This window comes from Pyrus communis, chromosome 8 (assembly GCF_041283825.1).
Source record: "Pyrus communis isolate YQ-2024b chromosome 8, ASM4128382v1, whole genome shotgun sequence".
In the NCBI taxonomy this organism is placed as follows: Eukaryota; Viridiplantae; Streptophyta; class Magnoliopsida; order Rosales; family Rosaceae; genus Pyrus; species Pyrus communis.
In genome coordinates, this window is record NC_142572.1 from 18,045,484 (window position 1) to 18,097,740 (window position 52,257).

Sequence of the window (52,257 nt, forward strand, 5' to 3'; positions counted from 1 at the left end):
ACATTCTCCACGCCCTCGGCGTCAACCGCTGCGCCTATGTTGGCCACTCCGTCTCTGCCATGATCGGCATCCTCGCTTCCATCCGCCGCCCCGAACTCTTCTCCAAGCTCGTACTCATCGGCGCTTCCCCGAGGTAAAATTAAAAGCCACACATTTTCTCAAAAGCTAGAAATTTCTTCAAATTAATAATTACCCAATTCGATTTTTATCCGAATTAAAGAACCCAATTGTTTAATTTTGTATTTAGGTTTCTGAACGATCGAGATTACCATGGAGGATTCGAGCAGGAGGAGATTGAGAAGGTGTTTTCGGCAATGGAGGCTAATTACGAGGCATGGGTCCAAGGCTTCGCGCCGCTGGCCGTTGGGGCCGACGTCCCGACAGCGGTCCGAGAATTCAGCCGCACCCTGTTCAACATGCGACCCGACATCTCGCTTTTCGTGTCTCGGGCCGTGTTCAACAGCGATTTGAGGGGGGTTTTGGGGCTGGTCCGAGTGCCGTGCTGGATAATCCAGACGGCGAAGGACGTGTCCGTGCCGGCGTCGGTGGCGAACTACCTGAGGGATCACCTGGGCGGTCGGAACACGGTGGTGATTCTGGAGACGGAAGGGCACTTGCCCCATCTGAGCGCCCCGGGTTTGCTGGCTCGGAAGCTTCGCCACGCCCTTGCGTCGTAGGTGGGGCCCGCCGGAGGGGAGGACTAGCTGAGAGCCTGCGAGGCGGGGTCAAGCGAGGGAGGTATTCTAGCAATAAGCATGGAGATGGCGACACGTGGTCCAATACCTGTGGACATTAGTCCTTTTGGTGCGAAAGCTGCGAAACTAGTTTCGGAAGGATAAGAATCTCCACGTGAATGTCACGTGATGACGTAGCCTTCTTTTGTCAGTTGGCAATGGCCCAATAATCCTCTTTTACTTCTTCCATTGTTCTTGTGCTTCACGATTTTCCTTCTTTGCGTTGGAATCTTTGCTTTAATTCTGCAATTGTACTCGACTTCTTATATCCACTTTTTTCCTTTTCACTTTTTAAAATATATTCTCTTTGCTCCAAAATATGATTGTGTTTCGTTTTGAGGAATATGATTGGTTAACGGAAAGATATCAACATGATTGAGAGGAACAATTTGCGAAAGAAATTTGTAGCCGAAGTGGTTATGCACTTGAAATTCCAAAGATTTCTCATTTCCCTAGTTTCATTTGTATTAGAAGAAACAAGGACAAGTGAAATATTGATACAATAAGTAATTAGATCAATCTATCTAAATTATACATGATGACGAGAGATTATGAGTAAGGTTATCCGCCCCCATTATTTTTTTCCTCGTAAACACGAATCAACTGACCGACAACTCCATTATATGTGAAGCAAGTCCTTACAAGATTGAATGGAGCTATAAAGAAGATGATATGATCAGTACTGAATTGCGCTTATTTGTTTTTTATATACAAAATTCATTCCAATAAAGCTAATAATGGGAAGAAAGAACACAATTTCATTGCGGGAGCTTAGCGTCTTAAGATCATTCATTCTTACACTCGATGTTCCGAATTCATCTCTCCCAATATTTCTTGTATCAAAATAGTTGTTCGTACCCTGTTAATATTCTTAGGCTAGTTTTTCCTTTTGGGCTTTTATTTGTAATTCTTCATGTGTAGCCCAGTCTTGGAGCTTCCACAGACAAATTAACCCAGTCCATGGGCTGTGGTTGTGAAAGCCTTCTAATTGTTGCGTTAGCCTGTTGAGTTTACCGTTTACCGAAGTCTCCACCCAACTAATTATTTTTTCTTTTCTTTTTTCATTAGAAAATGATAGATACACATTCTTTTTAGCATCTCACATACTGTCAACGATTGCTTTGTTTGATTTATTCTCTCAATGATTTTAAATAAGAGGGGTGTGTGATAAGCTCAAAAGGATGTGTGAAAATTAGTTCCCATTTCATTTTGGGATCATTTGGGATTCGACAATGATGTCCTTCAATTCAACCAATTAGACGATCGAAAATTGAGAAGGGTGTCTGAGAAGTAAAAATGAGTATGTGACAGCACGGCCCAAAAAAATGGCCAATACAAGGAATTAATCTAACCAATATATTTCAGTAATGAAAATTGTTGGTTTGCATATAAAAAAACTGATTTTCAATTACTTAAGATGTAACACCATTTTGTTCATGTCACTTAGTACTACAATCTAGTAGTATTCCTCTATACTTGTAAGTGAGATGTCTTAGGTTTGATTCTCTTCAAAGACGAATTTGAACCACATTATTGCTAACTCATTGTGAGACTAAAATCACACTATTTCCGTTAGTGTAGATAATATCGTTTGTTAACAAAAAAAAAAAAAAAAAAAAAAAAAAAGAACACCATTTTTTTTATTTGTCAATAAAAATAAGATGACTTTGTATCTGAAACTATTACAACATAAAATATTATCGGAAAATTAGATGGTCGCCTGCCCAAAATTTAAAAATATTTCATGGCTTTAACCAAGCTTTTTTTTTTTTTACCCCCGCACATCAAATTTGATTAAGCATTTGACAATTGAAGGCTGTAACTTGTGTGTGCAAAGTTGATGGGAAGCTTAGAGGAGGAACCAAAGTCAACTAATTAACCTACTAATCATGATTAACATCTACTAATACAGAACAACTTGTCGAAAACTGAATAAAACACAAGTTAATTATGATCTTATAAGCTGGAGCTTTTGTGTGGTCAAAATTGGGTGCCAAAAGTGGAGAGAATTTGTAATGGTGTTTGAGACGTGGCGCGTAACGTGATGTGTTATTATACAAGTAGAATAAATTTTTTTTTTTTTTCAAGTGTTCATATACTCATATAATGATATATTATGTATGTACCTATATTCCTAGTACACTGAAAATTTTCTCATAGTGCCATTTGACCCCAATGTTTAAAGAGTGGTTGGGTAAAAATAGCAAAGTAGAGGGTCTATATCGTTACACCCCCGGATGACTCGAGCAAGACCTGGTCAGTTTCGAGCCACACATGAACCCATTGGTGCAAACAGATAAACCACCGAAAAAAAAAAAAAAAAAAGGGAACGTCACACCCAATTTTCTCAAAATGTTGGTCCAACTTAATTATTTTTTGGTATGAAAACGAAATTGGAATTTATGATTAGTTAGGCTGCATAGAGATGGACGACTCAGTGAAGTGATGTGAAAGCTTCGTTGTCACAAGGAAACGAATGGGCAAACAAATGGTGATGTAATGGGACAAGTTGGCTTCTCTTTGAGCTCATGTTTTAGATCAAATTTTTAGTGTGCTCGGTACATCAAATGTCATAATACAATTAGTAGAATTTTTTTTTTCTTTCAAATATTTAATCATTGGCGTTGTAAACTTATAGTGAATCGAGTCATGTTCCCGACAAAATTAATAATTTCTTCTATGTTTCAAACCTTCACCAAAAGTAGGTACATATAATCAAGTGGGTTGACTAAAATTTGGATACATCAAGAAAGGTTAGGACATAAGTTAGAATTGGCCTTTTGTCCGAATTTAAGAAAGTTGCCGACGATAAATGAATACCTCAACATAAAAAATCTAAACATTACGTCTCCAAGTTGTTAAGATTTCACAGTGAATCTAACGACTCGCTACTAATCAACATTAATATTTATTTTAATCTTAATCACATGTGTAGTTCGATAGGTATAGAGAGCCTTATACGAAAAATCAATAATTCAAATTCGCCAGATTTTTGGATGTGGAACTTTACACTCTTCACTTCAACACGAGTGTTTCTATTGAAGCATGGACATAATTTACTATTTGTGCAATCTTTTACTAGTTTCGGCTAGTCTATCGTATTGTTTGTTCATCTTCATTTTAGACACGAAAATATTTTCAATAAATTGAAGATCAATAACTTGCATGCATTGTTTGTTCATCTTCTTTTAGATACCAAAATATTTTCGATAAATTGAAGATCAATAACTTGCATGCATGCATCACCAACAACGCCTCTCCTACACCAACGACATCCCCTTTCTCGACTGCCTGGTCTTCTTATTCCGTGTTGATCTTCTTTTGTTCTCTTTCCTCTCTATCTTGGTATTTTTCGTGTCTACAAGTCAAATTAAATAGACATGACTTGAGAGAAATGACCTAAAAGGGATAGAGAAAGAAACATACACACAGAGTTGATGTCAACACCAACAGGTGAGAAGAGGTTTTTGATTTGTGAAATGATTTTTGCACTTCCCCTTTGTCCCTTCGCGATCATTCTTTATAAGAAAAACTAATGAAAATAGATTAAAAACTTTGAGTTTTAACTATAAGGACAAAATAAAGAGTAAAGTGAATAGTACCATGATTGGCTTTTTAGTGTAAAAATGTAATTTTTCGTTAAAGTGAATAGTACTAAAAGTTTTTCGTTAAAATTCTCTTCTTTATAATCTGCGGAGTCAACTAATTAAAAAAGAGAATCAGTTGATATACATAAATAAAAGAAGTGCATCAGAAGAAAAATGAGAAGTAAGAAATTTACTACCCCTATTATTATTGGTGCATTTTTCAATTATTTTTTTAACAGAAGTAGGAATTTAATTTGTTCAGAATGACTCTCATCTTGTCTCAAAAGTCGATTGATGGGTTCTAATACGTTAGATATAACGTATTCCTTCTGAAATCCTTGTAATTAATTTGACTAGCTGGTAGTTGGTACTTCAAATTTTCATACACAAATATTGATTCACATTTAACAGTTAGGATTAAGGGACAAAGATTTTGACAAATATTTTTACACTTCTTTGTAATATTTAGATCTTATAACATCTAACGGTCTTGATTAAGAGGAATTTGGAGACTTTTAAACATTAAATGACTTGGATCATGATGTGGATTGTAACTAATAAGGAAAACACTACTTTAAGTTAAAAAGATATATCAAATAACAATCAAACTTTGAAATATCCAGGTTAAAAAATAGAAAAACAAAAACATGAAACATCCATCTCCCTCTTTGCCGATGAGATCTGCAACTTCTAGATGAAAACTCTTCTTTCCTTTTATCGAACAATGAACCCTAATTATAACAAAAATAAAAAATAAAAATCAGGCAAAAGAGAACATGAGAAGGGAGAGAAAATTCCGCAAATATCACCACATGCTTCTTTGATTCGATTGAAACAAAACTATTATAAGCTACCATTTGATCTTTTTATTAAAATCAAACCTTAAACCCTAATCAACATTAGAATTGATCAAGAAACCAAAACATAAGAAAAAGGACTAAAAATGGTTAGCACTAGCATAGGCAAGCATTTGGCAGCATCATTGGTTTCAACCCCGCATGATTTATATTTGATCGAATTTTCATCTGGGTCTAGAGTTAGAGTTTGATGCAAAAACATAATGTCATTTTCCCCTTATTTGCAATCTCAAAACATTCTTCTTGAACCTGAAATTGCTACCCGTTGCTTTAACATCGCTGAGTTTGACGGTGTGAGTGATAGGAAGTCGAAGTGTTGAGGTTGGATGAAGCAATTGGGATGGTCGTGCTTCTACACTTGCATCCAAACATGCCATTTTCATTCCTTCTTCGGGGTTTTTTTTTTAATTAATTAATTTACTTTTTTAATTAAAAAAAAAATCCTCTTAGTGAATTTTTTTTTAATTGTTAGTTCTATTCCACGTCATCATCCAAGTCATTTAATGGATAAAAGTTTTCACATCTCTCTTAATCAAGACCTTTGAATGTTATAAAATCTAAAGCTACAAAGAAGTGTTAAAATATTTGTCAAAATGTTTGTCCCTTGATCCTATATATACACACAAATTTATGGTGCCGATTTATGATATCATTTTTTTTTTGGCATAATTTTTACACACGTTTTTATAGTGCCCATCCCGTAATGTATTTTAACGATGCAAATTGTCTATCTTTTGGGTCAATCCTCAAAGATCATGTACCAAAAATCACTCAAATCTAAAACCATATAATCCTTTAATTAAGAGTTTAGGGTTTCTTTGTAGAACTATATTCATCTATTTTCTTTATTACAAATAAATGTCTTAATGGTTTTGGATTTATCTATTTTTTTATAAGAATGATTTATGAATGATATTCTACAAGATAGACGGTTTGGATCCTTAAAATATATTACATAGTGAGCCTTACAAAATACATGTGTCAAAAGTTGAGTAGAAAAAAAATGACGCCACAGGTCCGCCTCATATTTAAAAGACCAAACAACATATAATAATTGTTGTATATTCGTGTAGTTAACTTTTCTTCAAATTGATGATATATCGCTATCGTTTCTTGACAAATCATCTAGTAATTGTTAAAATAACAATCTATTATTTTGAAAAAGAAAAGAAAAGAAAAAACTATCTATAAACTTGTAACATGGATCGTGACATGCATGCGAATGCGATGGGGACTGCATGCTGCATATGAATCTCACAAACCCTAACCCTAGAAGCCCGGCTCAATTATCTCTCAAATTTCAATCTATTTGTCAAGCACCTAAAGTAGAAATTAAGAAATGGAAAATCACGAAACCTTTAATTAATATCCATATTCCAAGCAACGTGTCAATAATTCAAAAGTTAACCCTAATTTTCTCAAAGCTGTTAGCACTTAACCGTCGTGAATGGGACCCATAACTGAGACCCATGTGATGGGACCAAACGACCAACCGCTATATTAACAGAAACTCGCACACGTGGCGAGCACTTGGATTGCATTTTAATAAGCTCCGAAATTGAAGGCTAATTGTAGGTCAAATTACACTTTGCATCCCTCAACTTTAGGATAAATGAAGAGGTTTCTTGCAAACTTGCCCCTCAACTCTTTGATTCCCATTTTGGTTCTTAAATATATGACAAAAGCGGTCACGTGTCAAGCACGTTGAAGACATCACGTTTAAGAAAAAAATAATACTTGGTTACTCAAATAATGAGTAGAATTCCTATTCCAAACTGTTGGTTGACAAATCATATATAGAACTTTGTTTTTATGATCAGACTATTCATATTATAAATTATTCTATAAATATTGTATCTGCAAAAAATCAACTAAAATAAGATCGTTTAGTCATCGAACTGTATATAAACAGATGAATGGAATTAGTAAAAACATTATGAATCGTCTATGTATTTGCTACAATATATTGACTAAACGGCCTTTAGTTTTAATTTGTTTTTTGCATGGATAATCTTTATAGATTGATTCATAATATGAACGGTTCTGACCATAAACACAAAACTTTGTAATTTGAACACGAAGAGTTTTGAGTACGAGTTCTTACTCATCCTTAAGTAACTAAGCATTATTCTTAACAAAAATGTGTTGCACCCTTTGCAAGCCCTTTCGCTTTGAGATTGGATCTTACCCGAGACTTGATTTTTCTTTTTGCAAAAATAAAAAAACAATCGAAACCCAAATCATTTGTAAAGAAGATTGTTCCAAAGTGACATTAGCGTAACAAAAATATAAGTGGAATGTGGCGAATGCAAATAATGTCTTTAAATTGAGTTTGCAAAACATGAATGACATCCAATCGCTAGAAGTGGTGGCAACAAGTCCGTTGCAAATGTTAATGAGCAACTTTGTTCGAGTGGTCAGAATCCCCGCCACATATCCGCATCTTTCAACATTTCAACATAAGTAACTACTTGTACAAACATGTAAAAGTTGAAGGCCTAACTTGGAAGAAAATATTCAACCAAAATAAAAACCTTGGAAGAAAATAAAGTCTCGAGGACCAAGGTGGACAAAACCCAAACATTTCGGCAGTGTCAGTGTGGTTTCCTAACGACAGTTGGGACATAACTTTCATTTCCTCATCGTCGTTCTCATGCACGCGAAGCTCGTGGTTTATAAAAAATCAAACACTAAAAAACACTTGATTAGTTGATTTCTTAAAGCAATATCCCACTCCCACCAGCGACCCTTCGAGAGTTCATACTGCTTTTATCCTCTCCACTCGATTAATCATCGCTTTTTTATTCCTTTTTTTCTTTTTAATACAATAAAAGGAAATATGAAACTACTCTGTACAATGTTTGAGTTAAGTCACAACGTTTGGCGTTCTACTATAGGTTTTGTTGTTATGCTGGGGTCTAGTCTGACTTCTTGGGCATCAAAAAAACAACATACTGTTTCTAGATAATTTCCTGAAGCGGAATATCGAGTTATGGCTACTGCAATTGCATAATTGGTTTGGATTACTCAACTACTTGTGGATTTACGATTTTCATTCTTCTGTCACTAGTTTTACACTGTGATAATATATCTGCTACGGTTTAACTACCAATCATGTGTTGTACTCAAAAGCTAAACACATTGAAGTAGATTGTCATTTTGTTAGAGAAAGGTGCAACTAGGATTTCTACAACTTTAGCTTCTTCGTATGAGCAATATGCCGATATTCTAACCAAAGACTTGTGTTCACCTCAATTTGACTGTCATTGCTCCAATCTCATGCTTGGTAAAGCCCTGTATGAGCTTTTGGGGGATGATAATTGTATAACAAATTATAAGTTAGTTTCTATAGGAATGTGATAGATGCCATTGATCCGATAGTTTAGGTTAGTCACTTTAGAGTCGAATAGAAAGAAAAGAATATCATTCTCACTTTCTCTCTCTCTAAAGTTCTTGATCTATATCTCTTTCTTTAAGATTTCTTTCTGTTATCAATTACGAGTCCTCCATAATAATTTAATAACAAATTACCATTCATGATAATCGAACTTAAAACGTATCATTGACAACTGAACAAATTATCATTCATGATAATCGAACCTAAAACGTTTCACTGACAATGGAAGGAAAAAGACAACTGCCAAAGAGCGTTCGTTTTGCTTTGTTTAGTGGGAAGTAGAACATACTTTTCATTCCTATATTGTTTTCTCTCTCCTCAACTCCCACATTTGCCATATTAACCGATAAAATAACACACTAAATGCACTGTTGAGAATCACTCTGGTAACTAGTGGTAGGCCAAGAGACACATTTCTTTCAATTTTTTTGATACAAAGAAAGATAAGCTCCAAAAAGGCAAACCAAACTCAGCTCAATTCAATACTTTTATCACAAGCCTTACAAATCCTCTCGTAACACGGATATTTACAAGTTTTCGATTTTTTTCTTCCTTTTTTTTTTTTTTTTTTTCTGGTATTGTTTTTTCTTCTCTCTTTTTTACTCTTTGATTACATCTTACATGGCAACCGGCAATTGTTACACCGGGGAGATCCGCGAGGTGGTGGGCCCACGGTGTTGACATGGAGGCGAATTATAATGACACGTCGGACGCTCGTGCAGCGAAGTTGCCGGATCTCGGTTGCCGGAGAAGCTCTGTCAATGTCTCCGCCTGTCCCCATAAAGACACACAAAACGACAATAAAAAAACCACTCAACCATCACCCAATTATTTAAAACATAATAAAAACGACAAAATAATTTAGTGGCTGAGAAATAATCAACCACGAAATGACGATCCTACCCATGGTCTAATGGCATAAATTATCAACATCATTGTGGGGGAAGGGGAAGTTGGATTTTGCATTTTATTTTTGAGCGAAGAAGTATAAATCGTAAAAAGAATATGCCACGTGGCCCACGCCGCAAGACAGAAAAACCCATTAAATTGGGGAATATTTTCAAAAAGCCCATGCCACGTCAGCGAGGGACTCGGGGGTTGTTGCCCACGGACCGATTGGACCCGAGAAAAAAAAAAAGAAGGAAAATGTTGATTGTTTTTTTGGTGCCGGAAAATGCTCACCTTTTGCTTGGCGCGATTGGTGCCGGACTGAGACAAAGCGACGAGGGGAGGAATCGCTCCTTCGCGGACCACCATATTACGGTGGACTTCACTGTGCTCGCAAATCTGCAACAAAATCGCAACCGATATCTCCTTCTGCCGCTGCGACCCCACCTCTATGATCTCCACCAGCACCGGAATCCCGCCTTCCTCCACCAACGCAGCGCGGGCCTCCGATACCGTTACGAGGACGCTCAGCACGTACGCCGACTTGTCCACCATGTTCGAACCGAAGTCCGCCATCAATTCCACCAGCGGCTTCATGATTCCCGACTTGACGGCTCTAATCTTGTTCTCTTTGACTGAGCAGAGCGAGTACAGAGCCGTCGACGCGTCCTTCTTCCCACGAAAACCACCGCACTCCAGAAGGTTCACCAGCAGCGGAATCGCACCCGACCGTCCAATTGCGACTTTGTTCTCTTCGATTTGCGAGAGGCGGAGCAGAGCGCAGGCGGCGTTCTCTTTCGCCGTAGCGGTCCCCGTCTTGAGCGACCGGACAAGCGGCTTGATCGCTCCCGACGAAGCGATGAGGTCCTTGTTCTCGTCGCACAGCGAAAGGTTGAGTATCGCGGTGACACCGTACTCCTGGAGCTGGAGATCGGTCGACGATAGGAGCGAAATCAACGGCTTAATCGCGCCGTTTCGGGCGATTTTGAGCCGATTTTCGGACTTGTTCTTGGCGAGGAGCCTGATCTCCATCGCCGCCTGCTTCTGCTCCTCAATCGAACCGTCTTCGAGGACGGCCACGAGCTGTTGAATCAGATCGTCGGAGTTGTCGGAAGCGCAGGCAATCAGAAGCCGCCGGCTCTGAGACGACGTCGTCGGAAACTCTTCGGATCGGTCGCTGTTACACTCGCTAAAAGCAGAAGAGTTGTCGCCGTTACTCATATCACTGAAGTTCCTCCCCATGTATTTGAAATTCGGGGGATTTTCCATCGCCATATCTGAAATTCCGAAATTCTCAGGCCTCAACACATCAAATCGTCACCGAAAAACTTGTCTGAATCGGCGAAATTTGTTATTTGGCGAAGTTTCGGGTTTGATTCGGATTTCGTGGGTTGGGGGCTCTGGTTTTTGAGAAGTAAGGAGGAGATGGAGGCGAAGATATAAAACAAGGATGTGAAGGGTAAGACGTGGAGGAACCGAGGAAGGCCTTTGGGGTCTCGCTGACACGTGCGCCTTTATTGAGAACTAGCAGTCGGAGTTGGGGGCGAGGTGAACACGTTCGAAGGGTCGCTTTTAACGCGTGCATGGAAGGTTCGCTCTTCGATGAAAGTTTTCCAAGCTTGGTCTTAACAAATGAAATAGGAAGAGATCCTCCTAAGTACGTGGATTAAGTGATATAGATCTTTAAAATTTAATTTAATGGTTAAAAATATTGAGATTCTTTTAAAAGTTATAATAATTTTAACCGTTATATCAAATTTCAAAGATTTTGATCACTTGATTTGAGGGTTTAGGTGGAAGAGATTCAGAGAGAATCTCTTTCTAATGAAATAAAATAGGAAATGGCATAGTATGTCACACCATAACATTATTTAAGATTACATTTTGTAAATCATATAACGTAGTTACATCACCATAGTCTAATGATATTTCTTTTTACTTGTAACTAAAGATATTTTAGGTTCGATTCTTATCGAATGCGAATTTGAACCACATTATTGTTAGCCCATTGTGAGGCTAAATCTACTTCCTCTTCTTTAATGTAGATAATATCATTCGTTCAAAAAAAAAAAAAAAGTTGCATCATCAATTTATAAATGTGATCTGAAAAATTATTTTAGCTAATATTATTCTTAATTTTTCCATATGGTACTAATGTGTTCCGTTATTCCGTCGAACATAATTGTAAATAGAGGGTGATGCAAGAGAGACAATTTAATATGTCATGCACTTTCATATCATTAGCTATAAGCAATTAACCTAATAAATATTTTAAAAAAAATCTAGGAAAATTAGGTTTTAGACTATATTTTATAATTCACATGATGTAACAGTTGATGATGAGAAATAATCTCACAATCAACTGTAAATCACATGGTTCACAAAATATAGAGTAAAAAATAATCTCCCTCGCATTTTTCTTACCGATATTTATTAGGTTTATTGTTTTTAGATAATGGTACGAAAGTTTGTGACATCCTAAAATGTCTTTGGTATGCGTATCTTTGACTTGATTAATGCTCTAATACGTAAATCGTTAATAGTAAATAATTACCTATTGATACATTTTAAAATTGACTCCAACCTATTGCATTTCTGGTTCAAACTCTCAATATATCCCAAGTTGAACCTAAACAAGCAATTCATTGTCCTGATAATTAGAGCATCAACCCAATATATACCAATTTCAATCTCCCACTCTTGTTAGTAGAGATTAGTATAGTGTATCGCTTGTAATAAATAAAAAAAGATTTTTTTTTTAGACAAAATGGTCTTTGAGATTAACATAACTCATTACTTTGGACATTGAGATTTGAAATTGATAGAAGTGGTCATGGAGTTTGTTCACCATCAATCAATTTGGTCATTCCATGAAAAGATCCCTATTAAATAAAAATAAAATGACAAAAATATTCTCAACTTAATAAATCATGGGCCAAAATAATTTGACAAAAAGTGAGGGTACTTTAATCAATTTTTTTCTTCTTCTTATTTAGCAGTGATTTTTCATGAAAAAACTAAGGTGATTGACAGTGAATAAACTCAGAGACCAATTATATCGATTTTGAATTTTACAGATGAAAGTTAAGAATTATGTCAATTTAAATGACTATTTTAACTGAAAAGTCTAAAAAAATTAACTCAAAGCCTCTCTTTCATTTTTCCCTGATTGGGACTCCAAACCTTATAATGGTATGGAATATTTTCAGCCCAGCAAAAAATAGCAAAAGAGAAACTGGAATTTTTCATTCCCCCCGTACAATAAGGTATGTTTTGCGTTTTCATACGTTTGCATGCTGGTTGTGTGCCACGTAGCACGTGAACAGAATAATTTGATGGGCTGCACATGGTTTGGTCCAGTATTTGCGTCTGTACAGGTGATGGGGTTAGGCCTGCCCTTAGCCGGTGGGGGCAAATTTATTTATATTTTATTTATTGGCGAAAAATAAATATCAAAGACCAAGATAACAATTTAGCATTTTGCAAAATTTGTAAATCAACTCGTCACGTGAATCAATAATAATACAACGCATGTATCTTTTATTTTATTTTATAATGACTTGACAAAAACCTAATTAAGGAGATACTTGGCTAATCTTTTGCTCCACATCCAATTCCTCATGGTTTAGTTCATTTCATGCTCTAGAATATAATAAAGGCTTATTCAGCCAAAATAATCACTGAGATTGTTATAATTTTGTATTTTGATTCCTGAATTTTAAAATCAATAGGTTTGATCTATGAGTTTGTCCATCGTAAATTATTTTGCTCATTATGTGAAAAATTTCTATTAAATGAGGATTAAATGACAAATATACTCTTAATTTTTATCAAATCATTTAATCCATTGATTATTAAATTGGGGGTCTTTTAGTCACTTTGGTCTATATTTGACAGAGTTTTTTTACCTAATGACCAACATGATTGTTTGTGGACTAACTCATGAACCATTTTTATCGATTTTAAATCTCACTCTCATAGACCAAAGTAAATAGTTATGTTAATGTTAGAGACCATTTTGGCTAAAATTTTTATTATAAAAAAGAAGAAGAAGGAAAACTAACGAAAATGATAATATAAAAGTGGAAGTGAATAGTACCAGAAGTGACTTTTCAAGGTAAAAATATCATTTTCGTTAAAAGTTAACAGTACCAGAAGTGTTTAATTAAGATTCCCTATAAAATATGCATCAAATTAATAATACAATATTTGTTGGGAATTTTTATAAGCACTCCAAAAATCTCATTCTGCACTCCAAACTTTCTATATTAGGAAAGAAAAATACACTTATGAGGAATGTAGAATAAAAATTTTAAAATACCAATAACACTTGTCTATTTGTTTTAAAGAAATCAATAGTACATATGTCACTACTTACTACTGGAGACGCGACGATATTGAATAAGAAATACTATTCCTACTAGTGAAGACTCAAATATTATCCATTAAATATATAACGTAACGAATACGTCACGAAGTGGAATCAATCAAAATTTTAGAATCAATCACCATTGACAATATAAACAAACCAAAAATAATACCGAAGAAAAGTCTGGTAAGATACTTCACTGGATAATGCTAGAGTTGGACGTGGTCTGCGATTTGCCCAAATATTTATTTATGTTTGAAGATTTGAGATTGGCGATTGGACTAAACTAAATAAACCCCAAAAGTTGTATATGATTACTTTTTTAATTTTAGTGTCACATTCATGTGCGTAGGTTGGCAATTTGGAGAGCTTAATTAATTAGATTTCAATAGAGAAATGTTAAGGGTTTCTCTCAAAAGTGAGAGCTTTCATGAAATTTTTATCATTTTACAGTTTAACGTTAATTTACGTATCAACATTTAATATATAAAATATTGTACCAAAAACTTGAGGTGGTAGAGTATACATGGAAAACTTCACTTTTGAACGAGTCTCTTAAAATTCTTATTTTTTTTAACAAACTATATTATTTACATTAAGGGAGTTGGATAGTAAGATAAGCTTTAGTAATAATATAGTTCTAATTCACCTTTAATGAAAATTAAATCTAAAATCTCTAACTTACAAATGAAAAAAAAAATCACGAATCTTAGTATTAAGTTGCAGCATTTCTCATTTCATGTGACAGTTGGACTCTAATTAATTGGGAGATACCGGATACGTAATCAGATCACGTCAAAGAAGTGATGTTGTACATGTGAAAAGAAAAATAAAATAAAATAATATTGGAAATTTAAGTGGGTTAATAGGGAAAAATTAATTTCAACTCATGGGCTTCAAGTCCCATCATCATGGGCTCTTCTTCTATGCAGAGGAAAAATGGTCCCCAAACTCTTGAAGCCCTTGTTATGTTTGTTTGTCTTTTCTTCTGGTTCACATATAAAATCACACGTGAAAAGTTAAATGGTGAATCATTGGAAAATTAAAGAGAGTTTTAACGAAAAGCTTACAGTACTATTTATTTTAACGAAAAATCATATTTTTACATTAAAAAGTCAATCTTGGTACTATTTACTTTATCATTTATCTTGTCATTATCATTAAAACTCAAAGTTTTCAAGTCATTTTCATTAGTTTTCCTAAAATTAAATACAATGAGGATCCTCTCCTGAGCTCAGGATGGGGATTCTTCTGACCCGCCCATCTGGATCGTTCAAATTTAATCCAACAGCTCCAAACAGGATGACTCTTTAAAAGTTATAATAATTGCAATCATTAGATTAAGTTTGAACAGCCCAAATGGGCTAGTAAGAAAAATCTTCATCCTGAGCTCAAGAGAGGATCCTCTTCTAATTAAATACATGCTCCCTGCTTATGACCCAAATATAAAAAAATAAAAAAATAAAAAAACATGCAACCAAGCGACGGCGGATTTAGAAAATTTTCCTATTCGAGTTAATAAAACTCTGTACTCTAGTTTGACTCGCTGATTCTTATCCTACATTGGTTTTTTTCAGGTATTTTATTAGGTATTTTGCTCCTGTGACAATATAGTATAGAAATCTCTCATTTAAATATGGTCAATATTTGATAGGCTTAACAGTTTCTCACACAATTGCTAGTTTGATGTGAAACGATAAAAAATAACAAGCTTCGGATCAACTTGTTAACATGTTGGGTCTTATCAAATAACTAGTTAAGAACTTGTTAACAAGTTAGGTCATTATCCGAGTACCCGTTAAGATAATAAGTATGACACGAAAATGATGCGAAATAATAGGTTTCAGGTCAACCCGTTAAAGAGTTCAGTCGTTAGGATCTTCTGTTAAGAATCCATTAAGATAATGAGTTTGACATGACACGATCAATTAAGATAACATGTATGATACGAAAACTACATTAACACGACATACACAACCTATTTGCCAAGGAAAATTTGTTGATTTTGTAAGAATATGAGTATGAGATACAGAAGTTTTAGGATCGCCTATAGGTGTTCAGTTTGATAGAAAAGTCATATTGATAAAAGGAATGCTAATCCTTGACAAAGAAGGATTTTGTATAGCATTGAGATCAGAACAAGGAAACAAAGTATTTGATTCCTATATGGATTTTAATAGGGGATCCTAATATGTTATGGTAAAGATTATATGTATATATATAGTGACCTCTCTTCTCTCAGAATACACGCTCATATTGGACTTTAACCTCTTTGTAAGTCGAGTTCTTGATAATCTGCAAGAGAAGAGAAGGTTCGCTGAAAGCTTGCTGCCATGGCTTCGAGTTCTTGAACTGCTGCAGGTATGCTTTTCTTCCTAGTTTTCTTATACACAAACTGGTTAAGTCTCTCTAGGTAGTGGTTCATGTTTTGGTCTTGGTATTTGTATATTCTAGTCTAACAGATTTTACATAAATATTAGCTACTAATATACAATATATAACATTGTTAATGTTACGTTAATATTCAATTACAATATCATCGTTCGAATCACTCCGTGTTAAGGCTGTTAGCAAGTTAATTTGAATTCGCTCAAAAAACGCGAGAGAAAAAACACAAAGTGTGGGCCTCTTTGATGGGCCGGACCAAAACAAATGGCTCCGTCCAACCGAACACAAACCCAACTCCCCTCTCGTATCTCGCGTCTCCGAGCTCGTAGTCGCCCGCGCACACAGAGCCACCAAAAGCCTAAAGGCGGAGGAAACCCAAACCTGAGCAACAACTATACCATGGCGGCCCCAGCTATCGAATGGGTCCTTTGGCGGAAAAAGACTGCGGTGGCTGTGAGCTACTGCAAGCGCGGACGCGGTCTGATCAAGATCAACGGCTGCCCAATCAAGCTGGTCAAGCCGGAGATCCTCCGTCGGAAAAGCTAATCGTAAAGATGATTGTTCGTACTAGTGCCTATATCATTTAATCGCCTCCTTGAACTAAGTTCCGTTGTCTGATGTTTCCATTTTCATGTGCATTTTGCCATGAATCTGCCTGCCTTCTCGTTTCTTTTCCACCTTTATCTCTCAACCGATTGGTCTCAAAAGCCAAAGTTGTAGCTATCTATGTTGAGTACAGACTTGCCCCAGAGAACCCACTTCCTTGTGCTTATGAGGACGCATGGCTGGGCGGCTCTTCAATGGGTTGCTTCTCACACAAGCAACAAAGAATCAGATGGCAAAAGAGAGCCGTGGTTAGCCAACTATGGAGGTGAGATTGTACATAGGTGCTGATAGTGCAGGTGGAAATATTGCACAGAGCCTACGAGTTGAGAGCTTGTTTGGCATTTCTGTCCCACCCTTATTTTTGGGGTTCCAAACCAATTAGGCGAGTTAGAACCTAGAGGTGAAGACTTTGATAAGACTCTGGTTTATAAAGGTTGGGACTTTGTTTACCCGGCCATCAACTCCCGGAGGCATTGACAATCCAATGGTGAACTTGGGTGCTCTAAGCTGCTGCCTGTGTGTGTTTCTGGAAAATATGAGCTGAGGGATCGATCGGGTGGTTTTGTATTATGAATTTTTCAAGGAAAGTTCGTGGAATGGACAAGTAGAAGGAGATCAGGATCATTTCTTGATTGAGACTGAGGGGAGATCACCAAGGGGGGACTGCATCCTAGCATTCTAACATATTGCTGGGAATGCTCCTAATCCACAAGGCATCCCGCAAAATTGATAAACTCGCGCGCATAACATGAACCAATAATATTGTAACACATGTATTGGAAGAATAAGCCGTCCTACAGCCGTCCTACCTTGTCCTACCTACACACTAGCCGTCCTACAGCCGTCAAGCCGTCCTACAGTCGTCCTACCTTGTCCTACCTACACACTAGCCGTCCTACAGCCGTCAAGCCGTCTTACAGCCGTCCTACCTTGTCCTACCTACACACTAGGACGACTACCTTGTCCTACCTACACACTTGTATCATGTATATATATCCTTGTAATCTTGTAGAGAAATATATTGCGAAAAAGCATTCTCTTTCATATTTTCCACATGGTATCAGAGCCGGAACCTTAACCGGCTTGACTCCATTGTTGTCCCTTCTCTTCTTCTGCACATTCGTTTCGATAATGGCAGAAGATAATCTTTTTGACTCAGAAGCTGAAAGCTTCACAGCTCCTCGCCCTAGTTTTCCAGAAGCTGAAGTCAACCCAAACCAACGTTTGTGTTCTGTGTTGTTAAATGAGTTTAACTATCTTCCATGGTCCAGATCAATATCTTTTGCCCTTGGAGGAAGATCCAAACTTGGATTCGTCAATGGAAGTATTGAAGCACCTGACGTCGCATCGCCGGAGTATGAAGCATGGCTGTGCAAAGACCAGCTGGTCATGTCGTGGCTCCTCAACTCCATGGATCCTAAGCTGTCTGAAATTTTCAGTTTTTCAGAATCCTCTAGTGCTCTTTGGAAGGCAGTCAAGGACATGTATGGAAATCAAAACAATGCTGCTTGAGTGTTCCAGCTTAAGAGGAATCTTGCAAGTCTTCAACAAGGTGATAAATCCTTTGTTCATCATCTCGGTTGCATGAAAAACATGTGGAACGAACTAGAAATGTATCGACCACACACTATCGATGCTGCCGTACTGTTAAAAAGGTCCGAGGAAGACAAAATCTTTCATTTGCTTGCAAGTTTGGGTTCTGAATATGAAGATCTTAGAAGCCATATTCTAATGAATCCCGAACTTCCATCATTTGCAAGTGTTTGCACTACTATCCAGCGAGAAGAAGTACGCAGAAAAGTCATGAATGTTGACGTAAAACCTAGTGTGTCTAAGGCTAGAGCTTTTGTGACAAATCACAAGTCATTTGGAGATAAAGTATACAAGGGAAAAAGGCCAGATCTGAAGTGTCTACATTGTAATAATGTTGGACATCTAATAGATCGATGCTGGATATTGCACCCTGAGTTGAAGCCAAGGTTTGAGAACAAGCCTTTAAGAGATCATAAGGGCTCACACGCCAGACCACATACAAACAAGTACCATGCTGCTGTTGCTACATCCATCGGTGGATCAATGAACTTTACAGCCAATCCGGCTGACTTGTTGAATGAGTTCTCAACCTACCTTCAAACCAAAAAAGGAAGCACAGGTGAAACGTCGACTGGGGAAAGTCAAACTGCTCTTCTTGGACAGTTTGCAGGGTTCTTAGCTGAATCTGGTCATGTACCTCAAGGAGACATTCCAGGTATCATGTGTGCTCTTTCAACTGCTCTAAATGTTAGTCACTCTCATGATTTTTGGATTATAGACTCAGGTGCCACAGATCACATGACAAATCAATATTCTAAGCTATACGATTTTGAAAGCCACACTAAACCATCACTAGTTTCTGTAGCAAATGGTAGAGGTGTGCCAGTTCTAGGTAGAGGGAAAGTTAAACTGATCTCAGAAACTGTTGAGTCCACAGCGTTATATGTTCCATCTTTTCCTTTTCAATTATTGTCCGTAGGAAGGATTACAAACTCTCTAAACTGTCGTGCAATTTTTTCCCCCCACAATGTTGTTTTTCAGGATCTAGCCACCAAGAAGCTGATTGGTGAAGGTCATTACCTAAATGGGCTGTACTATTTTTCAGAGGACCTCAATGTTCCAAAGGGGTTCCAAGTCAGCTTAAACCTAGAACATCGGTTGTGGCATCAACGCCTAGCACATCCCTCAGAATCTGTGTTGTCTACGTTGTTCCCTAGTTTATGCAAATCCTCCCTTGTATGTGAAATTTGTCATTTGTCAAAATCTACTAGACTCCCATTCAATTCTTCCATGTCTAGGACTAGCAAGTTGTTTGAGATGGTGCACTCCGATGTTTGGGGACCTGCACCTCTAGAGTCTTTTGATGGTTATAGGTACTACGTTATCTTTGTTGATGATTTCTCAAGAGCCACTTGGTTGTACCTCCTAAAATTCAAAAGTGAAGTTATGGATGCTTTCAAGGACTTTCATAATCTTGTCATGAACCATTTTTCGTCCCAAATCCACATACTAAGGTCTGATAATGGCACTGAATATACATCCAAAAATATGACTAACTATTTGAGCACCCATGGAATTATACATCAAACAAGTTGTGTAGGTACTCCTCAGCAAAATGGAATTGCCGAAAGGAAGAATCGGGACCTACTTGAAAAAACTAGGGCGCTAATGTTGCAAATGAATGTGCCTAAGAGGTTTTGGTCTCAAGGAGTTCTTGCAGCCACCTATCTTATCAACAGACTGCCTAGTCGTGTTCTGGATACAAAATCACCATCTGAGGTTATGCAAAACAAAAAAAGTAATCTTTCCCATCTGAGAATCTTTGGATGTACCTGTTATGTTCATATTCAATCCCATCACCGAGACAAGCTTGATCCCAAAGCTGTCAAGTGTGTTTTCATGGGATACTCCTCCACCCAAAAAGGGTACAAATGCTACAATCCGTGCTCCAGGAAGATGTTTGTCTCAAGAGATGTACGGTTTGATGAAAACCAACCATATTTCAACAAATCATCAGATCAAAATCGTCAGGGGAGCATTTCCTAAATCTCTTCCCATTGCCAAATCCAGTCGAACCAAGTGACTGTGTCCATTCACTACCTCACAACCGAGACTCTCATGCAACTCTTAATGACAACCTGCTTATTGGAGACGACACTGAAGCCTCAGAAACACAAGTAGTTCCCCATGACCATAACACAACATCTATACAAGAGAGTGGAGCTGAACCTATTGTGATCCCAGCTCAACCCCGCAGGAATCCGACTCGAGATCGACATCCACCATCAAGGCTGCAAGACTATGAAACTTACCATGCCAGGTACCCTATTCACAAGTTTGTAAATTACTCCAAAGTCTCTCACTCTCATGCAGTCTTCCTCAGTAAACTGTCCTATGAAAGTGAACCAAGGAACTTTCAAGAAGCCAATCGTCAAGTTGTGTGGAGGCTAGCCATGGAAGAAGAACTCAAAGCCTTGAATGAAAATAAAACCTGGAGTGTAGTTCAACTTCCCAAAGACAAGAAGGTGGTAGGCAGTCGATGGGTCTATAAAATCAAGTTTAATTCTGATGGCTCAATTGAACGACACAAGGCAAGATTGGTGGCTCGCGGTTTTACTCAAACTTTTGGAGTGGACTATAAGGAGACATTTGCTCCCGTGGCTAAGATGAGCACAATAAGGGTTTTGTTATCTGTTGCAGTGAACCATGAATGACCATTGTACCAAATGGATGTAAAAAATGCTTTTTTACATGGAGACCTCGAAGAGGAAGTCTACATGCAACTACCCCCGGGTCATCCACAAGCACAGAATTCAGGTATGGCTTGCAAGCTTCATAAGTCAATCTATGGCTTGAAACAATCTCCTCGTGCTTGGTATGCCAAACTGAGCTCGGTACTTGAAAATTTTGGGTTCAAGAGAAGTCATGCTGATTCCTCCCTGTTTGTTCGAATAGGATCAGTTGGCAAATTAGTTGTACTAATCTATGTTGATGATATCATCATCACAGGTGATAACATTGATGAGATTCACACTCTTAAACATTTTCTTCATCAACAATTTTCCATTAAAGACTTAGGAGTTTTAAAATACTTCCTTGGGATTGAACTGGCCACTTCCCCCAAGGGACTTTTTTTAAGTCAAAGGAAATATGTGATTGACTTACTTCAAGAAGTGAAGATGATGGATTGCAAACCAACTCGTACCCCTCTTGATAGCAAATTGAAGTTGGACTTGACAGGAGAACCTCTCAGTGATATCAGTTACTACCAACGATTGGTGGGTAAGCTTATATATATCACCATCACCAGACCGGATATAACTTACGCCGTCAGTCTTGTAAGCCAATTCATGCATGCACCCACTGAAGCTCATTTAAATGTTGTTAAAAGAATTCTCAGATACCTCAAAGGCTCCATTGGTCGGGGAATCGTCATGAAAAATAATGGTCATACTCAAATCATTGCCTACACCGATGCTGACTGGGCAGGGAATGCTATTGATAGAAAATCCACTACTGGCTACTGCACGTTGGTTGGAGGAAACCTCGTGACATGGAAGAGCAAAAAACAAAATGCAATTGCTCGCTCAAGTGCCGAAGCTGAGTATAGAGCCATGGCTTCCACTGCATGTGAACTCATTTGGCTCAAGGGCCTTCTCTCGGACTTGGGGTTCTCAATCAACACACCTATGTCTCTTTTCTGTGACAATCAAGCAGCTATGCATATTGCCTCCAATCCGGTGTTCCATGAACGCACCAAACACATTGAAGTTGACTGTCACTACGTTCGGGAACAAGTCCAGTCCAAGGTAATTCAAACCACATTCACTCGAAGCCAAGATCAACTTGCTGATATTTTCACGAAGTCTCTTGCTTCTCCTCAGTTTCAAAGTCTGCTCTCCAAGCTTGGATCAATTAACCTCTTTGATCCAGCTTGAGGGGGAGTATTGGAAGAATAAGCCGTCCTACAGCCGTCCTACCTTGTCCTACCTACACACTAGCCGTCCTACAGTCGTCCTACCTTGTCCTACCTACACACTAGCCATCCTACAGCCGTCAAGCCGTCCTGCAGCCGTCCTACCTTGTCCTACCTACACACTAGGACGGCTACCTTGTCCTACCTACACACTTGTATCATGTATATATATATCCTTGTAATCTTGTAGAGAAATATAATGAGAAAAAGCATTCTCTTTCATATTTTCCACAACATGTTTTCTTATTTTAAAGATTATTTCATAAATACTTCATGCTCAATGCAATGGTAGATTCATAAATTTTTCCAATCCGAGTTAATGAAACTTTGTACACTAGTTTGGCTTGTTGTTCATGACTTCTTACTCTACTCCGACTTTTGCGAGGCATTTTTCAAGCATTTTGCTCTCGTGACAATTGTGTTCAAGAAGAACATAAAATAAACCATGAATGAGAAACAATTATAAGAAACTGGGGCGTTTGAATACATAGGTCCATATGTGGATCCACTATCGCAATCAACTGATAACGAGTGCTACATGTTCGATATAGTTTGCTAAGCCATCAAAAGATATCAAAGTCTATTTGATAGATTTTCATTAGTGTCTAAAAAGGAAAAATTAAGAGCTCTTCTACAAAAATTTTACCTCAGCTAATTGCAGACTTTGCAGTTAATTAGAATTCCTCCTAATTTTGTGTTTTAACTCTCAATGGAAGCAGATTGTGTTTACTGTTTAGTAAGGGGGACTTTCGACTCTGAACGAGAACAGTTTGTTTCGGTTAGTTTTTCTTTCACTACCCAAAAAAACAAACAAACCATATAATATATATTTTAAACGGAAGCAGAAGCATGAAAGCTCTCGTAGCTCAGTTGGTTAGAGCACCCGTTTAGTAAGCGGGAGGTCTTGAGTTCAACTCTCAACGAGAGCAATTTCTTCAACCTTTTTTCTCTCTCTTTTTGGGTTCTGCAACTCTAGGGTTTTACATGAACTCCAGGCATTCTCTCTCTCTCTCTCTCTCTCTCTCTCTCTCTCTCGAACAAGCTTCTAAAAGTTTCTCTATCCTCTCTACCCGCAATATGTTGACCAAATGCCCTGCTCTCATTCCGCCATTGGCAAGAAATCCACAGGTCTCTCTCTCTCTCCGACTCTCTACTGGCAAGAAAGCCACAAAACCCCAGCGAAGGGTTTTACATTTTGAATTTTCTGTTATGGGTTTTTAATGTATTGTTTAAATTTGCAGACTTGCTGAACAAGCACTACAGCACTGACCAGAAGATCAACATCACCACCTACATTGAAACTGGACTTGTAAGCCCAAATAATATTTTCAACACTTTTTTTTTTTTTTTTTAAATTTTGTTGGAAAATTTCTTTTTTGAATTTTTGGATTTCTATGTATTATGATGTGCTTTACGATTTGAATTATCAGTTGTTTGCTGGTGGGGTTTTTTAGGTAGTTCTTGAGTTGCTGCATTGGATTAGAAGCAATTGAATCAATAATCATCACAGTTGCATATTTTGGTTTGCTTAGTTCATAGAGGGAGAAAAATTGGATTCCTTTTGCCTTTTCCGAATCTATTGTCTTCAACTCGATCATAAACGACTTCTTGAAACGTTTCTTGTCAATTTTGTGGACTGGTTCTTCGGACGGAGCCATAAATTTCTTCTAGTGGGGGCAACTGAAAACAACTAAGAAAACCTTATTATAGATTGGTTATATGCAGTATGATATTAAGGATGGTTTTCAAATGATGATGTATCACAATTCTAATGTTACAAAAATTTCAATATAATAATGGAAAGTGGCAAAGTGATGAGAAAAATATAAGTACATGATAGGTGGAAGAGGGGTTTTTTTGGTTTGAATGACAAAATAAGAGCACTATTGCTCATATAATATTTGATATGGAATATAAGTCGAATGTTGAATATTAGATACATATATTTTCTTCAAAGATAACCCAAGTATATTATATAATTGTAGTCTGCAACTAAACAAACGAATTACTTGTCTGCCCCTAGTGAGCCTTCATTGGCCCCATCCAGGTTGGTTCTTGGAAATTATAAGCTTTAACTCAAATCAGGCAACCTTGTTGGTATGTCGAGCTCGTTTGGCAATGGGATTTGATTGAAGTGGATAACTCGCATCATCTTTGTTTGCAACTAAAATGTGCACCATTTTACTTATTCGGGCCATTCGAGTAAAATATGGCATTTGGAGGATTATTGTGCAAGAGGCTAACTTGGAAGATATTTGGTTGCATCAAGTGGGATAGTTTGATATTAAAATAATGCTTTTCCCATTTGTTTGGGTGGTTGGGAAGGCACTATGCAAGCTTTCGGGCAAAGGGGTGTGGTGAAAGAAGACAACTTGCTTCTTTTAATTATTTTATTGCAAGTGGGAGATAGACATGTGGTGGAAATGCTAGCTTGCCTATTTTAATATTACTTCACATGCAAGCTGGCAGTAGAGTTCTTCGGGAATGTTCAATGTTTTCAGCAATGGGCTTTCTTAGATCTCTATATAAAGAAGCAGAGGCACAAGAATTATGGACACTCAAACAAACAATCAATCAACTCTACTCAAATCAGCTTCTCAATCTCCTACCTTTGGCCCTTAACTCGGGTTTGGCTAAGAAATGAGGTCTCCCCTCTGGGGATGTAGCAGCACAGTACAGATACAACAATGCCACCCTCGATGTCAAAGCTGATACACAATCAAATGTGGTTTGCCTACTTCATTTTTCTTCCGACGTTGATATTCGTTATTTTTGTTAGAATATACTTTAGTATGCGCATAAAAGTACAATAAACTCGTATTTCTGTGACCTGTTCAACTTAGTTCTAGTTTCTAGAGTAGTTGACGAGTGTGACATGCGTTCTCAAACCTTTTATTCAATTTCTCTCAACATCAACCAATTTCTTACTTTTTGAATAGTCATCTACTTTTAGAAATTAAGAGACACTGTTTACAATTTTCCATCCTATTTTTTTTCTACAGGAATGCTAAGGAACTCTAAATGAGGCTTTTTATAGACTTCTTGTTACTTCATATTTTTGACATAATTTTCGTATCCATATTATTAAATATTATGTCAAAAAAAAAAAAATTTCAATGTCGTTTGGAAAGCAACAGAAAATATATTAATAAACCAACCACTCTTTTGCTTTCTTTTGATCCAAATTTCAATGCCCTTTTTTAGAATTTACGGCTGAAAATAAAATAATTTTCTTCCAATCATGTTAAAAGAAATTTTCGTATCCATAATTATGTTAATAGTGACACGCTAATTAGTATTGTGTTTGGTATGAAATTAAATTATTTTAATGATCAATAGCAAGCAAAGAAAGGGTCAATGGTTGTGTCAGCGTTTCCTTTGTTTCATGTTAAGTTCATTCAGACGATATTTACTTGCATCAAATAAGAAAGAAAAGTGATTACCAGTTCTTTTAGTTTTTTTTTTTTTTTATACATTTCTATTTAATCTTGACAATTGAATCTGATTGGTTTATTTGATTTGATGGTTATAAATAAAGAGAAACTTATAAAGTTAAAATAAATGTGTTGAAATCATTTTTTTGTAAGAAATTAACGGATCAAATTAACATCTCTTGTACTATTGAATAGGAAAATAAATGCTACTTTTACCGTATATTTGTATCATCGTTTGTACTATCTCTCAACTAGAGATGAAACCCACATATGTGGCCCTACCTCAATTAGATATATAGTATAAATGATGGTACAATTATGTAATAAGTGTAACATTACTCGTAACAATATTCTGAAATATGAAATCCCAGGGCAATAAAAAAAACAAAAACAAAAATAAAAATCTAATGTCCAAACAGATCGCCCTTTATGAATATGTACACAAGCAGAATCCGATCAAGGGAACAAATAAGTACTTATCAGAAGCAGAAGCAGAAAATGAGAAAAGACATGCACCCCTTTAGACAATACCACCGTCACCTCTCGGACTAACAAGTTAATAACACAACGCCATCGTTGCTTATCGTTTCATGCAATTCTTTCTCCTCAAGCCGATGCATACAAGTTCGGCACAAAGGAAAACCACCGGAACCCGCAGTTGGATTTATCCGGCAGAGAAGGGCATTTGGGGACCCAATGCCACGTCCTCCTCGAAACCTTGAAGTACAAAACCTCCGGCCAATTGTAGCAGCAGACGCAGATCAAACCCTGATGCCAAAAGCAGTACAGGTGCTCGTAGTTGTGGAAACAAACCGACATCAACTTCTTGCACATCCTTTCCGGCAATCTCTCCACCTCCACCCACTTCATTCCGCCGCTGCATTCCCATTCCCACACTTTCAAACTCCTGGCAATCCCATTTCTGCCGACCCCACCAATCATACACAGCTTCTTCCCCTCTCCTCCTCCGCCGTCTCCGCTGCTGACTAGCCGAGCAAACATGAGCTCCGCCGGCAGCTCCGGAATCGGTCTTTCCCACTTCCCGCTCTCTATATCGAAGCAGACAATCGAAAACGGCTCCGGCGTCATGAAATACAAACACCCTTTGAAGTAAACTCCCTTCTCCTGACAATTATTGCTTAAAACCGTTTCGGAAAAGTTGAATTTTTGCCAAGATTGGGCCTTCGAATCGTAGAGCAAAGTGCTTTTGGACGACGACCCAGAAGAGATCATGAACAGATTGTACCCAGCAGGGGTGGAAATCAAAGAGAAAATCTCGAATCCAAAAGGGTAATATGGGAATTCGATCACTCTGGAGGACTTGGTCATAAGGTTCAAGACGAGAAACGAATTGGGGAGAAAGAAACAGAGCAACCCATTGGACGAAGAGAGAAGGGAGGCTTGTGCTGCGCCTGTTGCGCAGGGTAGCAGAGGAGAGAGAGAGAAAGGTAACTTGCGCCAGGTGGCGGCGGCGGTGGTGTCGTAGAGAGGGAAGTGGTGGAAGCACTGAGGGTGGGAGAGGAGGAGGAAGGAGGGGAAGGGGGAGGAGGAGTGCTTGAAGACGAAGGAGGGAGAGAATAACAGAGACTTGAAGCGCTTGCAAGTCGATCGAAGTTTCAGTAAGTTTTTGAGAGGGAGGAAAGAGAGGACGAGCTCGAGGAGCTCCTCCGGCAGCTTGCTCCATATTCCGGCATCCATATCCGGTGGGGTGGAAGGAGAGGAGGGGACGGCGGTGGTTTGACAGTTGTGGTTTGGCTGAGAGTGGTCTTTCATTTGAAACAGAGCATTTGGGAGGAGAGAGAGAGAGAGAGTGTGTGTGTGTGTTCGTAGGTTTTGCCGCGAGAGGGTTGAAGATTAAATACGAAGCGATGTAGAAAGCATTGACTTACGCTAATGACCTTAATTATTCACACTTAATCCAAGTGTTTATTTTGATAATCAAGAAAGAGTCAAGTGTTAGCTGGTTAATCATTTTTAAGTGCAAATTTTGGGACGGGAAATCAAGTGGGCATCAAGATTTTGATCTGAGAATGTTAGACATGAACGCATGTTCACCTGCCTGCATAGAAAACTTGAACATAAAGTTGTAAACAATCCATGATACATTATCACGAAGTTTTTTTTAATCAAAATGATCATTAAAATTGACATAACTCTTCATTTTGTCCTTGAAAATCGAAAGCAATAGTAATGGTCTCTGAGTTTGTTCATCATCAATCATTTGGTCATTCCATGACAAATCTCCATTAATAAAGATAAAATGACAAATATACCCTCAAATTTTGTCAAATCATTTTGGCCCAGTGTTTATTAAGTTGTGGGTGTTTTTTTTTCTCATTTTGGTCCTTAATTAACAGATTTTTTTACGGAATAATCAAAATAATTGATGGTTGATAAACTCATGAGCTACTTTTATTGATTTCAAATCTTAAAAACCAAAATGAAGAGTTATACTAATTTCCAAGACCATTTTAGTTAAAAAGTCTATTAAGACTGCACGAAACATCTTTATCTTGCTTACCAATTTAGAATAAATAAATACGCCTCAAGAGAAGCGAGCATGATACTAGAATATATGTACTAAATAGAACTTGCCGTAGATTTGTAATCAAATATAGGACTAAGACATGACACTAAAGTATGAATTATTATTGATTTAGGGTACCTCTCCCTCAATTTTTTAATACACAAAATTAACCTTTTTTCATATTTCCCACTAACTTCTGGTTGGCAAAGTCTAAATTTGTTATTTATGAACTACAATTTCAACTACGTGCTTACTTGTTTTGGATTAATTCCCATATTGGTGAAGTGATTGATTCTATGAAAACTCGGTGGGCGGTGTTTGTGATGGCATGTGAAAGTCAATTTGGAGTAACTTAACTCTATGATTGGGGGATTCAACCTTTTCGTGCAAGCAAGATTGTTTTTGACCGTTGATTTGAGCCCTCCACACTTTTTAAATTGATTTATCAACCGTTCTTAGCGATTCATTCGCGGGTTGATGCCTAAACATTTTGAATAGAGATTTCTAATCCTTTAGACCAATTTCTTATGATTGGGTTAAAATTTAAAATTTAAGTTTTTAACTTACCCAAAACTTCTTTAATCGTTGAGCTAAACAAAGAATTTAGGTTAGAATTTATTTTTAAGCCAAATTTAGCCTCGTTGTTGACTTCGTTGGCCACTTGCGGACAAATTAACAACTATTTTTTGGGGCTTTTAGTATCACATCCCGGCCCGGGGCGGATCACTTCCCGGATCCGCTCCACCACCGTAGCACGATATTGTCCGCTTTGGGCTCCGACCACGCCCTCACGGTTTTGTTTTTGGGAACTTACGAGCAACTTCCCAGTGGATCACCCATCATGGGATTGCTCTAGCCCCCTTCTCGCTTAACTTCGGAGTTCCTACGGAACCCGTAGCCAGTGAGCTCCCAAAAGGCCTCGTGCTAGGTAGGGATGAGAATATACATTTAAGGATCACTCCCCTGGATGATGTGGGATGTCACATTTAGATCCAGATCCAAAAACATAGATGGTTTTTAGGAGTGAGTCCAATTACCTAATTATATGTATTTATTTTTTGAATGCTCATTTTATATTTTCTAAAAATATTAAAAATCAATTAAAATCTTCTAATATTATGAATTTTCAACCCCAAAAAATATAATTAATATCATATAACAATATATATATATATATATATATATATATTGACATAAATCTATCTGCAAATCATTCTACCCAAATATTGAATGTATATCATACCTATAAGTAAGATATGAAACTTAACTAAAAGGTAGAAAAAACATAATATATCTACAAGCAAGACACATGAATCTTACTTGATTATAAAAAAGAATCTGTCATATAGGTAGATAAATATAATTAACCTATGATATAGGTTGATTATAAAAATAAAAACTAAAATCTATAAATAGGGTTTAAAACGGGATAAAGAACAAGAAAGAACAAAATAAATAAATAATCAAAGAGATAATTAGGAAGAAATTTGATTTTTATAATAAATCTTATCATTTAAGAGATAATTATTGATAATAAAATAATAAGATTCAAGGAATTGGACTTATTTTAATAAATTGGACTATTCCTACTATTGGCTCAAAAAATTGGACCTATATCAAGTTTCCCCCTATTTTTTTTATTGCACGACCCACGTGGTTAGATTGCTAGTTCAATCAACGGTCTAGATTCAATTTTTTTAAAATAAAATTTATAAACACATTAAATTCAATCCATAAGATCGAATATGAGTAAATCTAACGGTAAAAAAATCTGACAACTTAAAATTAAATTCAATAGCTAAAACAATTTAAAAAATTATTTAAATAAAATTCACTCAAACAGTCTATAAATACCTATGTATTTGTTCAAACATCTACAAAAAAACCACTTTTGCCAAACAATTCTTCTTCTTTATTTTTTATTTTTTGATCTTTCTGCTCACCTGTGTATTTGATTTTAAGAATGGGGTAGGTCGTGTGGTTTTCCATGTTATTTCATGTGGTGTATATGCGTAAGAATGAGATAGATTTAGCGATTTTCTATTGTTTATCCAAATTTAAATACTTTTATGTTAACATGTTCATAAATGTAAAGTAGGATAATCTACATAAATTTTATTTACATAAAAAAGTTGTCAAAAAAAAAAAAAAAAGAAAGAAAAAAAGCCTAAAATCATTCTTTAATAATTTTCGCTAAAATTTTAAGCAACTAACATGGAAGAAGAAAAACTGTGACAACCCGTTCCAAATTTTACGTTTTTATTTTATTTTAAAAGCGTGAATTTACGAAATTGCCCTAGAGGTAAGGACTTTGACTTCCGTTGACCATCGACTCGAGAGATGTGGGACTTATTCTTTTAGCATATCCTCGTAGTACTCGTTGGTACGAACGTATAGGTGAAAGCCGTTTGCGAGTCCGACTTATAACGGTATAGTTACGGACGTTCGAAATTGGTTATTCAAGGTTTACTGTTAATTAAATTAAATCCCCACTTTGTGGGGTGAAGCCCAATCAGAAATGGAGGAAAGAAAGAAGAGAAAAAAAAAGAAAAAAAGAAAAGGAAGTGGCTTCCCGTCCACCCACACCCACCACGAGTTCCCATTTTCCAAGGCCGATTCCGGCCAACTCCGGTGGAGTTTTTCAACGCCACCACCACCACCTTGAAGCTCTCATTCCCCTATACAAAACCCACCCAAGAATCACCTTGATTAACCATGGTATGTGGCGGTTTGAGGCCACGAAAGTCGACGAAAATCAACGGTGCTCCGGCCACTCTTTTCGATTTTCTGGCAAATCGGCAAAGTGATGGCCAATGCCACCACTTGGGCTTTGTAGCCCATCATCCCAGGAGAAAAACCCAACCAACCTTGCCCCCGTTGGACCACTGTAGAAGACGAATCGACACCGGGAAGTTTTAGGCACCCGCTGGCTTTGTGGGAAAAATTGACCATCTTCTGTTCACTTTTGGACTTCATGGCAGGTATGAAAGTTGCTCCACTCACTGAGATCTTAATTTCTGTGAAGTTTGAGAATTTTTGGAAATAGTTGGATTTTCCGGCGAGTTGGGGCAGCCGACCGCCACCCGTGGCGGCGCGTGGCCAATGAGCAGCCAATGCTATTTTTAGGCTATGTCGAATGTCTTTAATTCAGTTTTGTCATTTGAATGACGTAGGTTGATCGTTGGAACCTAAATTCGTTACGATACGTTACTTGATAAAAATGTGAATCGACGATCCGACCGTTGGATCGTCACCAAAATTGGATACATTATAATACGTAATATTTAAAGATCATAGGAATTTATGGATCGGGAATCCGACTTACGGATCTTCCTGAATTGGATTTGTAAGTTAGTAAAATAAATGTTCACGACCACTTGTTTTAGGCAATTGGCGGAGATCTGACCGTTGGATCGTAATGAAATTTTAATATGTTATTCTAGAAACATATTGTGGATCATTGGGAGTTGCGGATTAGAAATCTGATATGCGGATCTTTTGGGTCAAGTTATACAAGGTTGTAGACCCTACCGTCAATCTTTGATCGACTGTTGACTTGTGGTCAATGGGTCTCAAATTATTTTAGAATGCCGTTGAGGTTGTGTTTTATGTGAATTACGTATTCTACGGATAAGAGTTCTGAGATGTGGTTTGATAATTGGTCACAAGGACCAATCATTCAAGACGCCTCGATGCGTGCGCTAGAGAATCATAGCGTGGACTCCAGGTGAGTGGATCTTTTCCTTTTTATTGTACATATTATTGAGAGTTCTATTGACACTTTTAAATTGATTAGGTATATTACCTTCATATAATTATTGTGAATGCTTGAAGTACCTATATGAACTACGAATAGCTTGATCCCTGTTTAGGGTACGTAGGCAGTCTAACGAGACGTTAGATGCATCCATAATATATTTGAGACAAAAGCCTTATTTGGGAAATTGAGTAATGCGAAGGAAATTGGTAAAGGCAAGTTTTAGTTTTGTGAATTAGTTAGTTAAATTAGTGTTAATTGGGTTGTCATGGATAATTATCCCTGAAAATAAGTAGTTCGGGAGTAGGGCGTTATTGATTGTAAACTTCACACCGTATTGTTTATAATTGAAAATGCTACGACTTGGTTGAGTATTAGATTGCATCATGGTATAACCATATGTTTATTACTTGCATATAATTATTGGGAATGCTTTCAAGTGCAAAGGTGAACACCGGACACCCAGGTAAGTTCAGGTGAGTTTATGGTATTAGTTGAATCAATTGCGTTATAGCATGACTATAGTTATGTGTCGATACTGTCGTACTGGTTGCCATGAGTTGCACATGTTATATTGAGATGCATTGAGAGCTCATAAACCTGCAACCCGGTGTTAGTGCTCCCGCCCGTGGCCAGGGCACAGTCCTTCACGTGATGTTCACCTCCCGCACCTTACGCTCACCTTGGATCCAAGGTAGGTGCACAGTCCTGTCGTACATACCACTTTAGGTGGTTCCGACTCGTAGGTGACCCGCGATTATTCGCACAGTCTTCACGTGATCGTAGCACTTGAGCGTATTTATTTACACCCAGTCCTGTCGTACAGACCACTTTAGGTGGTTCCGACTTGTGTGCAGGTATACTTATTGAGCTATTGGCTAGCCATGATTGATGAGATATGGATAAGTTGTACAGGTCACTATAGGTGACTCCGACTTATATGCTAGCCATGATCGATGAGATATGGATAAGTCGTACAGGTCACTATAGGTGACTCCGACTTATATGCTAACCATGATCGATGAGATATGGATAAGTCGTACAGGTCACTATAAGTGACTCCGACTTATATGCTAGCCATAATTGATGAGATATAGATAAGTTGTACATGTCATTTTAGATGACTCTGACTGATATATCATTTTGTATTGATTAAGTTCATTTGGCCTACTTATTAATGTATGATGGAGTTGATAGCAAACCGTGGTTTTGGTCATTTCTAAGTATGGTTTGGATATATGTATATATGTTGTACTATCATATAGAAAACGGTAAGGGAATTACAGTGAGGGGTTATTACTGTTAGAAAGGTAATAGTTTTGGGAAGCTTGGTTTTACTGTTTACTCACACTTTCTGTTTTGTACCCCTTCAGGTTTTAACTGCCGAGTTCGTATCGACGAGGATATATAGCTAATCTTAGTATTGGTGGCTACTTTTAAGGGTATGATTCTTACCCACACTATTGTACCTTACTTATGTTCTGACATCGCGTGTGAAATGGGTTCGCTCCCACTCGTAGCGCACTCTGGTATTTAGACACTTTTAGATTCAAATTTATTCACTTTTTATGCACTATCACACTTTATGGCTTCGTCACCTTCCAGGTGTCGGCCAACACAGCTCGATTTGGGATCCTAGTGGACATTCCGGGTCGGGGTGTGTCAAAAACTGTTTTGAGTTGGAACTTAAATTTTTTGGACTAAAAGTTTAGATTTAATTCCAAAAATTTTTTGGACTAAAAGTTTAGATTTAATCCCAACCATTGAGGTTGGTCTGAAAAATTATATATACTAAAACCCAGTTGGGAATGACACTGTTCATTAATAGTGTCCGGACGGAAATACCCCTAGTTTTTCCTTTCCATTACCTTCTTGCATGATTCACACAGTAAAATACCTATATTGCACATGATTCCCACGTGTTGATCATCCTTTCTCCTCCCAGGTTATTTGTTTATGGTCCTCGACTTATGGCACAAAGAAAACTGACAAAAAATTATTTAAAAAATATGACTTAACTCAGGCCACATGGTTTGTGGTGCTCAACACAATAAAAAAATTCTAAAAACATTGAATGCATGCACAAAATAATTATTAAAAATTGTGAGAAACCCACCTGTTCCCATTCCACGCCGAGTCTCCTGCAGTAGGTGGTATGGAAGGATTTGGATCCTCTCCTGAGCCCAAGGAGAGGATCCTCCTGACCAAAGCACTTGGGCCGTTGAATGAAAATCCAACGACTATAATTATTATAACTTTAAAGGGACCCCTCTGTTTGTAGCCATTGAATTTTCATCCAACGCCCCAAGTGCATTGGTCAGAATGAATCTCTCCTTGGGCTCAGGAGAGGATCCAAGTCCGGTATGGAATACTGTTTGTGGCACACAACACACTAAAATATTATAAAAAATTTTCCATGTGCTTATGAAGGTGCATGGCTGGGCGGCTCTTCAATGGGTTGCTTCTCACACAAGCAACAAAGAATCAGATGGCAAAAGAGAGCCGTGATTAGCCAACTATGGAGGTGAGATTGTACATAGGTGCTGATAGTGCAGGTGGAAATATTGCACAGAGCCTACGAGTTGAGAGCTTGTTTGGCATTTCTGTCCCACCCTTATTTTTGGGGTTCCAAACCAATTAGGCGAGTTAGAACCTAGAGGTGAAGACTTTGATAAGACTCTGGTTTATAAAGGTTGGGACTTTGTTTACCCGGCCATCAGCTCCCGGAGGGATTGACAATCCAATGGTGAACATGGGTGCTCTAAGCTGCTGCCTGTGTGTGTTTCTGGAAAATATGAGCTGAGGGATCGATCGGGTGGTTTTGTATTATGAATTTTTCAAGGAAAGTTCGTGGAATGGACAAGTAGAAGGAGATCAGGATCATTTCTTGATTGAGACTGAGGGGAGATCACCAAGGGGGGACTGCATCCTAGCATTCTAACATATAGTTGGGAATGCTCCTAATCCACAAGGCATCCCGCAAAATTGATAAACTCGCGCGCATAACATGAACCAATAATATTGCAACACATGTTTTTTATTTTAAAGATTATTTCATAAATACTTCATGCTCAACCAATGGTAGATTCATAAATTTTTCCTATCCGAGTTAATGAAACTTTGTACACTAGTTTGGCTTGTTGTTCATGGCTTCTTACTTTACTCCGACTTCTGCGAGGCATTTTTCAAGTATTTTTCTCTCGTGACAATCGTGTTCAAGAAGAACATAAAATAAACCATGAATGAGAAACAATTATAAGAAACTGGGGCATTTGAATACATTTGTCCATATGTGGATCCACTATCACAATCAACTGATGACGAGTGCTACACGTTCGATATAGTTTGCTAAGCCATCAAAAGATATCAAAGTCTATTTGATAGATTTTCATTAGCGTCTAGAAAGGAAAAATTAAGAGCTCTTTTGCAAAAATTTTACCTCAACTAATTGCAGACTTTGCAGTTAATTAGAATTCCTCCTAAATTTGTGTTTTAACTCTCAATGGAAGCAGATTGTGTTTACTGTTTAGTAAGCGGGACTTTCGACTCTGAACGAGAACAGTTTGTTTCGGTTAGTTTTATTTTCACTACCAAAAAAAAAACATATAATAATAATAAATATATATATATATATATATATTTTAAATGTAGTCATAAGCATGAAAGCTCTCGTAGCTCAGTTGGTTAGAGCACCTGTTTAGCAAGCAGAAGGTGTTGAGTTCGCCTCTCAACGAGAGCAATTTCTTCAATCTTTTTGCTCTCTCTTATTTTTGGTTCTTCTTCTTTTTTTTTTTAAATTTTGTTGGAAAATTTCTTTTTTGAATTTTTGGATTGCTATGTATGATGATGTGCTTTACGATTTGAATTATCAGTTGTTTGCTGGTGGGGTTTTTTAGGTAGTTCTTGAGTTGCTGCATTGGATTAGAAGCAATTGAATCAATAATCATCACAGTTGCATATTGGATTCCTTTTGCCTTTTCCGAATCTATTGTCTTCAACTCGATTATAAACGACTTCTTGAAACGTTTCTTGTCAATTTTGTGGACTGGTTCTCAAGGACAGAGCCATAAATTTCTTCTAGTGGGGGCAACCGAAAACAATTAAGAAAATCTTATTATAGTATGGTTATACGCAATATGCTAATAAAGATGGTTTCAAATGATGATGTATTACAATTCCAATGTTACAAAAATTTCAATATAATAGTGGAAAGTGGCACAGTGATGAGAAAAATATAAGTACATGATAGGTGGAAGAGCCTTTTTTTCCGGTTTGAATGACAAAACAAGAGCACTATTGCTCATATAATATTTGATATGAAATATAAGTAGAATGAATGTATGTTGAATATTAGATACATATATTTTCTTCAAAGATAACATGTGTATATTATATAATTGTAGTTTGCAACTAAACAAGCGAATTACTTGAGTGGGGGCATCTGCCTCCAGTGAGCCTTCATTGGTTCCGTCCATGCTGGTTCTTGGAAATTATAAGGTTTAACTCAAATCAAGCGACATTGTTGGTATGTCGGGCTTGTTTGGCAATGGGATTTGATTGAAGTGGATAACTCGCATCATCTTTGTTTGCACCTAAAATGTGCACCATTTTACTTATTCGGGTCATTCGGGTAAAATATGGCATTTGGAGGATTATTGTGCAAGAGGGCTAACTTGGAAGATATTTGGCTGGATCAAGTGGGATAACTTGACATTAAAATAATATTTTTGCCATTTGTTTGGGTGGTGGAGGTGTGTCAAGAGCTTTGTTTAATAAAAAAAAATGCATGCTTTTTCATTACAAGTGGATGGGAAGGCACCATGTAGGCTTTCGGGCAAAGGGTATGTGGTGAAAGAAGCTAACTTGCTTCTTTTAATTATTTTATTGCAAGTGGGAGATAGACATGTGGTGGAAATGCAAGTTTGCCTATTTTAATATTATTTCACATGCAAGCTGGTAATGGAGTTCATTCGGGCAAGTTCAATGTTCTCAGCTATGGGCTTTCTTAGATCTCTATATAAAGAAACAAAGACACAAGAATTATGGACGCTCAAACAAACAATCAATCAACTCTACTCAAATCAGCTTCTCAATCTCCTTATAGACATTTACCTTTAACCAAACTCCATTTACTTTCCTTGTTTATTAGCTCTGCTGTTCACTAGTAGTATCGATCTCCTTTGTAGTTTTTTACAACTCATTTCAAGTCATTTAATTTACAAGCAATCTACCATACCAGTCATTTACTTTCCTCTGTGATTTACACTTCCAGCAAACCTGCCATTTACATATTGTTACATTTCTTCACATAAGTGAAGTCCTTGTTTTTAAGGCAAAGAAAGAACCTTGATTGAGAGCCACTTCCACTCAATGACACAATCTCTTGGTTAGAAGTCGAACTTAGGCGCAATCTCAATCATTGAAATCCCGTCTACTAGCGGCATCTAGTAGTGGCACGCTCACACCCGTCAATTTCATCATGTTCGAATAAATTCCCAACATGCCTGCAAGGCCCATGGCAAATTTAGGGGGTGGACAATCTTCAAAGCTTAAAGCAGTTAGATGTGATGAATTTATCTCTACAGTTTCAGGCCCTTAACTCGGGTTTGGCTAAGAAATGAGGTCTCTCCCATGGGGATGTAGCAGCACAGTACAGATACAACAATGCCACCCTCGATGTCAAAGCTGATACACAATCAAATGTGGTTTGCCTACTTCATTTTTCTTCTGACGTTGATATTTGTTATTTTTGTTAGAATTTACTTTCGTATGCGCATAAAAGTACAATAAATTCGTATTTCTGTGACCTGTTCAACTTAGTTCTAATTTCTAGAGTAGTTGACGAGTGTGACATGCGTTCTCTTCCCTTTTCTTCAATTTCTCTCAACATCAACCAATTTCTTACTTTTTGAAAAGTCATCTACTTTGAGAAATTAAGAGAGACACTGTTTACAATTTTCCATCCTATTTTTTTCTAGAGAAATGCTAAGGAACTCTAAATGAGAATTTTTATAGACTTCTTGTTACTTCATATTTTTGACATAATTTTCATATCTATATTATTAAATATTATGTCAAAAAAAAAAAAAAAAAAATTTTCAATGTCGTTTGGAAAGCAACAGAAAATATATTAATAAACCAACCACTCTTTTGCTTTCTTTTGGTCCAAATTTCAATGCCCTTTTTTAGAATTTACTTCTGAAAATAAAATAATTTTCTTCCAATCATGTTAAAAGAAATTTTCGTATCCATAATTATGTTAATAGTGACATGCTAATTAGTATTGTGTTTGGTATGAAATTAAATTATTTTAATGATCAATAGCAAGCAATGAAAGGGTCAATGCTTGTGTCAGCGTTTCCTTTGTTTCATGTTAAGTTCATTCAGACGATATTTACTTGCATCAAATAAGAAATAAAAGTGATTACCACGTAGTTCTTTTAGTTTTATTTATTTATTTATACATTTCTATTTAATCTTGACAATTGAATCTGATTGATTTATTTGATCTGATGGTTATAAATAAAGAGAAACATATGAAGTTAAAATAAGTGTGTAGAAATCATTTTTTGTAAGAAATTAACGGATCAAATTAGCATCTCTTGTACTATTGAATAGGAAAATAAATGATACTTTTACCACATATTTGTATCATCGTTTGTACATCTCTCAACTAGAGATGGAACCCACATATGTGGCCCTACCTCAATTAGACATATAGTATAAATGATGGTACAATTATGTAAGAAGTGTAGTATTACTCGTAACAATATTCTAAAATGTGAAATCCCACAGCAATAAAAAACAAAATAAAAATAAAAATCTAATGTCTAAACAGATCTCCCTTCCTGAATATGTACACAAGCAGAATCGGATCAAGGGAACAAATAAGTACTTATCAGAAGCAGAAGCAGAAATTGAGAAAAGACGTGCACCCCTTTAGACACTACCACCGTCACCTCTCGGACTAACAAGTTAATAACACAACGCCATCGTTGCTTATCGTTTCATGCAATTCTTTCTCCTCAAGCCGATGCATACAAGTTCGGCACAAAGGAAAACCACCGGAACCCGCAGTTGGATTTATCCGGCAGAGAAGGGCATTTGGGGACCCAATGCCACGTCCTCCTCGAAACCTTGAAGTACAAAACCTCCGGCCAATTGTAGCAGCAGACGCAGATCAAACCCTGATGCCAAAAGCAGTACAGGTGCTCGTAGTTGTGGAAACAAACCGACATCAACTTCTTGCACATCCTTTCCGGCAATCTCTCCACCTCCACCCACTTCATTCCGCCGCTGCATTCCCATTCCCACACTTTCAAGCTCTTGGCAATCCCATTTCTGCCGACCCCACCAATCAGACACAGCTTCTTCCCCTCTCCTCCTCCGCCGTCTCCGCTGCTGACTAGCCGAGCAAACATGAGCTCCGCCGGCAGCTCCGGAATCGGTCTTTCCCACTTCCCGCTCTCTAATTCAAAGCAGACAATCGAAAACGGCTCCGGCGTCACGAAATACAAACACCCTTTGAAGTAAACTCCCTTCTCCTGACAATTGTTGCTTAAAACCGTCTCGGAAAAGTTGAATTTTTGCCAAGATTGGGCCTTCGAATCGTAGAGCAAAGTGCTTTTGGAAGACGACCCGGAAGAGATCATGAACAGATCGTACCCAGCAGGGGTGGAAATCAAAGAGAAAATCTCGAATCCAAAAGGGTAATATGGGAATTCGATCACTCTGGAGGACTTGGTCATAAGGTTCAAGACGAGAAACGAATTGGGGAGAAAGAAACAGAGCAACCCATTGGACGAAGAGAGGAGGGTGGCTTGTGCTGTGCCTGTTGTGCAGGGTAGCAGAGGAGAGAGAGAGAAAGGTAACTTGCGCCAGGAGGCGGCGGTGGTGTCGTAGAGAGGGAAGTGGTGGAAGCACTGAGAGTGGGAGAGGAGGAGGAAGGAGGGGAAGGGGGAGGAGGAGTGCTTGAAGACGAAGGAGGGAGAGAATAACAGAGACTTGAAGCGCTTGCAAGTCGATCGAAGATTCAGTAAGTTTTTGAGAGGGAGGAAAGAGAGGACAAGCTCGAGGAGCTCCTCCGGCAGCTTGCTCCATATTCCGGCATCCATATCCGGTGGCGTGGAAGGAGAGGAGGAGATGGCGGTGGTTTGACAGTTGTGGTTTGGCTGAGAGTGGTCTTTCATTTGAAACAGAGCATTTGGGAGGAGAGAGAGAGAGTGTGTTTGTAGGTTTTGCCGCGAGAGGGTGGAAGATTAAATACGAAGTGATGTAGAAAGCATTGACTTACGCTAATGACCTTAATTATTCCCACTTAATCCAAGTGTTTATTTCAATAATCAAGAAAGAGTCTAAGTGTTAGCTGGTTAATCATTTTTAAGTGCAAATTTTGGGATGGGAAATCAAGTGGGCATCAAGATTTTGATCTAAGAATGTTAGAGATGAACGCATGTTCACCTGCCTGCATAGAAAACTTGAACATAAACGATACATGATACGTTATTAACGAAGTTTTTTTTTTAATCAAAATGGTCATTGAAATTGACATAACTCTTAATTTTTGTTCCTGAAATTCGAAAGCAATAGTAATGGTCTTTGAGTTTGTTCACCATCAATTATTTTGGTCATTCCGTGACAAATCTCCATTAATAAGGATAAAATGACAAATATACCCTCAAATTTTGTCAAATCATTTTGGCCCAGTGTTTATTAAGTTGTGGGCATTTTTTCTCATTTTGGTCCTTAATTAACAAATTTTTTTACGGAATAACCAAAATAATTGATGGTTGATAAACTCAGGAGCTACTTTTATTGATTTCAAATTTCAAAGACTAAAATGATGAGTTATTCTAATTTCCAAGACCATTTAATTTAAAAAGTCTATTAAGACTGCACGGAACATCATTATCTTGCATACCAATTTAGAATAAATAAATAAATACGCCTCAAGAGAAGCGAGCATGATAATAAAATATATGTACTAAATAGAACTTTCCATAGATTTGTAATCAAATATAAAACTAAGACATGACACTAAAGTATGAATTATTATTGATTTAGTGTTCCTCTCCCTCAATTTTTTAAAACAGAAAATTAACCTTTTTTCATATTTCCCACTAACTTCTGGTTGGCAAAGTCTAAATTTGTTAACTATGAACTACAATTTCAACTACGTGCTTACTTGTTTTGGATTAATTCCCATATTGGTGAAGTGATTGATTCTATGAAAACTCGGTGGGCGGTGTTTGTGATGGCATGTGAAAGTCAATTTGGAGTAACTTAACTATATATGATTGGGGGATTCGACCTCACGTTTGGTGCAAGCAAGATTGTTTTTGACCGTTGATTTGAGCCCTCCACGCTTTTTGGATTGATTTATCAACCGCTCTTAGCGACTAATTCATGGGTTGATGCCTAGACATTTTGAATAGATATTTCTAATCCTTTAGACCAATTTCTTATGATTGGGTTAAAATTCACAATTTAAGTTTTTAACTTACCCAAAACTTCTTTAATCGTTGAGCTAAAAAAAGAATTTAGGGTAGAACTTATTTTTAAGCCAAATTTAGCCCTATTGTTGACTCTGTTGGCCACTTGCGGACAAACTAACAACTATTTTTTTTATTGTACGACCCAACCCACGTGGTTAGATTGCTAGTTCAATCAACGGTCTAGATTCAATTTTTTTAAAATAAAATTTATAAATACATTAAATTCAATGCATAAGATCGAATATGAGCAAATCTAACGGTAAAAAAAATCTGACAACTTAAAATTAAATCCAATAGCTAAAACAATTTAAAAAATTATTTAAAAAAAAATTCACTCAAACAGTCTATAAATACATATGTATTTGTTCAAACATATACAAAAAACCACTTTTGCCAAACAATTCTTCTTCTTTATTTTTTTATTTTTTGATCTTGCTGCTCACATGTGTATTTGATTTTAAGAATGGGGTAGGTCGTGTGGTTTTCCATGTTATTTCATGTGGTGTATATGCATAAGAATGAGATAGATTTAACGATTTTTTATTGTTTATCCAAATTTAAATACTTTTATGTTAAAATGTTCATAAATATAAAGTAGGATAATCTACATAAATTTTATTTACATAAAAAAGATGTCAAAAAAAAAAAAAGGCCTAAAATCATTCTTTAATAATTTTCTCTAAAATTTTAAGCAAATAACATGGAAGAAGAAAAACTGTTTTGAGTTGGAACTTAAATTTTTTGGACTAAAAGTTTAGATTTAATCCCAACCATTGAGGTTGGTCTGAAAAATAAGTACTAAATCGGAACGTTCCAATAAATATGATAAATTTCAAAAAACCAGAAATCCTCAGCCCATTAGGAAAACCCGACCGCCCATACATATCACAATCCTCAACCGACCCAAATACTTCACTATGAATCTCTCCAAGTTGTTCTCCAACTACTGATTTTCTTACATCGTCAAATATTTACAGAGATTGGGATTTTTCGTTCAAAATTTGAAAAAAGTAGTGGAGACGAATTCTGACCGTTGATCTGGGCAAAGATCAAAACTTTCCTGTTGGAACTAGGAATTCCGTAGCGCCCAAGTTAAATATCCCACAGCTCCTCCATCACATTGAACCCTAATATAACTCTCTCTCTCTCTCTCTCTCTAACTTCTCTGTCTTTCGCAATTTCTTGAGTTCTTGGATTATATTTTTCTGCATTAGAGTTTTTACGGTTTGAAGATTTTGATGAAGGCGATGAAGCAAAAGCTGGTACTTACAGTGGAATCAGAATTCTGCCCCTCGGCAGTTCAATACTGGGCGAATGGCAACACCAAGCGCGGACGCGGGAAGTCCGACGTCACTGAGAAGGCGAAAAGGCACCTCTCCGCCTTGGGATGGAAGTTCTGGTATGCTAACAAGCAGCAGAAGACCGAGTTGCGGTACGAGTCTCCCATCGGAAAAGTCTACTACTCGCTACGCCTTGCTTGCCAAGCCTGTGTAAATTCTCCAGGAGGAGCGTTTTCCGAAAGCACTACTTCAAATTCCGGGGTGTCAGTGGAGTGCTCTGCTGCTCCTGATATCGTAGTAGATGTTACACAGCAATCGACATCAAGAAAAACGGTTAAGAAGAGAACGATTGGTGAAACATCGAAGGTCGATGATGATTGGAGTCCGAAACAGAAGCGAGGGAAGGTGCTTGCGGATATGAAGAGACTAAGGAAACAGAATAAAGCTACTAAGCAGCAGGTCACACACCTTTTACGGTCTACCAAAACAGCGAGACAGATTGAGATGACGGATCCTGGTACTCGAAACCCTAGGACAGTCCTGTCTTGGTTGATAGACAGTAATGCTGTGTCGCCGAATGCTAAGGTACACTACCGCCCTAGAAGAGGCACTGACAGTCCATTGACAACCGGTCAGATAACCCGCGAGGGAATCAAGTGTGACTGTTGTTCTAAGGTGTTTACCCTCACTGGGTTTGAAACACATGCTGGTAGCACAAACCATAGACCAAGCGCCCACATTATTTTGGAAGATGGCAGGACTCTCAACGATTGTCAGAGGCAGATGATGAAGAGTCGGAAAGGAAGCACCAACACTGTCACACGGTCAAATGACGACGCGAGGGCTGACAATGTGCATCAAGATCATCATCATCATCATGAGCAGAATGATGATATATGCATCGTGTGTCACTTTGGAGGCGATCTGATTCTGTGTGATCGGTGTCCTGCTGCATTCCACACTAGTTGTCTCGGTTTGAAGGACTTCTTGGAAGGCGATTGGTTCTGCCCATCGTGTTGCTGTGTGAAGTGTGGTAAAGGAAACCCTAAGGAGGATAGAAATAATGGTTTTGTGATATGTAGCCAATGTGATAAAAAATACCACTTTGGGTGCCTGAGGAATGAAGGGGTTGCGGAATTGGAAATGGATTCCAAAGGAAACTGGTTTTGCAGCAGAAAATGTGAAGGCATATATAAGGGAATCAACAAGATTGTGGGGAAACGAATTCTGGTGGGTCCCGACAATCTGACCTGGACAATATTGAGGCCATCTACTCCGGCTGATTCTGATATGGAAGACTTGACAGAGAACTACAGCAAGCTCAATTTGGCCCTGAGTGTGATGCACGAGTGTTTCGAGCCTTCTAAGGATCCTTACACGAAAAGAGACATTGTCGAGGACATTATTTTCAACAGAGAATCGGACCTTAGCCGCCTGAACTTCAGAAGGTTTTACACAGTGCTTTTGGAGAGAGATGAGGAAGTGACTACCGTCGGCAGCGTGAGGATATACAGTGAGTTGGCGGAAGTACCTCTGGTGGCAACTAGGTTCCATTATCGTAGGCAAGGAATGTGTTGTGTTATGATGGATGAGCTCGAAAACCAGCTCGTCAACTTGGGAGTTGGGAGACTGATTTTGCCTTCTGCTTCTAGCACACTGGCTACATGGACCAGCACTTCATTTGGGTTTTCAAAGATGACACCTAATGAGAGGATGCAGTTTCTGAATTATACTTTCATGGATTTCCAGGGCACCATCTTGTGCCATAAAGTATTGAAACGGACCAACTCTACGACGCCAGCAACCATACCGTTCGAAGGAAGTATCAAATTTGATGGATCGACTGGTGTCACCTCTACAGTAATTCAGGCAGAAGACAATCAGCCGGAGAATGGAGCTTCAGACCAAGAATTGGGGAACGTTGCCTCCGGTGACAAGTTTTTGATTGATGTTGACTGCATGCTGTTGGACAACAACGACGAACCTAGTTTCTCGGCATGGTACAACAAACAGAATTTTAGGTTGATTCCAGGATTTTGTTAGGGTGTGTAACTATATAGGATAACTGAACAAATTATCGAGGGAAATATTTGACAGATACGTTTGGTAATTATGTTTTTAATGTGTTATTAAACTAAATATCACTTATCAAATTTTATTTTTCGTTCACAACACTCAGTTTTTTTTCTTTTAATTCATCAGTGCACAAGTTTTTCCATGAATTTTTCCCTTGATTCTACTCTAAGAATGAGTTTAAATGTACATATAACACAAGCCGAAAGAAATATAAACTTACTAATCATTGTGCCTATCAAATACAGCCTCTTAGATCTAAAAGCAAAACAGGAAGCTCCGAGAAAGACAAAGGTGCTCTACCTAGCGGAAATGAGGATCACAAGCACAGCGGGTGCTAGTCGCTCCAATTATCCTCGTCCTTGAAGGGTCCTTTGTCCTGCATTTCCAAACATGCATAAGATACAAGCCGCTAAGCAACTAATAAGGTTAGATACACAAAATTATCAGGTGTCGCACCTCATTGGAAACCATTCTTGGCGGCCAAACTAGAATTTGTCTATCATTTCCACCAGTGTACAATTCCTGCAATGAGAGACAAGAATTACAATTCATACAGGAGTCAAAAATCATCAATAATCCATAGATAACAAGGTGAGCTCATGGAATAAATAAATTAACGGAGGAAAACTTCAACAAGCTTTGTAATTTTAAATCTGATCTTAGAACAGTTGGAAAAAGGGCCTACAACTCCCGTTAATTGACATAGAAGTTGGAGGAACCGACTTTAATATTAAATGCCATTTTAGTTTATAAAGCATTGATTGGAAAAGACGTATAGAACAATCCTAAATTGTTTGGAGAGTACCTGATCCTGTGAACTAAACCAGCAACAGTTTACTGTGTTCACAGTGACCACGAAATTTCAGGGATGCTTTACCCGACCACATATCGAACGCTTAAAAAACAAAATCAGGATGTCAAACGTTGAAGTTTGTAGAGATGCTTGTATTTTAATCCACATGTACAATTCAAAAGACTCACAACCTACAAAAAGACTGCATTACCGTCACAGCTGTCATGCATGGAACAAAAACAAGCTCCGAATTCTGACTTGTAGCTAACTGTATGGGCTTGCTGGTTTGCATACGCACAGTTTCAAAGTTCACCAAAGTGTTGCAGCCAGATTCTATATCCCACAACCTCAGTCTTGAATCGGAACCTGAAATGCAAAAGCTCGATCAATGACATCGGCGGTGAGGAATGAGTGAAAAACCAATTAGACTGACTTATGCACGAAAGGAATGAATCAAACAATAGGAAACTAAGGTGTGAGATCCCCCATGCATGCTTTTCTCTTTTTATTTTCATTTTCTGTTGGAGGTCGTATTCTGAGGTGTGATCTGTACTGTATGACACCAGCGAATCGGGTTAAACTGCAATAATTCTGTGATAAAGTGTAAACTGATGGATATAATTAAAAAAAAATGTAAACAGTGAACCTGAAACACTATGATTAGTGTAAATATTAACTCGGTAAAAGGGACTCAAACATAGGATAAACAATTTAAATGGATTTCCTTCTTAAGCATAACAAATGTCCAAAATTAAATCACTCAACCTGCACTCTTACATGCCATCTTCAGTGACTTTTAATCCAGTAACAGCACCGTAATGAGCAGCGGCACGTTCTTGACTAGACAGCATCCCTGGATGTAATCTTTGCTTCATAGATCCCTTTACTGGACCTTTACCAAAAGGTGAGTGCTTTGCACCACTCCCATTCGTAAGTTTCCTTTGTGCTGCCCGAGCTTTTGCAGATGTGCTTTGACTTGGGGACGAGGACTTAACTGTTGAACCCTGAGCCGGACATAAAATCAAATATTATCAGTAAAAAGAAAAGTTCAACATAACCATTTTCTCCGGTTAAAACTAGATTCTCCTACTAACTACAAGCTTCAATAACAAACATTGCGAAAAATGCAATGATGTTATAATTGAAATTTGAAAAAAAAGAACTCGGGACTTATACAAGCAAATAGACATCGCATATAATGGGTCGTGCATTCACACTGTATCTTCAGTGTGGATCATCGTATTGGTTGAGATCTCATCACGTTTCATTGTCATAAAAGTCACAGATCCATGTGACACCAACAAGTTTAGCTGTGTTCAACTTTATATTGAATAAAACGGAGAAGAATAACATGACAGGAGTGAAAGAAAGCATAAAAACATTTTTCAGTACCAATGATTTAATAGGTTAACATAGAGGAAACAACATTTCCCAAAAACGTATATAAAACCATTTCAGAAATGCTGGTGAAATAGGCTAACTAACAGCGAAGCAAATAATATTCATAAAAACTGAACAAAATTACGTGATAAGTAATTTGAAAACAAACTTTTTTGGCTCAGCCAAGAAAAGAATAAAACCTTAGTTGTGGCAGAGCGTTCCAGGATGGGTGGACGCCTCCCAAGCTGAGACTGAGATTGGTCCAAACCATGAAAACATCCGGCACGTCTAATGTCCCAAAAACGTATTGCACCATCACATCCACCTGGAAGCAAAACCCACTCACTAGAAGTAGACCATTCCACATTCATCACACCATCTGCCATCATGAAAATACAGCACTTAGGGCCCTCTAGATGCATGAAACTTTATTCCTATGTGTTCACATAACCATGATAAGAAGTTAAAATTTTTTAACTTTCTATGTATCAAGCGCGCATCAAACGTCGAATTCTAAGAATTTTGGGACATTCCGCTATGGCCAGACAAGGTGTGAGCAAAAGCCACAGAGGCAACATCACAGAGGCAGGCTTGAACATCTTCGGTTCCGGCAGCAATGAGCATGTGAGAAGTTGCCAACGGCGACATTGCAGTCCGGTACACCTACCCCGGCATCTTGAAGTCCATCACTACCTGAGTCGTACTCGTGTCCCAAACATTGATGTGATGATCGTACGACCCCGTCACAAACAGTCCGGTGTCGACGGGATACCACACGACGGAGGACACCGCGTACTTATGCCCGTGCTCGTGCTGCTTATCCACCGCAAACAGGCACTTGTGCCTCGTGATAGCTCCGCCGCCTATGTAATCGATCCTGCGCTGGACATCGAACACGGCGGTGGAAGCATCGGAGGCGCCGGATAACAGGTACCGGCCCTCCGTCAAATCGAGCTGGAGAGAGTTGACGGAGCCGCGGTGAGGGGAGATGATGTCTTTGTGATTGGAGAGTTGGAGCGTTTGGATCCGAGTAGACTTGATTCGATTTGAGAACAAATTTGGGCGGAGCTTGCCCGCTTCCCTGTCCCCGATTTCCCGCCACATTTTCGGATCTGAAAAAACGAACTTAAATATCAAATGATCCGAGTCATTAAAATTTGATTCAAAGACTACGAATAGAGGGTATTTCTAAAAGTTATAATAATTGTAGCCGTTGGATCAAATTTCAACGGTTCGAATCATTTTATCCTTAGACTCCATTTTTTTAGATTTGGGGAGGATCTGTACTCGTGAATGAGAGCTATCAAGTTTCGTTCTCGAATGATAAATTCGATATTAAATAGAATTGGCCTATTAGCTATTGTGATGAATGTGATTATTGTGATAAATTCAAGAATACTAGTTCGTTGTTGAATTCCCAATCACAGATAAACACATGTTTAATTATAATTTTTAGTTTTAATTATTTAGACACATGTCTATTTATGATTGGGGTTTAGCAACTGCTATTCTTTCGGTAGCAAAGTAGTGTTCTACATTCAATGATAGCCTAACCTAGAATCAAGTACCCAAACAAAAATCATTAGGAATTGAGAAGTCGAGGTCTTCTCCGAATCTCTGTGCCCATAGTTCAATGAGTCAAAGATCTAAGTCGCCGAAGAGAGGAAAAAAAAAAAGATCCGGATCATTAGTTTATGTGAAGTTGGCCTGTAAAATGAACTAATGAGGACTGCAAAATTTAAAATAAGGACCATTACAAAGAAACAAACATGTAATTTCCTCCATATGTATCATTCTTTTACATTTCCCAAATGTCAATTCTTTTACATGTTTCAAGCTGTGACAACCAACAACTTCCAAAATTGTTAAATTCTAAAAGGTATTGCAAATGACCTTAGATTTGGGCCTACTTGTGGGGAGTTCTCCTTCCACTGATGCATCGACTTCTGCATTTCCTCAAGCCTCAAAGCACTTAAATTTGGAAAGGTGGCATCTGTTTAGAAATTATATTTTCTTTTCACAAAAGAATAAGATTACAATCTGAGTATATATATAAGTTGTGAGGCTAACAAAATCACAACAACTTTCTAACTAAGAGAAAACTAATCATAGCAAACTAACAGTTTTCCTTAGCCTCTAGGTATTATCCCTAGAAGATGAATTTACAATATTGTCCTTAATATCCCTCCTCAAACGAAACTGGAGAACTCGAAGTGGAAGTTTGTCTCGGATGAATAGAAATCGGTCTTGGACAGAGATTTGGTACATATATCAGCCACTTGGTCTTGTGTGCAGATGAAGTGAAGAGAGACTTGTTGTGCCAAGACCTTTTCACGGATATAGTGATAATCAATCTCTACATGTTTTGTCCGAGCATGAAAAACAAGATTCTTAGCAAGAGACATAGCAAAGACATTGTCACACCAAAATTGGGGAGAGCAAGGTAAACAATACCTAATATCAGTAAGCAGTTTACAAATCCAAGTGATTTCAGAGTCAGTGTTGGCAAGGGATCGATATTCTGCCTCTGTTGAGGAACGAACAATAGTTAGTTGCTTTTTAGCACTCCAACTGATAAGTGAGTTTCCCAGATAGATGCAATAACCTCCAGTAGATCACCTATCTAACGAACAACCTGCCCAGTCAGCATCTGAGAAGGCCGTGAGAGAGGGAGAAGAGGAGGATTTGGTAAACCAGAGTCCAAGATCAATGGTGCCCTTAAGATACCTGAGTATGTGCTTTACAGCTTGAAAGTGAGACACTCTTGGAGTATGCATGAACTGACATACAAGATTGACAGCAAACCTGAGGTCTGGTCTTGTCCAGGTTAGGTATTGAAGAGCACCAACCAAAGATCGATACTCGGTAACATTCTCAAGAGGAGGAGAGTTATGATCAAGTTTGGAGGTACCAAGTGGTGTGCTGCAGGGTTTGGCATCAACCATTTTTGCTTTAGTTAGCAAATCCAGGATGTATTTGGTTTGAGATAAGAAAATACCATTAGAATAGCGCTTGACCTCAATTCCAAGAAAATAGTGTAAAGCTCCAAGATCAATGATGGGAAACATAGTGCTCAGTTGGTGAATCACATCTTGACAAGCAATAGATAAAGGACCAGTGACCAGAATATTGTCCACATAGACGAGGATGAATATCAATGAAGGGTCCTTTTTGACAAATAGAGAGTGGTCACTTTGAGAACCAACAAACCCAAAAGGATGAAGGGCAGCATGCAGTTTATCGTACCAGGCTCGAGGAGCCTGTTTCAGGCCATATAAGGATTTATGGAGCTAGCATACATGATTTGGTTTGGTGAGATCTGCAAATCCGGGAGGTTGCTACATAAAAATCGATTCAGAGAGATTACCATGCAAGAAGGTGTTGCTGACATCAAGTTCCTGCAAGAACCAGTCAAATTGAGCAGCTAAAGTGAGTAGAAGACGAATTGTCACTGGTTTAGCCATAGGGCTAAATGTCTTAGTGTAGTCGAGACCTTCCTATTGATGAAAGCCCTTGGCAACAAGCCGGGCCTTATATCGATCAATAGATCCATCATGTTTTCGTTTGATCCGAAAAACCCGTTTGCAGTCTACAATGTTTTGAGATGGATGTGGGGGAACAAGAGACTAGGTGCGGGTGTTTAATAAAACATTAAATTCCTCCTGCATTGCATTGCGCCAATTTTGATGTTTGGATGCTTAGGGATAGGTTGTGGGAATATAATCTGGTAACAAATGAGAGGGAAGATGATGTTTGGTGGCAGTGAGAGCTCTAGGCCTGTATATACCAGACTTTGAGCTGGTTTGCATACGATGAGTGTTTAGTGGTGATGGGGAAGAAGCATTGGGTAGTGAATCTGGTGAAGATACAGGTTGAGAAACAGGTTGATGTGAAGAAGATGACTCGGCAGATATTGCAGGTTGAGGTGATATTGGAGGAATTGAGATAAAAGTTAAAGAAGATGGTATATGAGAGGATAAGATGGTAGATAAAGGTTGGGAAGAGATAGGAGAATGAATGAGGTTATGGAATGGAAAAGTGGTCTCATCAAATAACACATGTCGAGAGATGTAAATTCTCCCTGTGACAGGATCAAGGCATTTGTACCCCTTATGGTTGAGACTATAGCCCAGGAAAACACAATGCTTGCTCTTAGCATCCAGCTTGGAAAAGATATAAGGCTTCAACCATGGGAAGCATAAGCAGCCAAAGACTTTCAATGTGTTATAACTAGGTACCTTCTGGAAAAGTGGCTCCCAAGGTGAAGGTCGAGATATAGTAGGCAACCTATTGATGAGATAGATTGTAGTTGCAAAAGCTTCAACCCAATATAGATGAGGAACTTTAGAAGCTGCCAAAAGAGTCCCTGCAGTTTCCACAAGATGTCTATGCCAAGACAACTGATGTTGAATGCCATGCTTTGCCAAGAAATCAGAGAATATATTGCTCATGAATTCACCACCAGAATCAGATCTCAAGGCAATAATTTTTGTGCACAGAACATTTTCAACCAAAGACTTATATTGCATGAAAGATAGTACATCAGATTTGTATCTTAGAGGGTAGAACCAACAGTATCTGGTAAAGTCATCCAAAAATATGACATAGTACCTGAAACCATCCTTAGAAGCGATAGGTGAGGGTCCCCAAACATCTGTATGAATGAGTTATAGTGGTTTATTTGTAGTACTAATGGTGGATACAAATTACCACCTAGAACATTTGCCTAATGCACAAGATGAGCAAAATGAGGTACTGTTATTTTGTAGCATAGAAATACAAGATGTAGAAGCTAGCTTATTTAGAATGTTAACTGAAGGATGGCCCAACCTTCCATGCCATAGAGTCCTGGAAGCTTTTGGAGCAGCAGTGAGGGCTATATGCTTGTCATTAGTAGGAGAATGTTGATAAAATTGGTAGAAACCATGTTAAACAGGACCTTTAAAACGCATCATTCCCAAAGAAAGATCATTCACAGTGAAGTGAAAGGGATAAAGATGCATGGAGACTTGATTATCAATTAAAAATTGATTGGCAGATAGTAGATTATGTTTCAGAGTAGGCACATATAACACATTTTTGAGTGCAAAAATACTAGGTGAAGTAGTAAGAAAAGAAGAGCCAGAGTGAGTGATGGGCAAACCTTTGCCATCACCAATGTACACTTGTTCAGGGCTTGTG

The 52,257-nt window shown here is 37.8% G+C and overlaps 4 protein-coding genes, 1 long non-coding RNA gene, 2 other non-coding genes and 4 pseudogenes across 7 annotated transcripts in view; 5 read left to right on the forward strand and 6 right to left on the reverse strand.

The window, feature by feature from the left end:
* LOC137717914 (strigolactone esterase RMS3-like) overlaps window positions 1–1,052 on the forward strand; it is a 1,508-nt gene extending 456 nt beyond the window's left edge. The window contains exons 1-2 of the mRNA XM_068457419.2: window positions 1–133; window positions 248–1,052. The exon at window positions 1–133 is cut by the window's left edge and continues 456 nt beyond it. Of these exons, the coding sequence (XP_068313520.1) occupies window positions 1–133; window positions 248–677 (563 nt within the window). The 3' untranslated portion in view covers window positions 678–1,052. The remainder of the gene's footprint in view (window positions 134–247) is intronic.
* Window positions 1,053–8,944: 7,892 nt separating this feature from the next.
* On the reverse strand, window positions 8,945–10,961 carry LOC137717582 (uncharacterized). Its single transcript, XM_068456994.2, has 2 exons — window positions 9,758–10,961; window positions 8,945–9,346 (listed from the first exon to the last, which is right to left on the reverse strand). Exons 1-2 carry the CDS (start codon window positions 10,736–10,738, stop codon window positions 9,269–9,271), a joined length of 1,059 nt encoding a protein of 352 aa, XP_068313095.2. The 5' UTR covers window positions 10,739–10,961; the 3' UTR covers window positions 8,945–9,268.
* Window positions 10,962–16,837: 5,876 nt separating this feature from the next.
* Window positions 16,838–17,508, forward strand: LOC137716930 (2-hydroxyisoflavanone dehydratase pseudogene; annotated as a pseudogene).
* A 5,682-nt stretch (window positions 17,509–23,190) lies between these two features.
* On the forward strand, window positions 23,191–23,264 carry TRNAT-AGU (transfer RNA threonine (anticodon AGU)). Its single transcript has one exon. It is a non-coding gene; the product is annotated as a tRNA-Thr (tRNA).
* Window positions 23,265–24,839: 1,575 nt separating this feature from the next.
* On the reverse strand, window positions 24,840–27,562 carry LOC148695241 (F-box/kelch-repeat protein At5g43190-like). The gene has a single exon (XM_088699135.1). The coding sequence runs from the start codon at window positions 27,540–27,542 to the stop codon at window positions 26,376–26,378; it is 1,167 nt and encodes a 388-aa protein (XP_088555261.1). The 5' UTR covers window positions 27,543–27,562; the 3' UTR covers window positions 24,840–26,375.
* An 8,156-nt stretch (window positions 27,563–35,718) lies between these two features.
* TRNAA-AGC (transfer RNA alanine (anticodon AGC)) lies at window positions 35,719–35,792 on the forward strand. The gene has a single exon. It is a non-coding gene; the product is annotated as a tRNA-Ala (tRNA).
* Window positions 35,793–38,770: 2,978 nt separating this feature from the next.
* LOC137716875 (F-box/kelch-repeat protein At5g43190 pseudogene) lies at window positions 38,771–40,250 on the reverse strand (annotated as a pseudogene).
* A 2,507-nt stretch (window positions 40,251–42,757) lies between these two features.
* Window positions 42,758–45,001, forward strand: LOC137716929 (increased DNA methylation 1-like). Its single transcript, XM_068456277.2, has one exon. It carries the CDS (start codon window positions 42,786–42,788, stop codon window positions 44,868–44,870), a length of 2,085 nt encoding a protein of 694 aa, XP_068312378.2. The 5' UTR covers window positions 42,758–42,785; the 3' UTR covers window positions 44,871–45,001.
* Window positions 45,002–45,147: 146 nt separating this feature from the next.
* Window positions 45,148–46,062, reverse strand: LOC137716795 (uncharacterized). The gene is made up of 4 exons (XR_015965142.1): window positions 45,908–46,062; window positions 45,709–45,798; window positions 45,360–45,425; window positions 45,148–45,279 (listed from the first exon to the last, which is right to left on the reverse strand). It is a non-coding gene; the product is annotated as an uncharacterized LOC137716795 (long non-coding RNA).
* A 407-nt stretch (window positions 46,063–46,469) lies between these two features.
* Window positions 46,470–47,462, reverse strand: LOC148695243 (WD repeat-containing protein ATCSA-1 pseudogene; annotated as a pseudogene).
* LOC148695244 (WD repeat-containing protein ATCSA-1 pseudogene) lies at window positions 47,458–48,180 on the reverse strand (annotated as a pseudogene).
* Window positions 48,181–52,257: the final 4,077 nt, after the last annotated feature.

Bases quoted from the DNA above. Each gene is read 5' to 3' on its own strand.
- LOC137716929 (XM_068456277.2), top strand. From the start codon at position 42,786: ATGAAGGCGATGAAGCAAAAGCTGGTACTTACAGTGGAATCAGAATTC.
- LOC137717582 (XM_068456994.2), bottom strand. From the start codon at position 10,738: ATGGCGATGGAAAATCCCCCGAATTTCAAATACATGGGGAGGAACTTC. The intron at 9,347-9,757 runs GTGAGCATTTTC...TTATGGGGACAG, and splicing joins CCAATCGCGCCAAGCAAAAG to GCGGAGACATTGACAGAGCT.
- LOC148695241 (XM_088699135.1), bottom strand. From the start codon at position 27,542: ATGAAAGACCACTCTCAGCCAAACCACAACTGTCAAACCACCGCCGTC.